Source organism: Benincasa hispida, chromosome 11 (genome assembly GCF_027475165.1).
Source record: "Benincasa hispida cultivar pf3 chromosome 11, pf3_genome.v1.1, whole genome shotgun sequence".
Taxonomy (NCBI): Eukaryota; Viridiplantae; Streptophyta; class Magnoliopsida; order Cucurbitales; family Cucurbitaceae; genus Benincasa; species Benincasa hispida.
The window spans coordinates 38,805,240-38,877,328 of NC_143488.1; the positions used below are offsets into that span (position 1 = coordinate 38,805,240).

At 34.3% G+C, this 72,089-nt stretch overlaps 1 protein-coding gene and 1 pseudogene across 1 annotated transcript; both read left to right on the top strand.

The window, feature by feature from the left end:
* The first annotated feature begins 7,893 nt into the window (after positions 1-7,893).
* LOC150032628 (agamous-like MADS-box protein AGL62) lies at positions 7,894-30,776 on the top strand. Its single transcript, XM_090307388.1, is given in 3 exon segments — positions 7,894-8,091; positions 8,625-8,807; positions 30,651-30,776. Coding segments are annotated over 3 exon segments (507 nt in total).
* Positions 30,777-41,940: 11,164 nt separating this feature from the next.
* On the top strand, positions 41,941-43,183 carry LOC150032629 (agamous-like MADS-box protein AGL62; annotated as a pseudogene).
* The last annotated feature ends 28,906 nt before the right edge of the window (positions 43,184-72,089 follow it).

Consider the following 72,089-nt stretch of genomic DNA (forward strand, 5'->3'; position numbering starts at 1 on the left):
CAACACGTTTGTAGAATAGTTTAGGCTTCAAGGACATTTTGAATGACGGGTCTAATCTTGAAAGAAATTTAGGTGGATTTAGGAGGGAGGGATTCACTTCGACACTTTCGATGCATTTGTTGCTACTTTGTGATTTTAATGACATTTAGGTGGAACTAGGACTCGTTCGTAGTATTAGATGGAGGAGGGGGTGAAATGTATATGTTGTAATTGTTATTTAGATTATCTAGAAGCCTAATTATGCACTTTAAAGGAACTTTGTTCTTGGCTTATTTGTAGGGATCCGAGAGTTGAGTTATATACTTTTGACTATCGAATGACGGGTTTAGCCTTGAAAGACATTTAGGTAGATTTGGGGGGCAGGATTTACTCGCTTTCTATGCATTTGTTGTTACTTTGTAGGTTTAAATAGTGTTTAGGAAGAATTAGGATACGTTGCTTGGGGGAGGATGTATATGTTGTAACTGTGTTTTAGATTATCTTGAAGCCTAATTGTGCACCTTAAAGGAATTTTGTTCTTGGCTTATTTGTAGGGATCCGAGCGTTGAGTTATATGCTTTAGGACTATTGAATGAGTTTTCCCTTGAAAGAAATTTAGGTGGATTTAGGGGGCGAGAGATTCACTTCGATGCTTTCTATGCATTTGTTGCTACTTTGTGGGTTTAAATGGCATTTAGGTAGATCTAGGACACGTTCATAGCTTGGGAGAGGGGATGTATATGTTGTAATTGTATTTTAGATTATTTTGAAGCCATGTGTATTTTAAAGGAATTTTGTTCTTGGCTTATTTGTAGGGATCCGATAGTTGTGGAGGTTTAAACAACATTTATGTATTTGTTTAAGTGGATTTATGACATGCTCGTAGCGTGGGGGAGGTGTTCATGTCTTAATTTTAATTATTTTAATCACTTTTTAGATAGTTAAAATGGTTGTTTGTGGTGTCCATGTTTAATTATGAACATTCACTACATGTTTGTAGTTTGAGAGGGGCATCATTCCTCATAAGCATTTTCAACATTTTGTTTAAGTCTTTATGTGATTGTTAAGATCTTTTCGTGCATTTTTCTTTGTTGATTTTACGAAATCTTCCATAATATTTGTTTTTCCTATTTCTGGTCATTTGTGTAAATTCTTAAAGATCATTTTTGGAGTTTGCGAGAATATTTTGAGATGATTACTTAGTTTAGTTTAGTATCTCACTTATTCGGATGGGTTTAGGGTATTTTGGCTTAGGGAAGATTAAACTTTTTTTGTGTAGGGGATAGAAAAATTAAAATTTAATTGTATACACATCTTTTGTGTGTAGAATTTTATAATTTGTGTATTAAATATTAGTCTTATTTTTAAATATATAAGCCTACTTTTGTTATATTTGTCCCCAATTGATTTGTTTTAAGATTAATTTTTGTTTATGCATAATAAAGTATTCATGAAATAAAAATTTGGTTCTTTGTTTGTTACAAAAAATATATAAAATTATAAACAACTTATGCCAATGCAAATAAACTTTGGGAGAAATCTGTCTATTGAACTGTAAATTTTTGTTGTTTATAAACATGCTTTTGCTGATGTAAATTGTATTTTGTTGGGAAAATACATATACCAACGGAAACAATTGTGTTGCCAAAAATGGTATTTATGCCAATGAAAATTGTTTTCATTGGGAGCACTTCTCCTGACATGAATACGACGAGAATTATGTCTTTGCAAAAAAATGCGTTACCATAACCTATCTTTTTTTTTTTTTTTTTTGCATAGGAAAGGTGAAAATTTTTATAGTGAATTTTCTTACATTTTTTCTTTTAAAAAATACAATAGAATCAATTTGTGCACAAATTTAAGTTGAATCAATACACAAATTGATCATTAAATGTCTTTACCTGAACTCATAATTTTCAACAAAGATCTATCTTTGATTTCGTTCTCTTGAAATTTTACCAATTTTGTACAATATGCATATATTTTATGTGACACTATTTTTATTTAACAATATTTCGATAAAAACCTTATTTAAAACATTTTTCAAGGTTAATATTACCAAACTTATTTAGGTTTGATATCGAAGTTGATAAAAATGAAAGTTTATAGTCAAAATTGATGGTATCAAACAAGTATAAAGTCAAATTGATTTGTTTCCCTAAAAAATAATCACAATTTATTTATCAAACTTTCCAACCAATTTTTATTTAAGAACAAATATACTAATTAGGAGTTATTCAATAATAATCAAACAAATTAATAATGTAAAATTGTTTAGATAATTGTTGCCATATTTATACCATATTGGTTTTCAAATTTTCATGCATTAAGGAGACGAGATTTCCTAACTCTCAAATCTCAATACTTAATGATCCATGGTAAGTTATCATTTTCTAATATTAATCATTATTAGTAACTTCTAATTTTTTAATTAATAATAGATTTACTATTTTTAACTTTTGAAACCTCAACGAAAATCCAACTAATCAATTATCAAAACTAAGCCACACATTTCTAGGTATATAAGTAAGGATAATATGTTTCATATATTATAAATTTTGGTTCAGTTCGGTTTGATCGAATCATTTCTACCCCTACTTATAACAGTTAAATTGAAAGATTATATGGACACAAACTTAAAATTCAACCACTCTAGCTATTTCTAATTTAACAAACAAAATTCAATTATATATTTTTAAGATAAACTCAATATTTCATTATTTTCTTTCTAATTTTCTATTCTTCATGAAGTTGTATCCACTATAACATTAAATTTGAATGTTTTCTTTTTCTTATTAAGAATTTTAAAAAAGCATTAGTTGTCATACCAAACCAAGCATTTTATTCACACCAATTAATTTGTCAAAACTCTTTGACAACCAAATTATTTATTTTATACAACGTACCACATACCCAAATTCTTGTATGTATATATTCACTCACAACACACTCATCATTCTAAAACAAACAACATCATCTTTTTTACATTTTTCACACAATTTTTTCACTCTTCTCTTCACTTTCTCTATAATAATTTTCCAAAGATCATGAGAAAGAGTAGAGGAAGGCAAAAGGTGGAGATGGTGAAGATGTCAAATGAGAGAAACTTTCAGGTCACCTTCTCGAAGCGTCGGTCCGGCTTCTTCAAGAAAGCTAGCGAGTTCTGCACTTTGTGGTGTTCAGACTCAAGTCCAATTAATTACGCCCAAAGTCCAGACACAACTCCAATTAATTAGACTTAAAGGCCAGACTGAAGTCCAATTTAGTTAGGCCAAAAGGTCAGACCCATTGGCCAATCAAAGCCAGATCCAAGCCCATGAAGCCCATCAAGGCCAGGGCCAAAGGCCAAACCCATTAGCCAATCAAGATAAGGCCCAAGCCCATGAGAATATTTTTATTTAACAATATTTCGATAAAAAAAAAACTTAAAAGTTTAGATTATTGTTGGCATATTTATAGCATTTCGGTTTCCTATTTTTCGTGCATTTAGGAAATGAGATTTCCTAACTCCGAAATCTCAATAATTATCCATTGTAACTTTTAATTTCCTAATATTAATAATTATTAGTAACTTCTAATTATTTAATTAGTAATGGATTTACTATTTTTTAACTTTTAGAACATCAATGAAAATCAACTAATCAATTATCAAACCTAAACCACATATTTCTATAATTTCTTTTTAGGTATATAAATCATTAAGCATGTATATCAAATTCATATTAATTAATGAGAGTGAAAAAAACAACTAAAATTCACAATGTATGAAACAATATTAGGTTAAATTGCAATTTTAGTCTTTAGATTTTCAAGTTTTTGTTCAAAAGATTCATGAATGTTGAGAAGTGTGATGCTTGATCTTTAATTTTTACAATTGGCCTTAGAAATCTAAAAATATCTCATATGTCTCTGAACATTCAATTTTATATCTAATTTAGCTCTGATTTGGTTTTTCAAAATTAACTTTTAATACATTACTTCCACCTATAAGTTTATGTATTTTAAAATTAAGTTTTATTCGTTTTAAAATTTTAGCTCCGATCTATTTTTCAATATTTATAAGCTTAATTTTCAAAAAGACTTATCAAAATTTTTATTTTCTTTTTATTATGGTGAAAATGGTCCTAGTAAAAAAAAAAAAAATATCGAGTGAACAAGAATAAATTTTGAAAAAGTTATAAGATGACTCGTAACTTGAAACACGGATATTAAACAGAAAGCATAGACAAACGCTGTAACAACAAACCAAACTAACGGCAAGAAAGCAAGTAAAGATACACAGAAGTTTTTCTAATTAATTTTAAAAAGAAGATAAATCAAGCTTTGATTGAAAAAATAAATATAGAATGGCAAAAATAAGAAAGAAAAAACAAAGAAAAAAATAAAAAAAAGAAGCTTGTATCTTGTATAGATAAAAACTAACTATATTAAAAGAACTATAATTCTTGAAAATAAGGTTAAAATATTTTTTGACACATATTTGTATTTTCTTATTGAACGTGGTTATTTATTTATTTACATAATTTCTTTGAGGGATACTTGAACGTAAAATTAGACTAATATTGTTCTTTTCAAAAGTATTTATAAAAATATTGTTGTTTGAAAACTATTTATAAAAATATTGTATTTTTTTTTTAAGTTGTCGAGTCTTCAAAATTCGACCTTTACTCTATATTTTTTCTTTTTCATTAATTCGACCTAATATATATTTTTTAATTTTCCATTATGTTATTATATAGTATATTCCACTTTACACTTTTTTTATTTTGTTACTATTTTATTATTTTATTATTTTTTAAACCATCATAACTTAACTCTAAAAATAAAAAAATAAAAATAATAATATCCCATAAAAATAATAATGTGTAATTAAAATATCTCATTTATATAAAAATAATTAAAAAAATCAATGTGTCCCACAAGGCGGACATTCTCGATTTCAAGTTGGTTCTCTTCGTCGACTTCGAATTGAGGTAGCTCTAGTTCTTCTTGATGTTGCCAAAAGGCCAGACCCAACTCCAATTAATTAGACCCAAAGGCAAGGTCCAAGTCCAATTACGTTAGGCCAAAATGCCAGGCCCATTGGCTAATTAAGGCCAGACCCAAGTTCAATTAAATTAGGCCCAAAGGCCAAACCCATTAGCCAATCAGACCCAAGCCCATGAAATTATTTTTATTTAACAATATTTCGATTAAAAAAAAAACAAATATGTTTAGAAGAAAATGAGATTTCCTAACTCCCAAATTTAAATACTTAATTATCCATTGTAACTTTTAATTTCCTAATATTAATCATTATTAGTAACTTCTAATTATTTAATTAGTAATGGATTTACTATTTTTTAACTTTTAGACCTTAATGTTCGAGAATTGAATGCACAACTTACTCAAGTGTTGAACCGAGTAGAAATGGAGCGGAAGCACGGTGAAGAGTTGAACAAACTGCGGAAGGCAAAGAAGGTATTATGGAACCTCCATTTCATAACTATTTTGTGTTTTATTTGTTTGTTTTAGAACTAAATCGTTTTCAAAATTCAAAAAGCTTTTAAACCTCATTTGATAACTATTTGATCTTTTGTTTTCATTTTCTCCTAATTTTTTTTTTATAACGGTTTCATTATTTTCAAAGAATCATTTCAATCCTTAATAAATTTTAAAAAGAAATCAATAATAAGTTTTTCAAAACATTAGTAAAAAATAGGTAACAAAAAAAAAAATCCAAGTATAGAAGTACACTTTGTAAGCTTAATTTTCAAAATCAAATATCAAAAGTTTTTTTTTCTTTTTTCCATTTTTAAATATGGTGAAAATGGTCTTGGAAAAAGAATTAAAGCAAACAAGAATAATTTTTAAAAAAAATCCAAACCCTTATCAAACAAAACAACTCGAACCTCAAAATCTATGCAATGTTCTAACTTATAATATTCCTATTAAATTATTATTGAATGTAGTAGTATAAGTGAATAAATTATAAACAATCAATAAGTGAATAAATTATAAACAATCACATATTTAATATTTTATATATATAGGCACAATGTTGGTGGGAGCTTCCCATAGAAGAAATGGAAATGAATCAATTAGAACAACTCAAAGCATCCTTGGATGAGTTAAAGAAGAATGTCACACAACAAGCTGATCAGATTTTGATTCAGACTTCTAATGGCAATTTGTCGCCGTAGTGCTTCCCAACTCCGACTCCAACACCGATAAACTCTAACCAACAAACTGGCCTTTTCTTCGTCGATCCGAAGAACATCATTTCCCATCTTCCCACAATAACTATGGTTTCTATAGACTATGTGGTTTCTTTTGAACTTAAGGAAGAAGAAATTTAATTTAGCTTAATTAAGCTAAATTAAAATCTAGTGTTCTCAGTTTACAGAGTGTTCAACTAAAATTATTTTTCATACAGTTTGATGATTATATCAAAAGATATATGATCAATCATAAAACTGAATTTATTCTCTCATTATCATATAGCTTTGTATTTGTGTAATTATTGGATCATGGTTACTTTAATACAAATCTCAATTATTTTGTTTTATGTATCATGCATATAGTTTTGTTTAAGGAACAAAATTTGATTGTTAATTTCGATTCAGAAAAAGATCAAGTATAGAAGTACATAATCCTTCCATTCATTACATGATTTAAAAATAAGAAAAAACAAAACCAAATCTAAAGTTTAGTTTTCATTAAAACTTTTAATTTTATCAAACGAGATTCTAAACTTAGATGAGTTTTTACTAGTTTATCTACTAATTTTAACCAAAAAAAAAAAAAAAGGAATGTAAAAGTTTTCATACCGTTTTTGTTTTCAAAAATTCAATACAATAAACTTTTGCACAAATTTAAGTTGAATTAACTCACAAATTGACCATTAAATAACTTTACCTGAACTCATCATTTCTAACAAAGATTTAGCTTTAATTTCGTCTTCTCTCGAAATCTTATCAATTTTATATGATATGTATTTTTATTTAACAATATTTCGATAAAAAACTTATAGGGGATTAAAATTAAAACATTTTCAAAGTTAATATTATCAAACTTATCTAAGTTTGAGATTTAAGTCGATGAAAGTGAAAGTTTAGAGGCAAAATTGATCGTATCAAAGTGTGGAGTCAAATTGATTTTTTTCCCTAAAAATAATCAAAATTTGTTTAGCAAAGTTTCACTTTTCTAATAACTAGAATGAACCGATTTTTATTTAAGAATTATTATACTCAATAAAAATGTTTAGATAATGGTTGACATATTTGTAGCATTTTGGTTTTCTATTTTTCATGCATTAAGTAGAATGAGATTTCCTAACTCCCAAATTTCAATACTTAATGATCCATTGTACCTTATAACGTCTTAATCTTAATCATTATTAGTAACTCCTAGTTACTCAATTAATAAGCGATTTGTTAGACACAAACTTAAAATTCAACCTTTCAACTATTCCTAATTTAACTAACAAAATTATAGAAAACTTCATCAATTATATATGTATAAGAAAAATTCAATATATTTTTTTTCTTTGCAATTTTCTATTTCTCACGAATTTGTATGCACTATAACATTAAATTTGAAGTTTTTTTCTCTTTTTAAAAAATTTAAAAAAGCATTAATTGTCATTTATATTAAGCAAATTGAAATCATGTATGATATCCCAAAACTAACATTTTATTAACTCTAATGATCAATTTGTCAAAATTCTTTGACAAACAAATCATTTATTTTGTATGACACACCACCAACCCAAATTCTCTAGTACGTGTATCTATATATATATATATATATATATATATATTCACTCACAATACACTCATCATTCTAAACAAACAACATTTTTCTTTGTTACATTTTTTGCACCATTTTTCTCTCTTTCTCTTTTAACTTTCTCTTTAATAATTTGCAAAAATCATGAGTAAGAGCAGAGGTAGGCAAAAGATGGAGATGGTGAAGATGCCAAATGAGAGCAATCTTCAGGTCACCTTCTCGAAGCTAATTGAAGCTCACCGGAATGCTAATGTTCGAAAATTGAATACTCAAGTGCTAAACAAGCTAGAAGTTTAACAGAAGTAGGGTGAAGAGTTGAACAAACTGCAGAAGGTAAATCGGGTATTATAGCACCTTCATTTTGATCACTATTTTGAGTTTTATTTGTTTGTTTTAAAACTAAATCATTTGATCTTTGAAACCTCGTTTGATAACCATTTGATCTTTGAAAATTGTGTTCGTTTTTTCCTCATTTGGTTATTATGGTTTCATTATTTTAAAGAATCATTTGAATCTTTAATCAATTTAAAAAAGAAAAAGAAAATAAGTTTTTCAAAACATTAGTAAAAAATAGGTAACAAAAGAAAAAAAATCCAAGTATAGAAGTAAACTTTATATGTTTAATTTTAAAATCAAATAATTTTTTTTCTTTTTTCTTTATTACATATGGTAAATGGTCTAGGTAAAAAAAGGAGTAAACAAGAATAATTTTAAAAAAATCGAAATCGTTGTCAAACAAAACAACTCCAACTTCAAAATCTATTAAATGTTCTAACTTCTAATATTCCTATTAAATTACTATTGAATTTAGAATTATAAGTGAATAAATTATAAACAATAACATATTTAATATTTTATATATTATATATATATAGGTACAATGTTGGTGGGAGCTTCCTATAGAAGAAATGGAAATGCATCAATTAGAACAACTCAAAGCATCCTTAGATGAGTTAAAGAAGAATGCCACACAACAAGTTGATCGGATTTTGATTCAGACTTCTAATGGCAATCTACTGCCGCAGTTCTTCCAAACTCTGACTCCAACACCAACACCGGTAAACCCTAGTGTTTTGGAAAATCACCAACACCGGTAAACCCTAGTGTTTTGGAAAATCATGTCAGATTAAAAAAAAAGTTTACAAAATATGGTTTTGTTTTTATACTTTGATTAATAGTTCAAGTGTTTCTTCAAAAAATATGAGCATAATAGTATGAAATTTTAGGAGAAAATAAATATAAATTTAAAAAACATAAAAATAAAAATAAAATCACTACCAAATGAAATCTTAAGAATTAAATGAAATATAAGGTATAAAATTAAATCTTATACCTAATAACATGGTAAATAATAAATTCGAACATTAAATTATAGGTAAGTGATAATTATAGATTGAATTCTTTCTCTCTAAGTATTTTATCAAACTCAAAATCCTTACCGCAATACTATGATTTGTATTACATTTAAATTGTTTAAAATCTACCATTTTCTATTTCATTGATCTTTAAATTATAATCGTTGAGTATTAAGTGAATTATACAATTTTTTAAATCAAAAGTTGGAAAAAAAATAAGTATAAAACATGTGTACCACAAGTAATTTTTTTGGATTAATTTAATTAAAACCAAAACTCCTAAATTAAAATCAAATGATTTGGTTGTCAAAGAGATTTGACAACCAAATCATTTACTTTGTATAACTCACCACCAACACAAATTCCTCTATATATATTCATACTCACAACACATTCATCATTCTAAAATGAATATCTTTCTTCCTTACATTTTTCACACCATTTTTTCTCTCTTTCTCTTAACTTTCTCTTTATTAATTTGTCAAAAATCATGAGGAAGAGCAGAGGGAGGCAAAAGGTGGAGATGGTAAAGATGCCAAATGAGACAACCTTCAGGTCACCTTCTCAAAGCGTCGGTCCGGCCTCTTCAAGAAAGCTAGCGAGCTCTGCACATTTTGTGGTGCTCAGACCCAAGTCCAATTAATTAGGCCCAAAGGCCAGACCCATTAGTCAATCAAACCCAAGCCCAAGCCCACGAGACTATTTTTATTTAACAATACTTCGATAAAAAAAACTTATAAGTTTAGATAATTGTTGACACTAAAGTTTTTCTACTTAATTTTAAAAAGATGATAAATCAAGCTTTGTTTGAAAAAATAAACATAGAATGGCAAAAATAAGAACGAAAAAACAAAACAAAAACAAAAGAAGCTTGTATCTTGTATAGATAAAAACTAACCATATAAAAAGAACTATAATTTTTTAGAACAAGGTTAAAATATTTTTTTGTCACATATTTTTAATTTTTTTACTGAATGTGGTTATTTATTTATTTGCATAATTTCTTTGAGGGGTGACTTGAAGACAAAATTAGACTAATATTGTTCTTTTCAAAATATTTATAAAAATATTGTTGTTTGAAAACTATTTATAAAAATATTATAGTTTTTTTTTTTAAGTTGTAGAGTCTTCAAAATTCGACCTAGGTCGAATTTTGAAGATTCGACCTTCATTCTATATTTTTTATTTTCCATTAATTCGACCTAAATTTTTCTTTTTTCTTTTTAATTTTTCATTATATTATTATGTAGTATATTCCATTTCTTTTTTTCTTTTTAATTTTTCATTATATTATTATGTAGTATATTCCACTTTACATTTTTTTATTATTTTATTATTTTTTAAACCATCTTAACTTAACTCTAAAAATAAAAAAATAATAAATAATAATATCTCATAAAAATAATAATGTGTACATAAAAGTATCTCATTTATATAAAAATAATTACAAAAATAAATGTGTCCCACAAGTCGGACGTTGTCGATTTCGAGCTGGTTGTCGTCATTAAACAATCTAATTACACTTCAAAAATTGATTTTAGTGGAAAAATCCAACATTTTAATGGATTGATCCCAAGATTAATGAGCGCTTAAATCATTCTCTGATACCAATTGATGGAATAAACATGCATAAGGCGGAAGCAAACAGAATCATTAAACAATCTAATTACACTTAATTTCAGTTATAAGCATGCTTAAAAATAGGTTTTTCACATACAAGGGTTTCAGTTCATTACCTTTGAAGAATTCCACCTTAATCCTTATACTTTCCACGAATTTGACCTTCAAATTTATAGTAGACCACCAAAAGAATCTTCTCTACATTCTCAGCTTTGGATTTGAGCTGTGGAACTCTGAATTGAGAGGGAATTGGAAGTAATTTGTAGAGGGTTTGAGAACTCAATGAAATTTTGCAAAAATTTCCAAAATTTCAGAATTTCATCTACTTCAATTTTAAAAATTGAAGTATTTATTCAACATAAACATGCAAGCACTAAGTCTTTCAACAATTTGACACTTCAAATAGTGCTCATGTAATGGCCGAGGGATTTTGATAGTTATTTAGAAAAGCTATCTTGACATCCATTTTCTAGATTTATAATCATAAAAGGCAGCAATGGATTAAAGTATTCTAATAAACTTGATCATGACAACCAAAGAGAAGGCTTCTTTATAGTCTACCCCCTCTCTTTGAGTAAACCCTTTTACCACGAGTCCAGCTTTATAGGTCTGTACCATACCAGCTTGGTCTCGTTTTCTCTTGTAGATCCATTTGCAACCAATAGCTTTTACCCTCTCTTGTTGATCTACAAGTTCTCAGATAGAATTGAAGTACATTAACTCCATTTCGAAGTCCATGATTTTTATCCATTGGTCTCTATCCACATCTACCATTTCCTGTTTAAAAGTCAATGGATCATCTAAGCCATCATCAAGTATGATGACTTGAGTTCCTATTAAACCCATTTAACAGTCAGGCTAATAAACAACCCTCCCATTACGTCGAGGCATTCTCAACTCTTGAGAATGATGTGAAGTATTAGTTTCATCAACAACTTTTATTGAAGGACCAGCTTGATCAACAGCTTTTGTTGATTTATCTGTAGTTTCTCTTGATGTCTCACTCAATACTAGCTTACTACTATGTTGATGATTTTTAATGTGATCTTCCTCTAGGAATGGTGCATTTATTGATACAAACACTTTATCTTCCTCTAGGAATACTTTTAAATGGTGTCTCAATTCCTTTGGGTTCTGCACCAACACATGTGTTGGGCACCCCCAAATCTTGAAGTGATATAAACTATCTTTACGTCCTCTCCATAACTCGTAAGGTGTTTCTGAAACACTTTTTGAGGGAACTACGTTCAAAATATACACTTAGTCTCTACTGCATGACCCCAAAAATAACTAGGCAATTGAGCGTAACTCATCATTGAATGAATCATGTCCTACAAGGTTGTATTTCTCCTTTCCACTACACTATTTTATTGTGGTATACCAGGTGCTGCGAGTTAAGACTGAATTTTCATGTTCTATCAAATAGTCTTGGAATTTTAAGTCCATAAACTCACCACGTCAATTTGATCAAAGTGTTTTAATCTTTTTACCTAGGTGGTTCTCAACCTCAGCCATATATTCCTTAAACTTTTCAAGTGTTTCGAACTTATGATGCATTAGATAAATATAGTCATATCTAGAATAATCATCTATAAAGATGATGAAATATTCATATCCTCCTTTAGCTTTAACATTCATCGTAACGCAAAGGTCTGAATGTACTAGCTCTAAGGATTCTTTGGCTCTAAGAACTTTCGCTGTAAAAGATCTTTTGGTCATCTTACCCACAAGAAAAGATTCATATGGAGGTAATGAGTTATCTTCTAATTGATTTAGAAGTCCATTCTTAACGAATCTCCCAATCCTATTGAGATTAATGTGTCCTGATCTTAAGTAAATAAGATAGGCATTTGGAGAAATCTTTCGTTTTTTATTTTGAGTTTCAACTGTTCTAAACATCTCTATATTTAAAATGGCTTTTACTGTTTTAACACGTATAAGTTATTTTCTAAATTTGCATAACATATTTTAATACCTTTCGAAATAATGAACACTTCATTATTTTCAAAAGAGACTTTGTAATTTTGTTCAAGTAAACAAGAGATATATATTAAATTCCTTTTCATAGAAGGAATATAATAGACATTTTCAAGTAAAATGTGTTTATCTCAAATAAATAACTTCATATCTCCCACTACTTTAGCTTGAACAACTTCCCCAATCCCTACTTTAAAAGTTGCTTCGCTTTCTGTAAGTTGTCTCAAAGAACTAGTTACTAAGTGAAAGCACAAATATGATTAACGACACCTGAATCTATTTTCTAGGTCTTTTTATCATGTTCACTAAGCACATCTCAATGAAAAACAAATCATATTTACTTTGTCGTGCTTTATTTGTCTCTTCATCTCTGACATTCACGATTTCTTTAGCAGAGGTCATGCTCTTAATTTTCTTAGCTAATATATCAGATATATTTGTTAGAATAATGTTTCAGACATTTTTATTTGCCTTAATCCATCTATCATATGCATTCCAACCATTTTGGTCTGCAAATGACTTAGGAGATCGAGGACATTGCTCTGTTAAAACAAGTTCTAAATCATCGTTTGCTACTATATTTGATTTCCATGTTGAATAATTATTACCGTTAAACATATCGGAAATGAGTAATTTGGAGGAATTCAACATGCTAAAACTTTAACAAATTCTAATTAGTAAAATGTTTCTAAATCCAATCCTATTGTAATAAAAATAAATAATGTCCCTAAAATTCATCATTTGTTTGCACCAATACTATAGTGAGTTAGAATAAGTTCTACCGAAAGGCAATCAAATACTCTTTCACTAATGCAAGACATTCTTGACTAAATACTATCTCTATAATAACTCTTATTCTTATAGTTATTTAGCTACCGATTTCGGTCAAGAAATTACTAACACTTAGTAATTCTGTAAGTGTAACCCTCCATTTTCAGACTCCAGAGGTCGACCCCAATGATGCTTCTAAATTGGATAGTCAAGGTTGGGTATTGACTTAAGAAATCTTATCCATTCCTGGAGTTTTAGTTGTTCCAAATCCTATGTTATGACCCTCCAAGGGGATAGTCGTTTGTTAAACGATTAGTGTAGATTGCCTAAAGTCAACAAGTAGACGCAACATAGGAATCTCACAATCCAAATTAATGGAAGAGACCGTAGGACATGTTGACACATATCCTTCACACACTTACTATGAACTACTTCCCCTATTCACTTGCTATTTACTTATACAAACAATTTTTGAATGGGGGTCACTCCAGAGTGACACGAAGCCAAGCATGAATCTCACGGTGTGAACTCTTAGGGACATGAGAGCTAAAAACAATATATCTTATATGTCATACCCCCCACCAGATTACCCTCCTAAACTGGATGGAATAGTGACTACAGCAGTTACCAACCCTTTTGCTGGCACTTATTGCCTATTTTACTTGTTAACAAATACTCAAATCCTAAATATATACATATTAACTCAGAACTTAATACATTTACACTACAAGGTTCCGCAACATTGATTATACATGGATATTACCACCTAGTGAGCCCCATCAAGAATACTAGTCACTAGACAAACACATGTGTACTAGCTAATACAGGTCTTCAATTACGCTTCCCTCAACCTGTTTCTTTGAGTGGTAGAGCAGCAACAGAAAAGTCTTCTGGGAACTGACCGCTACCTAGAAAAGAAAACATTTGAAAACGTGAGCTAGAAGCCTAGTGAGTGACTTAATAAAACAAAAATCTCATACTTAAACCGAAAGCTTGAAAACATAATGCTGGAACTTAAAGTATACCAAGCAGATGTGTACTTAAAACCTTTTAAACCAATGCATCTGAAACCTGAATCTTAGTTGAGAATGAACATCCACTACTCTAATTCCCAACGTTGAGCCATGGCCAGATGAGACCTCTACTTCAACCTGTTCACATTAAACTATGGCTAGAAGAGATCCCTACATCGATCTTTTTAAATATACCGATGGCATCTCAAGAAACATCCCTAAGACATAAATGTTGATAACAACTTTTATACATCAATAATCATCATTACATCCTGGTTGAGAACGAGCATACACTGCTCTAGCTCCCACTGTCTATTACCGGCCAAAAGACTTATACCTCGGCCTCTCATTCAGACCTACCTACATACACACGGAGTTTGTTACGTACCGTCAGCACCTTAAGTACATCTATTCAGATACCTTCCCTACCAGTATCCCTACTCATTATGTTTAGAAATACCAACGCATGTACTTTGGCAACTTTAGGTATTTAAAACATAGTACGTCAAGCTTCATTCAATCTTAGCTTTAACCCTAACGCATGCTTCATATTTTGAGAAATAAGTTGGATTAAAACATATTAAACTAGCTTGTAAAACCACTAGCATGCATTAGACATGAAAAACATACTTGGAAAACTCATACACTAGTAAACATCAAGCGTTGATAAACATTCACAAGCATTAAAAATTTCAAACTATCCTTCTAGCCTAGAAGAATATATGACTGCCTTTATCCTTAGTTGAAAGAAAACTAATAGTTCTAAAAACTAATAGTTCTAACCCTCAACATCAACCTTAGTTGGGGAGAACTCCTTTGCTCAATCCCTCGATGTCGTATTACCTACGTGCATGTTGTTATAACTGAGTACCGTCGTACCTCATGTACCTGACTAGGATACCTTCTCATTGTCCTTCAGTATCCTCAGGTACTTTTGCTCAGATACCTTCTCAAACGTCCTTCAGTACGAGCTGCTAAGATACCTACTCATATGTCCTTCGGTATTAATTTGGTCGGATACCTTCTCAAAAGTCCTTCGATAACAAATTGGCCAGGTACCTTCTCAAGTGTCCTTCAGTACCAAATTGGTTAGATACATTTTCATATGTCCTTCGGTATCAATTTGGCCGAATACCTTCTCAAAAGTCCTTCGGTATCAAATTGGCCAGGTACCTTCTCAAGTGTCCTTCGGTACCTCGTTTTAAGTAAAACTAGTCATAAACATTTAATTGAAAGGATACCTTCTCATTGTCTTTCAGTATCCGTCACGTAACTAGTCACAACATTTAGTTGAACATTAAAGATTACTGCTCAAATCATCATACTAATTCATCCATCATACTAGTTTATCATAAAAATAAAGTTACTTAAACATACTGAAAGCATTTGGAAAAGATAACATATTTAAATCATATCAATTCCATATAAAACATGCTTTACATAGCATGAAAGACAGTTCCACAGTTACGTTGCTTGGCATTTCATCTATACACTTAGCATGAGAATAACTTTAAAGAAATCATAATTTCTAAATCATTAAAAACGTTAATTCATCACATAGTCACTCACAGCTTGTTGGCCTCTTAATGGGTTACATGCTTCTTCTAACTCTTCTTGGCCTGAAAGGACATATTTTCCGGTTAAACCACTGAGAATTCCTAGTAAAATACCTTAATTAATTCATTTATTAAAGGAATTTTAACAGACGACTCTACTGGTGAGATCCCCATGAGCCACACCAGTGAGATCACCTTGAGCGACACCAGTGAGATCACCTTGAGTGACACCAGCGAGATTACCTTGAGCGAGACCTCATTACTAGCAACACCAGTGATAGTCAGCCCCCCAGCGATACTAGCGATACTCAGCCATCAGCGACACCAGCGATACCCACTCACCAGCGACACCAGCGATACCTGCCCAATTTCTAGTGAGATTCCCCTCTAGAGCGAGATCCTCTTCACAAAGTTAGCGAGATCTCCTTCATTAGTGAGATCCTCTTCACAAATTCTCGCTGTAATCTCCACTGTGAGTTGTTTGCTTGTTCTTCCCAAGCAGCTGTCTGCTTATGCACAGGTTCTCTATTACAACTTTAAAAATTCATAACTCAAAATCCAGACTTCTTCCGAAGAAACTTCCATTTACACCATGTTTATAATTGAGTAACTTTCTTACTGTAAAGTTTCAGCCACAAATTCCTTATAGTTTGGCCTAGAGCTCCCAATCTTCACCTCGGGCCCTGATTAACCCAAGATTCTATCCCTCCTGTAATTTCATCACTTTCCATTCTTCTTCTCCTGCTATCTTTCTCCAATAAGACAACTTTGAAAATTAGATTCTCCCAGCTTTCAAATGGCACCGATTTCACTAAATTTGTTAATGTAGATTGCCAAAACCAAACTTTCGAAGTTCCTTTTCCCTTTTAATCTTCCTACCGCCTCCCAAATTCAAGGATAATTCGCCACGTCAACTCATATCTAATGACTCAGCCCAAGCCAATAAGTGAGTTTCTTTATTTAATATGTTTTTCTTTTCCTTTCTCTTCAATCTCTATAATTTGCATGGATTTTCACTTTTATGATATTTAATATATCATTCCTTTGGCGAAACATACTTGTTTAGGAACTTAGATTTCGGGGTTTACACTTAGCTTACACGAGCTTATTTCTTCATGCTTCCACTCTCTATCCTTCCTAAGTCATGGCTTCATTCAACTCATTAAGAGATGTCTCATTACTTTCTCTTACTTAAAATAATTAGGGTTCAAGCTTTACAGTATATGTTATTAGTATCCACTGAAGTGTTCTAAATGTTTGGGTATATACTTTTACATAGGCATAATTTGGCTAATAAAAACCCTAAGTCTATGTGGTTTATCCAAGTATAACATTTATATTTGGATTTAACCTACTATGTCTATGTGATGAAACCATTTCATTACCTTACACCGCTCACGCATGCTCATAAAACCGGTTAACAATGTTCGGTATTTCTGTTATATTCCCTAGGTAGAAGTTGTTCCATAGATCATCAATTTAAGTACCTATAGCCTTAGATAGAATTATAGCTCGATCGAGTTTGTAACTGTGTTTTATAAGATAACAACCTATTTTAACTATTAAAACAAGTTGTCATTAAATCTAAGTGAGCATGCATTTGATCTTTGTTATAGATTTTAAATGTCTAACTCATTTTATGACTATTATAAAAATATAGACATAGTTAACCAGAGTTGATCGACCTCCTCTTGGATCAGAGTTGATCGACCATCTCCATCCATCAATCTTTACTGACGTTGCTTCTCCATCATCCTGTGGAAATAGTAATTCACTTGAGGCAAGTGGATTAATTGAGGCATTTTCATTTAAAACATTTTTTTTTTTTTGACAATTTCTTCAAATTCGACTGATAGTAACCCTTCGCCTATATCGATTTTGGCTAATGAAGTTCATAAGAAAGATCTACCTAAAATGATAGAGTTCCAAAGAGAATAAGTGTTTTGGTTATAATTAAGAACATAGAAATTTGTTGAGAAGATCAAGCCATCAACATTTACTAAAACATCGTGTACTACTTCTAATGGCTTTCTAATGCTACAGTCTGCCAATTGGGTCACAATATTTGTACTTTTAAGATCTAGCAATCTAAGTTCATAAAACAAAGATGCATGCATAATTCTCACAGCTACTTTTAGGTCTATCAGAGCACTTTGCAGCTTCTTCTTACCTACAGTGCAAGGTAAGCAAAACATACCTAGATCGTCTTGTTTTCAAGGTAGGTTAATTGACATTACTATTGCTTGAGTTATAATCATTTCTTCATTTTTCTTGTCCCACTACTTTGAGCTCGTTTCAGGAGAGTTAGCAGTCTGTTTTCCAAGGTTCTTAGTTTGTTTATCTTTTTATTCTTTCTTCTAAGGGTCTAAGAGTCCACTTGGAAAAAGAGCAATAGAAGTACATGCTTTAAGATCGGGTTTTTCTAAAGAAACAGAATTTATCTTCCTAGAGTTCCTAGATGCTCAGCATCTATTGTCGTATTTACCAAAACCAACAAAGTTGATTGAATTGATCTTCAGAGAATTCAATTGACAGATTCAGATTTTCATGAATTCAATTATCGGGGATTCTAAGGATTTAGAATTAATAGATTCAGAGGATTCAAATTTAGAAGATTCAGGACATTCGAGTGATTCAAAAGATTCATTGTTCACAAAACCAGAAGATTCAAGTTTAGAAGATTTAGGAGAAGTAGAGACACTAACTGTAGTAGGAGCACTTACATTCTTAAATGAGTGTCAGGTTGTTTAGGGAGCTTACCATATTTGATATCAAGTTTACTTACCATGGTGGCCAGCTTAGAAATTTGATTGGCTAGATGTAGCATACCTTGCCTTGTCTTTTTTTAGAAAAGAGCATTTACTTCGTAAATTTTTTTACTCTTGTTGGAAGGTACTTATATCTTTTTGAAATGTTAGCATAGTGTTTTCCAATGAATTCACCATATTTTCTAGGGGTGCACTAGAATTAGATGAACTCCCTTGTTGGTCACCTTTTCTTCCACATTTAAGATAAAGATGACCTCATGACCCTTCATTGCAAGTGTTGCTATAAGGATCTCGTCTTTACCCTCCAAGGTAATTGACTTATTCCACGTGAACTTGAGTTTTCAACTGTGCTTGAGCCATTTGTTGCACACGAGTAGTAAGATAAGTAATTTGAGAACGTAACTCTTTTACCTATTGTGTTACAAAAGAGTTAGGTTCGGTGGGCATCGAGCTAAATTGTTGGGAATTATCTGCCATGGTAGAAATGATTTGGCTCACCTTTGAGGGTGTTTCATCGGCTAATGCACCTCCGAGTGTCGCATCGACGTTGCTTATGTCATCAGGAAGTAAACTTGAATAAAGTCGAGGTAAAAAATTTGGTGATGTGGGAAGCTCGTATAAAGTTAATTGTAGCGTTCTCAATACTCAAAGAAGGTTTCTCCAAAAAATTGTTTGATCCCATAAATTTCCTTCCTAATCTATAGGGCTCTAGAACCCGGGAAGAATTTCTCCATAAACTTCTGTTAAAGACCATTCCAAGTTGTTATTGAACTGACGGGCAAGTAGTAAGACCAATCTTTAGTCACATCCTTTAAAGAAAAGGGAAAGGTTCTAAGATTTAGTTGTTTTTGGGTAACTCCTTGAGGATGCATCCCATCGCATACTAGGTGGAAATCCTTAATATGCTTGGTTGTGTAATTAGAAAATGTGTAACGCCCGGATCCTTACAAATTATGATCCGACCGCTATGACATGCATACTTAGACTTTTCTATCATGAGATGAGTTTTAGTTAAAATTTCAAAGAACATATCTAAATTTTATTAATTAGATAGAAAAACTATATAAAAAGTTTATTTATCAAAACACCAAGATCCATAAAATACTAGCGTGTGGTACAAAATGCATGTGCCTATAATAGTGAGTTTGATGGTTGGCCAATTGAGCGACGTCCAATTCTGCCATCTACGTTGTGTCCTTACCTACAAGGTCTGTAAAAATATAGGATGAGTATATAATATACCCAGTAAGTAGTTCTCACGTAGGGTAGTGACCAAATGCACAATCACAAGCAACATGTCATGAAAACATATGATTCGGACCGAAGACATATAATAACATGTGGTGGTCGGTTATGCTTCCAACATAAATCTCTCTGCCCTGATAGGAAGATGAGAACCTAAGCGAAAACTAACCCATCTGATGATTAGCGGGTCATGCAGTCAGTAGGGTCAGAGTTGCATCCAACATCAACCATTAGCATAAATGTAATATTGAACTAGAGGGGTGCAACCATACATACCCTGCTAGTCCCTAGCATAAACATAACGTAAGATTAGGCCTGGAGGGGTGCCACCATACATGCCCTGCCATCCCTGGAAGCATAAATTTCTCCGCCCTGATAGGAAGATGAGGACTTAAGCGGAAACTAACCCATCTGATGATTAGCGGGTCATGCAGTCATTAGGGCCAGAGTCGCATCTAACATCAACCATTAACATAAATGTAAGATTAGACTGGAAGCATAACTTACACCTAATTAAAACTTGATTTTAACGTAATCGTGAACAAACATAATGCATGGGTCCCTTGTAGAGAAACGTGTTCTAAACGTGTAATGCAGTATAACAATTAACATAATCATGCAACATAATAAAGGTACATTACCATAGAACATTTAAAGAGAGGGTGAGATAAACTACTTACCTTGACTATGATCTAATTATTCCTTATTATTCTTTATGATTTGATCAGTAGAGCTTTCCCCTTTTAAACTAGAAGGAAATTTGGGCAGCACCATACCCGAGCTTTTCTCTTTTAGCCTCACAGAACTTCCTCACTCACACTTACTCTTTCACACGATTCTTTGTTACTGAGATTTGTTTGAGAATGGGTTAAATCTTCGGCAAAGGGTCCTATTTATAGTAGTTTTTAGCTCTTCTCAGTGTGACAAATCATCCTACAAGTGGCTTCTTTAAAATTACTTAGGGTATAAGGATTCCTCTCAATAAGACACCTAATCTTGGCTAACGTTTGCCCTTACGTCATCATTCTTTGTTTGTATTCAATTTTAAGATTTTTCTATGTATAATCTTTAAGATCGTGGCTAAATTCAACGCATAATCCACGGTTCTGTCCAAATCTCGCTCTCTTTGTTCTCAGAATCTCGCTCTCTCCAGCTTTCTTGATGGTTTAGGTCTCGCGGCTCTTGCTCTTGCTCTTGTTGTCGCTGGTTCCGCTCTCGCTCCCGCTCTTGCTCTTGCTCTTGCTCCCGTTCCAGCTCCTGCTTCCGCTTTTTCCTACTGTCTCGCTAAGAATCTTGCTCTCTTTACTCTCGCTCTCTCCAATATCACTAGTTTTCACGCGTGGTTGCTTCACTGCTTATGGATTCCACTTCCTCTTTTTAACTCTTTCAAATTTTAAGAGTATATGGTCAATTAATTCACCTCCAATTCTTCCAATGAATAGTGTCCAAACAAAAGTTATCTAATGCCCGTTATCTCCTAAATTAACTAGCGTCCAACTTCCAATTAATCCTCCCTGATTCTGCTCTCTTATTCATTATTTTTTGATAATGAATAAATTTCCAATTAATCCAATAAATTTCCAATTTCCAATTATTCATTTTTTTTCTCCTAAATTTCCACCTCTTTAAATAAAATTTCGTCCGGCTTATTATTTGACATATAATTTCTTGTATGCGTTCAAATCTAAGTCGTTACATTCTTCCCCCCTTAAGAACTTTCGTCCTCGAAAGTTTCTTGGTTCTTAAAAAGATAAGGGTATTTGTCTTTCATCTCTTCTTCTCGTTCCCATGTAGCTTCTTTCACTTGCTGATTTTTTCCAGAGAACCTTCACTAAACTTATTTCCCGATTACGAAGCGACTTCTTCTCTCTTCCTAGGATGCAACCTGGAGTCTCCTCCTATTCCAAGTTTTCACTTATTTGTAGAGGTTCATAATTTACTACGTGTGATGGGTCAAACACGTATTTTCGAAGCATCGATACATGGAAGACATTATGTATTGTAGAAAGTGTGGGTGGTAATGCCAATCGGTAAGCTACTTGGCCAATACGTTCTAATATTTCTAAGGGTCCAATGAAGCGAGGGCTAAACTTGCCTTTTCGTTTGAAACGCATAATGCCCTTCATTGATGCTACCTTTAGAAATACGTGATCTCCTACTTTGAATTCCAACTCTTTTCGACGGTTATCAGCATAATTCTTCTGTCTGCTTTGAGCTGTTCACATTCTTTCCCCAATTAGCTTAATTGACTCTGATGTTTGCTGCATCAATTCAGGTCTTAGTAGTGTTCGCTCCCCGATTTCATCCCAGTGTATAGGGGATCTGCATTTCTTTCCGTATAAGGCTTTGAAGGGAGCCATACCAATTGTCGCCTGATAACTATTATTATAAGCAAATTCCATAAGGTGTATTTGCGAATCCCATGCTCCAGTAAAATCGAAAGCACATGCCATCAACATGTCCTCTAGGATTTGATTAACTCGTTCTGTTTGGCCATCAATTTGTGGGTGGAAGGCTGTGCTGAAATTTAGCTGTGTGTCCATTGCTTTCTATAAACTTTTCCAAATCTTGGAGACAAAACGAGGGTCTCGATCTGAAACAATTGATATTGGGATTCCATGTAACCGGATGACTTCTTTTAAGTACATTTGAGTTAGTGCTTCCGTAGTGTGAGTGGTTTTGCATGGTAGGAAGTGGGCCGATTTGGTAAGTCGATCTACAATCACCCAAATCATGTTGTGGCCTTTAATAGTTCTCGGGAGTTCTGAGATGAAGTCCATAGAAATATGTTCCCATTTCCATTCTGGAACATTTAAAGGCTGAAGGAGTCCTTGTGGTCATTGTCGTAGAGCTTTCACCTGTTGACAAACTAAACATTTACTTACATAGTCGGCTATTCATATTACACCACCAGTAATGTGCTTTCAAGTCTCGATACATCTTGGTACTCCCAGGATGTATTGAAAAGTGTGATTCATGAGCTTCCTTCAGTAGTTCTTTCTTGATTTCTTCATCATCTAGTACATATAGACGCCCACGGTAGAGGAGTGCAAAGTCTGGGGCTATAGAGAATTGATTGGTTTCTCCATTCTCTGACTGTAGTTGTTTGTTTAGGTATTTATCTATTTGTTATGCATCAATTATCCTTTCCCTTAATGCAGGTCTTGCAATTAACTGTGTTATTCGAGTTGTGAAGGTGTTTGATATTAGTGAGATCTCAGTTTTTCCAGGTCATCCATTATGTGTTTGGAGATGGTACTTAGAGCTATTGTATGAGCTGATTTCTGCTTAAGAGCATCAGCAACAATATTAGCTCTTCCTGGATGATAGAGGATCTCACAGTCATAGTCTTTGACTAATTCTAACCATCTTCCTTGCCTCATATTTAACTCTTTCTGAGTAAAGAAGTACTTAAGGCTTTTATGATCTGTATAAATTTGGATTTTTTTCCCATATAAGTAATGTCTCCATATCTTTAAACCAAGGACTACGGCAGCTAACTCCAAGTCATGAACGGGATAATTTTGTTCATAAGGTTTTAGTTGTCTTGAAGCATATGCTATTACCTTTCCGTGTTGCATCAATACATAACCAAGCCCCTTCTTCGATGCGTCACTGTACACAGTTAAACCCCCTGATCTGTCAAGTATGGTGAGAATAGGGGTTGTGGTCAACTTTTCTTTTAGTTCCTAGAAGCTTTGCTCACATGCTTAGTTCCAAACAAAAGGATTATTCTTCTTAGTAAGGTTAGTTAAAGGTAATGCTATACTTGAGAAGTTGTTCACAAATCATCTATAATATCTTGCTAATCCAAGGAAGCTGCGTACTTCGCTGACTGTTGTTGGGCAGGCCACTTGCTAACTGTTTCAGTCTTAGCAGAATCCACTGAGATTCCTTCTTGCTTTATAATATGCCCTAAGTAGGCAACTTGTCGCGTCCAAAACTCACACTTGGAGAATTTAACATACAACTTTTCATTTCTTAATATGGAAAGGACGTCCCTAAGATGTTTTTCATGTTCTGCCTCAGACTTGGAATAGACCAAAATATCATCTATAAATACAATCACAAAGTTATCAAGATGGTCCTTAAAAATTCTCTTTATCAAGTCCATGAAGGCTGCGGGGGCATTTGTTAATCCAAAGGGCATCACAACGAATTCATAATGCCCATATCTTGTTCGGAAAGCAGTCTTGGGTATATCCGATTCCTTGATTCGTAGTTGATGATATCCAGATCGCAAGTCTATTTTGGAGAATACTGAGGCTCCTTGTAATTCGTCAAATAGGTCATCAATGCGTGGGAGTGGATACTTGTTCTTTATTGTCAACTTATTCAACTCCCGATAATCTATACATAACGCATTGATCCATCCTTTTTCTTAACAAATAAAATAGGTGCTCCCCATGGAGACACGCTAGGGCGTATAAATCCCTTATCTAGTAATTCTTGTAACTGTATTTTGAGTTCTTTTAATTCTGCAGGTGCCATTTTATATGCTGCTTTAGATATTGGTTCAGCTTTGGGAATTAGATCTATACAAAATTTTATTTCTCGATTCGGTGGTAAACCTGGTAACTCTTCTGGGAATACATCTTTAAATTCCCTTATTACAAGAATGACCTTAATTTCATCCTTTTGGTTTCGTAAATCTACTACGCTTGCTAAATATGACCAAGCCTCATGGTTGAGCAAATGTTTAGTTTTTAAGGCTGAAATTATTCTTGGGGCTAATGGTGCGTTAGAACTCTTAAACTTAAACTTGGTTCCTGTTGGAAAGGTGAATATAACCTCTTTATTATGGCAATCTATGCTTGCATAGTTTGCTGCTAACCAGTCCATACCTAGTATTATGTCGAAATCACTTATGTCTAGGATGATAAGGGTCACCCCTAGTTTATGTCCTGATACTGACAATTCACAGTTTTCTACTACTAAGTGGGCCAACATAGATACTCCGGCAGGCGTAGCTACGGATAGAATGTAGCCTAAGGGCTTTGATGTTAATTGAGCATGTTGTGCAAATATTGTAGAGATGAATGAATGACTAGAGCCCGAATCAAATAAAGTGAAGGCATAATACCCGAGGATGGTAAGTACCTGTAACAACTGCATCTTGATCCTCTGCCTTTTGACATGTAACAGCAAACACCAATCCTTTCTGTTGTTGGGTAACCTTGTTACTAGTAGGCTGGGTGGTCTGGGTCGTTGAGCTTTGAGTAAGACTTTGTATAGTGACCTGTCTGGCCATAGTTGAAACACACCCCTAAGTTTTGAAGACATTGCCCCTAATGGTGTTTTCCACAATTTCTGCACTTAGGATATGTAAATGTTTGACTTTTCTGTGGTAACTGTACGTCCTTTGTGCTTTGGGAAATTTTTGCTTGCCGTTGTGAGCGTTGGAAGCCCTGTTGGGGGAATTTCCTCTTTTCATTTGGCATGCATCCTCGTTCAGAAGTTAAGGTTTTGGCAGCAAGATCTACCTCCATGAGTAAGGCCGACTCGAGGGTAAGGGCATACTTTTTGTGTCGGAAAGTAGTAACAATGCCTCGAATGCCTTCTCTTAATCCCCAAATAAACCTTTCCACCTTATTCTCTTCTATGTCTACTAGTCGAGGGACAGAGTGAGACAAGCGATCAAATTTTCGTTCATACTCTGCCACCGACATGTTCTCTTGACGAAGATTAAGAAATTTCACTTCCTTTTGACATCTCACTGTCAAAGGGAAATACTTGTTGTAAAAAGCCTGATTGAATTGTTGCTATGAGACTACACCTTTGATTGTTCTTTGTGTGGAGTCCCACCAGAACTTTGCATCGCCTCTTAACATGAAGGTGGCACAAATTACTTTCTATTCTTCTGGGATGTTCATATGGCGGAAAATAGTTTCTATTTTTGTTATCCAATTCTCTGATATAATTGGATCCACAGATGATCCATCAAATGTTGAAGGGTTGAACTTCCTGAATTCTCGAATGATCTTCGAGTCATTTGTATCGTTGGTTGTTGGTGTGGTGGACAAGGTTGTGTTTCCATTACTCATATTTTGTATTAGTAGTTGTACCGCCTCTGGTGTAAGTAACACATAACGCGTCTGTCCATGTCCTTGATTTTGATCCTTTGTGGATTCACTTCGAGGTCTGCCTCGTCGTGTTGGAGCCCTTTGTGGTGGCATTTGGTACACACATTTTATTTTCATAATAAGGAAGCAATCTAATTTTTTTTTTAACTCAACCTTATGTTTACTAAATTACTCGTTTGAAAATTCCACTTACCAACGTATTTGGCATGGCTATGGGCATCACTTAACAGGCCGAACCATCAAACACCATGACTCTTCTAATGCAATAGAGCCTATTTGGCCCAAACGCTCTGATACCAAACTATAACGCCCGGATCCTTACAAATTATGATCCGTCCGCTATGACATGCATACTTAGACTTTTCTATCATGAGATGAGTTTTGGTTAAAATTTCAAAGAACATATCTAAATTTTATTAATTAGATAGAAAAACTATATAAAAAGTTTATTTTACAAAACACCGGGATCCATAAAACATTAGCATGGTGGTACAAAATACATGTGCCTATAATAGTGAGTTTGATCGTTGGCCATTTGAGCGACGTCCAATTCTGCCATCTACGTTGTGTCCTTACCTACAAGGTCTGTAAAAATATAGGATGAGTATATAATATACCCAGTAAGTAGTTCTCACGTAGGGTAGTAACAAATGCACAATCACAAGCAACATGTCATGAAAACATATGATTGGGACCGAAGACGTATAATAACATGTGATGGTCGGTTATGCTTCCAACATAAATCTCTCTGCCCTGATAGGTAGATGAGAACCTAAGCGAAAACTAACCCATCTGATGATTAGCGGGTCATGCAGTCAGTAGGGCCAGAGTCGCATCCAACATCAACCATTAGTATAAACGTAATATTTGACTAGAGGGGTGCAACCATACAAACCTTGCTAGTCCCTAGCATAAACATAACGTAAGATTAGGCCTGGAGGGGTGCAACCATACATGCCCTGCCAGCCCTGGAAGCATAAATTTCTCCGCCCTGATAGAAAGATGAGGACTTAAGCGGAAACTAACCCATCTGATGATTAGCGGGTCATGCAGTCAGTAGGGCCAGAGTCGCATCCAACATCAACCATTAGCATAAACGTAAGATTAGACTGAAAGCATAACTTACACCTAATTAAAACTTGATTTTAACGTAATCGTGAACAAACATAATGCATGGGGTCCCTTGTAGAGAAACGTGTTCTAAACGTGTAATGCAGTATAACAATTAACATAATCATGCAACATAATAAAGGTACATTACCATAGAAAATTTAAAGAGAGGATGAGATAAACTACTTACCTTGTCTGTGATCTAATTATTCCTTATTATTCTTTATGATTTGATCAGTAGAGCTTTCCCTTTTTAAACTAGAAGGAAATTTGGGCAGCACCTTACCCGAGCTTTTCTCTTTTAGCCTCACAGAACTTCCTCACTCACACTTACTCTTTCACACGATTCTTTGTTACTGAGATTTGTTTGAGAATGGGTTAAATCTTCGACAAAGGGTCCTATTTATAGTAGTTTTCAGCTCTTCTGAGTGTGACAAATAATCCTACAAGTGGCTTCTTTAAAATTACTTAGGGTTTAAGGATTCCTCTCAATAAGACACCTAATCTTGGTTAATGTTTGCCCTTACGTCATCATTCTTTGTTTGTATTCAATTTTAGGATTTTTCTTTGTATAATCTATAAGATCGTGGCCAAATTCAACGCATAATCCACGATTCTATCCAAATCTCGCTCTCTTTGTTATCAGAATCTCGCTCTCTCCAGCTTTCTTGCTGGTTTGGCTCTCACGACTCCCGCTCTCGCTCTCGCTGTCCTGGTCGCGCTCTCGCTCTCGCTCCCGCTTCCGCTCTTGCTCTCGCTCTTGCTTTCGCTTTTGCTCCCGCTCCTGCTCCTGCTCCCGTTTTTTCCTACTGTCTCACTAAGAATCTTGCTCTCTTTACTCTCGCTCTCTCCAATGTTCTCTCCAATCTCGCTAGTTTTCACGCGTGGTTTCCTTCACTGATTGTGGATTCCACTTCCTCTTTTTAACTCTTTAAAATTTTAAGAGTATATGAGCAATTAATTCACCTCCGATTCTTCCAATGAGTAGTGTCCAAACAAAAGTTATCTACTGCCTGTTATCTCCTAAATTAGCTAGCGTCCAACTTCCAATTAATCCTCCCTGATTCTGCTCTCTTATTCATTATTTTTTGTTAATGAATAAATTTCCAATTAATCCAATAAATTTCCAATTTCCAATTATTCATTTTTTTCCTCCTAAATTTCCACCCCTTTAAATAAAATTTCGTCCGGTTTATTATTTGACATTTAATTTTCTATATGTGTTAAAATCTGGGTCGTTACAAAATGACTCAATTAATAAGAATTAATAGCGGCCTAATTAATTGTTCATTTTCATTAGAAAGAGCAGTTCTTGACTAAGATTGGATTAGTAGTTCAGAAAGCCTAAGTTACTAGCCCAATTGTACTTGAATTACTAATCATGCATAACTATGAACAAGATTAATTTTCCAATAATCCAAATTCACACATTTTCAATTTTTAGTTGTGGTTGCCCTAAGAAATTAAGCATATAGACATGCTATTATTTCTAGCAATCATTGAATAAAAGAAAGTTAGCTAAAAAATCTTAAATCCAATGTATAGAAATTATTTCACATTCAGGAATTAATTTCAGTAAGAATTTATTATAGAAATTATAGCAACTACGTGAAAGATTATAGAAAATTCAACCTCATACCAAGAAAATTAAGAATGTAACCTAAACTAAACTAGATCACTCACCTTAATGAAGAATCTCCTTCAAAATTTGTTCAAGGAAGAGCATGGATGCATAAAAAATAAGGTAAGAAACAAAGAAAAAGTGCAGAAAGATAAAAAATTTGAGAGAAAATCAAGTGAAGTTCTAATCTTTCCGTGAAAATGGCTAAATTTTCATTTTATATTTATGGTGTAACATTGCAATGGCAAGGAGAGCGTTGCAACTCTCTTGTCGATTCAAGACCTCAAGCGTTAGAGTGGGGTTGAGGTAGCGTTCCAACTCTGGACAAATTTGGAGGGAGCACGTGTTTCTTCTTTTTTCTCATCAAAACTAATAGTGTCGCGACACGAAGGGTAGCATCATGACACTTCCCTATTTATGCATCTACTGCCTTTTAATGTTACACAACAACATTGGAGTGGGGTTGTGACACTGTTGGGATGACATTTTCATAATTTCTTGTGTCTTCTTCATATTAGTTGACTCCAAGATGCATTTTGACTCCATTTTAACTAAAATTTTTCCTAATGACTCTTTCGCCCTTCCGAGACGAATTTACCTATGAAATGAACATTTTATGCATAAGAATTGTATAAAATGGATAGTGTTAATGATAGAAAACTAGTATTTTTAAGAGTTATCACTACCTTAACCCAAAAACCAATAAACTAAGATCCAAGGCTATCAACTCTAACTTAAACATTAAACGTGTATGTGGAGACATACAAGTGGATCTATGTTTAAGTGATAAACTAACGATCTGTAATAGATAGATAAGGTTGGGTACCTTATCCTAGTGACACTACGAATATGGCCAGCTTAGTAGTTGTTACAATTGTTGTAAAGTGCTACAAGTGATCTAATCCTGATCATTCATGTGGAGATATATGAGCATATGTATTCTATACAAAGAGTTTATATAAGACCAGACCACGAAATGAATAATCTCTCTATATAACACCATTACTTGAAGAGACCTATATTTCACAAGAATGACATAGGTGACTTAACCTGATCCTGAGTGAGTTGTGAACTTCTGCATATGAAGGCTGTCCTTTGATCTGCATGAGTGAGAGTGACAACTAGCCGATTCTCAACCCTTAAGAATAACGGGTAAGAACTATTGGTGGTATCCATTGACGTTACTGTGATTGTGTGTTCGTAAATTTAAGAGAGAGTCCCATTTGTTCATGACGGGAGAGGATTCGTGAAGATTTTTTTGTCTCCAAGGGTAAGATCCATGAATCCCTATCTTCCTCTCTATTTTTCTTTGAAAGCATGCTGTACAAATTAGCAATTGTTGTTTATCTTGTAAAATTCTTGTTGCTCTGGATTTTTTGTTCGTTTCTAAAATTGAAATTAAAATCATATGGCATTCACACGCTTCCACTTGGGATTCAATCCCTTCACAAATCTCTAATATTTTTTTTTTAAAAAAATCAAGATCGTTATCAAATAAAACAACTCCAACCACAAATTTTATGCAATGTTCTAACATCTTATATTCCTATTAAATTACAACTAAATTTAAAAGTAAGAGTGAATAGATTATAGACAACAATATATTTTATATTACATATATATATACATATAGGAACAATGTTAGTGGGAGGTTCCCATAAAAGAAATGAAAATGCATCCACTAGACAATGTAAAGCATTATTGGATGAGCTAAATGAGAATGTCACACAACAAACTGATGGGATTTTGATTCAAACTTCTAATGGCAATTCACCATCATAGTTCTTCCTGACTCCAACTCCGGCAAACCCTAACCAGCAAGCCGACCTTTTCTTCGTCGATCCGAAGAACATCATCTCCCATATTCCTTACAACTATAGTTCTTATGGATCAAGAGGTTTCTTTTGAACTTAAGGAGGAAGAAATTCAATTTAGCTTAATTAAGATAAATAAATATCTACGTGTTTCAATTTACAAAGATTTCAATTAAAATTTTTCACACAGTTGTGATGATTATATCAAAAGTTATATGATCAATCATAAAACTGAACTTCTTCCCTCATTATAATATAACTTTATGTTTGTGTAATTATTGGATTATGGTTAGTTTACTAGCAATCTTAATTATTAGTTTTATGTATCATGCATATAGTTTTATATATTGAATAAAATTTGACTGCTAATTTCGATTCCATCTTACACATAATATATGACGGTGGAAATTAAAAATCTAGTACTATCGTAGTACATAATCTTTCCATTTAGTATTTAACACGTCATTACATAATTTAAGAATAAGAAAAAATAAAATCAATTTTACAGTTCAATTTTCATCAACACTTTTAATTTCATCAAACTAGATTCTAAACATAGATGAGTTTTTACTAGTTTATCCACTAATTTTAACCAAAAAAATGTAAAAAACACTATAACAATTTTTATCTGTTTCGATGTTTTTTTCCCGACGCATCAATTTTCATTGATATAAACTGGTTTTTCTCTATGTAATTTTGATTCGTCAGCCAAAATGAAGGATCTACATTTTTTTTACATATTTATGTCGACGCAACTAGGCAGTTATCTCGACGCACAACGCGTCGGTCAAAGTTTTTAAAAAATCTAATTTTCCTTTCCCCCCATATTTTCCTTCCCCTTTTTTCCTAATGCCTACTTTCTTTCCCTCTAGTTCCTTTCTCACTCCACTTTTCCACCATTTTCCTCCCACTCTGCCACATTTTTTTTCTTCCACCTCCTCCATTCACTTTTTTCTTTGCAAGCTTGGAGGTCCAGCGACTGCTCCTCCGATGTTGGCAGCTGTACACTCCTCTATCACTGACGCTGCGCCCTCCTCCAACTCTGGAGTTGCATGTTGTAAGTTTACCTATTGTGTTAACACAATGCTTTTTTTTTTTGTTGATTAACATTGATTTTTCTTGAAAAAAAACAACAAATTCAATAGTGGGTATTAGAGTGTCATTCACTAAAATAAAGATCTAATTCAAACTTCTAAATGGTACATTAGCTCATTTCCAACAATTTTTTCTCCTCCTTTTCAAATGTTATTTTCAAATGATTAAACTAAATGTATTAGAAAAGAAATGAAAGAAAAAAGGAACACACTTTTTACATTACATTAGTGAGTTTTAACTAAAGGTAGTAACTTGTAGTTGAATATACTCTTTTTTCTCTATCTGACTTATATTTGTAGCATCAATTTTAAACACTTATTTTGTAATTGTTGTTTTTTTTTTACAAATAGTTGAAAAAAAAATGGGATGAAAAGATTTGAACTACATGGATGATTAAAATTTTAACATTCCATTATTATGTGAATTTATGTTGATGGAAAAAATAGAAAGTAAGATTTACAAAGTTAGAGAGAGAAACTCAATTACTTATTTAACTAAATATAAAAGGGTGTGTTTTGGAACTCGCTAGAGTTCAAAAAGCTTGTAAAAAAAATATCGTATATAGAAAGCATGTCAAAAACTATTCTTATGAACATGGAGTTACAAGATGAGTTTCAATTGTTATCCATTTTCTTAGGGTAATACGTTTGTTATTCATATTTTTTAGGAAATTTTTAGGTTTCTTTATGTAAAACCCGAACCCTAATTACTTTAAGTAAGAGTAAGTAATGAGATGTCTCCTAATGAGTTAAATGAAGCCATGTTTTAGGAGGGTTTGAGGCTAGAAGTAAGGAGAAATAAGCTCTTGTGTAGCTAAGTGTAAACCCCGAATTCAAAGTGTCCTAAACAAGCATGTTTGGCTAAAGGAATATATATTAAATATCATATAAGTGAAAATCCATGTTATTTAAAGAAGTTGTAGAGAAAAGAAAAGGAAAACACAAAATAAGGAAGCTCACTTATTGGTTTGACACGTGGTGATTAATCCTTGAATTTGGGGGGCGGCAGGAAGATTAAAAGAGAAAAGGAACTTCAAAAGTTTGGTTTTGGAAATCTACATGAGCAAATTTAGTGAAATTGGTGCCATTTGAAAGCTGGGAGAATCTAGTTTTCAAAGTTGTCTTGCCAGAGAAAGATGGCAGGAGAAGAAGAATGGAAAGTGATGAAAATATAGAAGAGACCGAATCTCGAGTTAATCAGGGCCCGAGGTGAAGATTGTGAGCTCTGGGCCAAATATATAAGGAATTTGTGGCTGAATTTTTAAGGTACGAAAGTTACTTAATTCTAAACATGTTTGTAGAAGGAAGTTTCTACAAAAGACTTATGGATTTTGAGTTATGAATTTTTAAAATTGTAATAGAGAACCTGTGCATAAGCAGATAGCTGCTTGGGAAGAATAAGCAAATAGCTCACTGTGGAGATTATAGCGAGATTTTGTGAAGAGGATCTCACTCTGAAGGAGATCTCGTTAATTTTGTGAAGAGGATCTAACTAATGAAGGAAATCTTGCTAGAATTTGGGCTGGTATCGTTGGCATCGCTAGTAATGAGTTTCGTTGGTGTCGCTCATGGAGATCTCATTGGTGTCGCTCTAGGGGATCTCGCTGATCTCGCTCATGGGGATCTTGCTAGTAAGGCAGTATTTGATGATGAAAGTTCCATTAGTAAATGAACTATTTGAGGTATTTTGCTAAGAATTCTAAGTAGTTTAACCAGGAATTATATCCTTTCAGGCCAAGAAGAGATAGAAGAGGCGTATAACCCGTTAAGAGTCCATCGAACTGTGAGTGACTAATGATGAATTAATGTTTTAATGATTTAGAAACTATGGTTTCCTTGAAGTTATTTCTCATACTAAGTGTTGGAAACTATGATTTCTTTGAAGTTATTCTCATGCCAAGTGTTTAAATGAAGTGCCAAGCAACGTATTTGTGAAACTGTCTCTCATGCTAAGTAAAGCATGTCTTCCATGGAATTGATATGATTTAAATATGTTATCCTTTCCAAATACTTTCAGCATGTTTAAATAACTCCATTTTTATGATAAACTAGTTTGATGGATGAACTAGTATGATGATTTGAGCACCAAGCCTTAGTGTTCAACTAAATGTTTATGACTAGTTTTACTTAAAATGTGATACCAAATGACATTTGACAAGGTATCTGCCCAACTAGATACCAAAGGACATTTGAGAAGGTATCTGACCAACTTGGTAACGAAGGACAATTAAGAAGATACCGAACCAACTTGATACCAAAGGACATTTGAGAAGGTATCTTAGCAGCTCGATACTGAAGGACGTTTGAGAAGGCATCTGAGCAAAAGTACCTAAGGATACTGAAGGACAATGAGAAGGTATCCTATTCAAGAACCTAAGGATATTGAAGGACAATGAGAAGGTATCCTAGTCAAGTACCTGAGGATACTAAAGGACAATGAGAAGGTATCCTAGTCAGGTATATAAGGTATGACGATACTCAATTATAACCACGTGCACGTATATAATACGACGTCGAGGGATTGAGCAAAAGAGTTCTCCCCGACTGAGGTTGACGTTGAGGGTTAGATTTAGTAGTTCACTCTCAACTAAGGATAAAGGCAGTCGTATCTTCTCATAGACTAGAAGGATAGTTTGGAATTGCTAATGCTTATGAATGTTTATCAACGCATGATGTTACTAATATATGAGTTTTTTTCCAAGTATGTTTTCCATATCTAACACATGCTAATAGTTTTATAGGCTAATTCAACACAATTTAAGCCAACTTATTTTATAGAGTATGAAGCATGCGTTAGGGTTAAAACTAAGCTTGGTGTGCTATGTTTATATACCTAAGATTGCTAAGTACATGCGTTGATATTCCTAAACACAATGATGAGGGGTACTGAAGGTAAGAAAGGTATATGAATAAATGTACTTTAGGTGTTGACGGTACATAGAAACCTCCACGTACACGTGGGTTGTTTTGAAGGAGAGGCTACGTATGGATCTCCTAGGCCATACACCAGCAAAAGAAGGCTGAAATACGGGTTTCATGGCTGATAACAGATGTTGGGAGCTAGAACGATGTATGCTCGTTCTCAACTGGAGAATAATGATCTTTAATGGTGTTTAAGAGTGGTTATCAATGCTAATGATTTAAGGAAATTGCTTGAGATGACCATCGATATATTGAAAGAAATCGACATAGGAGTATCTCTTAGACATAGTTCAATGTGAACAGGTCGAAGTAGAGGTCTCATACAGCCATGTTTGGCGTTGGGAATTAGAGCAATGAATGTTCATTCTCAACTAAGATTTAGGTTTCAAATGCAATAGTTTTAAAGGTTTTATGTACACGTTTGCTTGGTATACTTTCGTTTCAGTATTATGATTCCAAGCTTTCAATTTTGAAAATGAGATTTATATTTTATTAAGTCAAGCCCACGTTTTCAAATGTTTTCTTTCAGGTAGCGGTCAGTTCCCAAAAGACTTTTCTACTACTGCTCTGCCACTCAAAGAAACAGGTTGAAGGAAGCGTAATCGAAGACCTGTATTAGTTAGTACACATGTTTCTGTCTAGTGACTAGTATTCTTGATAGGGATCACTAGGTTGTATTCTCTATGTAAAAACAATGCTATGAAACCCTGTAATGTAAATGTGTTAAGCTCTGTGTTATTATGTATGTATTCAGGGTTTGAATATTATTTTAAGGTAAGTTAGGCAGTAAGTGCCAGCAAAAGGGTTGATAACTGCTGCAGTCACCATTCCGTCCAGGTTAGGAGGGTAATCTGGTGTGGAGTGTGACACTTTAAGAGTCAAAGTATCATTTTAGTACTTTTTAAGAGTTTTTTATTTTGGCTTTGAGAGTGAAAGTGCCTCTTAGATACTATTTAGGAGCTTTTAAGTTAGTTTTGAGAGTCAGAGTGACTTACAGGAACTTCCTAGGTTTTTTTAGAGTCAAAGTGTCACTTAAACAAATTTTAGGAACTTTTTAGTTTGAGTTGGAGAGTGAAAGTGACACTTGGGAACTTTTTAGTTTGGGTTTGAGAATCAAAGTGACATTTAACCATTTTCAGATTATTTTAAGAGTTAAAGTGCTTTTCGACACTCCTTAGAAGCTTTTTTAGCTTGTTTTGAGAGTTAAAGTGACTTTTAGAAACTTTTTACGTTTTTTTTAGAGTCAAAGTTTCACTTAGGTACTAATAAATTTTAAATTTGTGTAGCAAAAAAAAGGAAACAAATAAGAAGAGTAAAAAAGGTCTCAATTTCAACCATTGTTGTGGGTCCCAATCCTTTTTAAGAGTGCAAAATGAAATAATATGTTCCAAATTCATTGTTGTTTTATTCATTATCAAATGATTTCTAGCTAATGATTGTTTTTATTGAACTGTAGACAACAAAAAATGGTGAAGATGTCGGCCCAGTGGATTTTTTTTACAAAAGTTACTTCTCAGAGAAGGATGAGTGGGTAAGCGAAGCCGCCAAAGATGCATATGTACGTTGTATTATATTATACATGTGTAAATTTATGTTAAATATGTGTGTTTTAGTGGATTTAATTAGGAACTTGTTACATTGTTATGCGACTATCCTGCACCTATGGTAGCCAATATAGATACTTTTTGTAACAACTCAAATTTGTACGTATACACTACAGGAAATTAAATGTCAAATGTTAAGCAGGACGAAATTTTATTTAAGGGGGTGGTAAATATAATACCCTAACCCTAATTTAGAAAGCAGGAAAACAAATAAAATATATAATTAAGAATGAAAAATATATAAATTTAATAGAAAAATCGGGTGGAAATTTAGAATTGAAAAAAAATAAAAAAATAAAAAAATTTACTAATTATTCAGAAATAATGAATAAGGGGGCAGAATCAGAGAGTGCGAGATACTCAGCGAGAAAAACCTGGAGAGAGCGAGATTGGAGAGAAATATTGGAGAGAAAATTGGAAACAGCAAGAGTGGAGAGAGCGAGATTCTCAGTGAGAGAAATCTGGAGAGAGCGAGATTGGAGAGAAAATTAGAGAGAGCGAGATTCTCAGCGAGAGAAACCTGGAGAGAGCGAGATTGGAGAGAAATATTGGAGAGAAAATTGGAGAGAGCGAGATTCTCAGCGAGAGAAACCTGGAGAGAGCGAGATTGGAGAGAAAACTGGGAGAGAGAAAAATTGGAGAGAAAAGATGGAGAGAAAGAAGGAGAGAGCCGCACTGGCGAAATTGGAGAGAAAATTGGAGAGAGCGAGAGTCTCAGCGAGAAAGTGGGAGAGAGCCAGAGCCATGAGAGTAAAACTAGCAAGAAAGCTGCAGAGAGCGAGAGCCACGAGAGCCAAACCAGCGAAAAAGCTGGAGAGAGCAAGATTATGAGAATAGAGAGAGCGAGATTTAGATAGAAGCATGGAGTATGTGTTGAATTAGGCCACGATCTCATAGATTATACATGGAGAACCCTAAAATTGAATACAAACAAAGATTGATGACGTAAGGGCAAACATTAGCCAAAATTAGGTGTCTTATTAAGAGAAATTCTTTATCCTAAGTAATTTTAAAGAATCCATTTGTAGGATGAGTTGTCACACAGAGAAGAGTTGAAAACGGCTATAAATAGGAGGCTTTGGGCTGGAAGTTAAACTCATTCTCAATCAAAACTCAGTAGTAAAAATCGTGTGGAAAGGGTGAAGTAATGCCCAAATTTCCTTCTGGTTCAAGAGGGAAAGCTCTACTGATTTAACCATAATGAATAATAAGGAATAACTAGGATCGCAGTCAAGGTAAGTAGTTTATCTCACCCTCTCTTTAAGTGTTTCATGGTAGTGTACCCTTAATATGTTGCATAATTATGTTATTGTTATGTTGCATTACATGTTTAAAATATGTTTATCGACAAGGGATCCCATGCATTATGTTTGTCCACAACGATGAAATAAGATTAAATTTTAATTAGATAAAGGTTATGTTTCTAGGGCTAGCAGGGCATGTATAGTTGCACCCCTCTAGATCCAATTCTATGTCAAGTTTATGCTAGGGACTAACAGGGTATGTATGGTTGCACCCCTCTAGTTCAATCTTACGTTTATGCTAATGGTTGATGTTGGATGCGACTTTGGCCCTACTGACTGCATGACCCGCTAATCATCAGATGGGTTAGTTTCCGCTTAAGTCCTCATCTTCCTACCAGGGCGGAGAAATTTACGTTAGAAGCATAACCGAAAATCACATGTTATTTTATGTTTTTGGTTCCAATCATATATTTTCAGGACATGTTGCATGTAATTGTGCATTTGGTCACTACTCTACGTGAGAACTACTTAACTAGGTATATTATATACTCATCCTATTTTACAAACTTTGTAGGTAAGAACACAACGTAGGTGGCAAAACTGGACGTCGCTCAAATGGCCAACCATCAAGTTCACTATTATAGGCATATGCATTTTTGTATCACTATGCTAATGTTTTATGGATCCTGGTGTTTTGTAAAATAAACTTTTTATATAGTTTTCTACCTAATTAATAAAATCTTAGATATTCATGTCGTAGTGGTCGGACCATAATATGTAAGGATCCGATCGTTACTTTTTTATTTCAACATTCTCTACATTTTATGTGTATTCAAGAAAGCTTGTAGTTTTGTAGAAATCTTTTTTTTTTTTTTTTTTTTTTTGCTACTTTGTAGGTTTCAAAAGAAAAATTATTTTAGCTTATTTAGGAGGGAGGGGTTCACAATGTGGGGAGGGGTTTCGAGACTTTTTAGGAACTTTCTTTTAGTTTATTTATAGCTTTCGAGAGATGGACTATATATTTTTAGGACTATTAAATTACTTATTTAGTCTCAAAAGTTGTATAAGTAGATTTACAACATGTTGTAGCATAGTAAAATGGTTGTTTGTAATGTTTACGTCGCGTTTGTAGCATAGTTTAGGCTTCTAGGACATTTTGAATGACGGTTTTAGTCTTGAAAGAAATTTAGGTGGATTTAGGAGGGAGGGGTTCACAACATGGGAGTGGTTCCGACACTTTTTAAGAACTTTCTTTTGGCTTATTTATAGCTTTCGAGAGATGGGCTATAGATTTTTAGGACTATTGAATTACTTATTTAGTCTTAAAAGTTGTATCAATGGGTTTACGACATGTTCGTAACATAATAAAACGGTTGTTTGTAATGTTTACGGCATGTTTGTACCATAGTTTAGGTTTCTAGGACATTTTAAATGATGGTTTTAGACTTGGAAGAAATTTAGGTAAATTTAGGAAGGAGGGGTTCACTACGTGGGGAGGGGTTCCAATACTTTTTAGGAACTTTCTTTTGGCTTAGTTATATCTTTTGAGAGATGGGCTATATAATTTTAGGACTATTTAATTACTTATTTAGTCTCAACAGTTGTATAAGTGGATTTACGACATGTTCCTAACATAGTAAAATGGTTGTTTGTAGTGTTTAAAACACGTTTGTAGCATAGTTTAGGCTTCAAGAACATTTTGAATGATGGGTCTAGTCTTGAAAGAAATTTAGGTGGATTTAGGAGGGAGGGATTCACTTCGACACTTTCTATGCATTTGTTGCTACTTTGTGGTTTTAATAGCATTTAGGTGGAGCTAGGACATGTTCGTAGTATTAGAGGGAGGAGGGGGTGAAATGTATATGTTGTAATTGTTTTTTAGATTATCTTGAAGCCTAATTATGCACTGAACTTTGTTCTTGGCTTATTTATAGGGATCTGAGAGTTGAGTTATATGCTTTTGACTATCGAATGACGGGTTTAGCCTTGAAAGAAATTTAGGTGGATTTAGGGGGGAGGGATCCACTCGCTTTCTATGCATTTGTTGTTACTTTGTAGGTTTAAATGTTGTTTACGTAGAATTAGGATACGTTCGTAGCTTAGGGGAGGATGTATATGTTGTTTTTAGATTATCTTGAAGCCTAATTGTGCAACTTAAAGGAACTCTATTCTTGCTTATTTATAGGAATCAGAGAGTTGAGTTACATGCTTTTAAGACTATCGAATGACGGGTTTAGTCTTGAAAGAAATTTAGGTGGATTTAGGGAGGAGAGATTCACTTCGATGTTTTCTATGCATTTGTTGCTACTTTGTAGGTTTAAATGGCATTTAAGTAGAACTAGGAAACATTCATAGCTTGGAACAGGGGATGTATATGTTATAATTGTGTTTTAGATTATTTTGAAGCCTAATTGTGCACTTTAAAGGAACTTTGTTCTTTGCTTATTTGTAGGGATCCGATAGTTGTAGAGGTTTAAAGGGCGTTTATGTATTTGTTTAAGTGGATTTACGACATGCTCGTAGCCTGGGGGGGGTTCATGTCTTAATTATAACTATTTTACTCACTTTTTAGATAGTTAAAATGGTTGTTTGTGGTGTCCATGTTTTAGTTATGAACATTCACGACTTATGTCTATGCAGAAATTTATAATCCGTGTATTGAATATTAGTCTTATTTTTAAATATATAAGCTTACTTTTGCTATATTTGTCCCCAATTGATTTGTTTTAAAATTAATTTTTGTTTGTACATAATTAAGTATTCATGAAATAAAAATTTGGTTCTTTGTTTGTTACAAAAAATATATAAAATTACAAACAACTTATGTGGATGCAAATAAACTTTGACAGAAATTTGTCTATTGAACTGAAAACTTTTGTTGTTTAAAAATATGCTTTTGCTGACGCAAATTGTATTTTGTTGGGAAAACACATATGCCAACGGAAACAATTGTTTTGCCAAAATTGGTATTTATGCCGACGAAAAAAGTTTTTGTCGAGAGACAGTTCTCCCGACATGGATACGACGTCAATTATGTCTATGCAAAAAAATGCGTTAACATAACCTATCCCGAACTTTTTTTTTTTTTTTTTTTTGCGTGAGAAAGGTGAAAATTTTTGTAGTGAATTTTCATACATTTTTTCTTTTAAAAAATACAATAGAACCAATTTGTGCACAAATTTAAGTTGAATCAACACACAAATTGACCATTAAATGCCTTTACCTGAACTCATAATTTTCAACAAAGATCTATCTTTAATTTCGTTTTCTCTTGAAATTTTACCAATTTTGTACGATATGCATATATTTTATGTGAGACTATTTTTATTTACCAATATTTCGATAAAAACCTTATTTAAAATATTTTTCAAGATTAATATTACCAAACTTATTTAGGTTTGATATCGAAGTTGATGAAAGTGAAACTTTAGAATCAAAATTGATGGTATCGAACAAGTGTAAAGTCAAATTGATTTGTTTCCCTAAAAAATTATCGCAATTTATTTATTAAAGTTTCCAACCAATTTTTATTTCAGAACAAATATACTAATTAGGAGTTATTCGGTAAAAATGTAACAAATTAATAATGTAAAATTGTTTAGATAATTGTTGACATATTTATACGATATCGGTTTTCTAATTTTCATGCATTAAGGAGACGAGATTTCCTAACTCCCAAATTGATCCATTGTAACTTATAATTTTCTAATTAATCATTATTAATAACTTCTAATTTTTTAATTAATAATGGATTTACTAGTTTTAACTTTTAAAACCTCAACGAAAATCCAACTAATCAATTATCAATTATCAGTTCGGTTCAAATTCAATTCTGAAAACTGAATTTAAAACCGAACCAAACTGTTTTTAACAAATATATATATATATATATATATATTTAAAAAAAAGATTAAAACCGAAATTAAAACCCAACTGTTTTCAATTTAAAGAACAAAATCGAATTTAAAATCGAATCGAAACAAACCGCTTTCTAATTGAAAAAATATAATATGGATTTTTTAACAATACCAAAATTGAATTTAAAACCAAACCGAATCCTATATATGTTGTTCGGTTCGGAGCGATTCAGTTTCATATTATAACATTAAATTTGTATCCACTATACCATTAAATTTGAATGTTTTCTTTTTCTTATTAAGAATTTTAAAAAAGCATTAGTTGAGCAATTTATTAACACTAATTAATTTGTCAAAACTCTTTGACAATTAAATTATTTATTTTGTACATCGCACCACATACCCAAATTCTTGTATAAATATATTCACTCACAACATACTCATCATTCTAAAACAAACAACATCTTTCTTTTTTACATTTTTCACACCATTTTTCTCCCTTCTCTTCACTTTCTCTTTAATAATTTTCCAAAGATCATGAGAAAGAGTAGAGGAAGGCAAAAGGTGGAGATAGTGAAGAGGACAAATGAGAGCAACCTTCAAGTCACCTTCTCAAAGCGTCGGTCTGGCCTCTTCAAAAAAGCTAGTGAGCTTTGCACAGTCTGCAGCACTGAGATTGCCATTATCGTCTTTTCAACTGGGAAGAAGGTCTTCTCCTTTGGCCACCCTTAAGTTGAAACCCTCATTGAGAGATTTGTGACTCGAAATCCTCCACCAAGCTCTAGTACGCTGCAGCTAATTGAAGCTCATCAGAATGTCAATGTTCGAGAATTAAACACATAACTTACTCAAGTGTTGAACCGAGTAGAAATGGAGTGGAAGCACGGTGAAGAGTTGAACAAACTGCGGAAGGAAAATCAGGTATTATGGAACCTCCATTTGATAACTATTTTATGTTTTATTTATTTGTTTTTAAACTAAATCGTTTTCAAAATTCAAAAGCTTTTAAACCTCATTTGATAACTATTTGATCTTTGAAATTTGTATTCGTTTTCTCCTAATTTGTTTATAACGGTTTCATTATTTTCAAAGAATCATTTCAATCCTTAATAAATTTTAAAAAGAAATAAATGAGAAGTTTTTCAAAACATTAGTAAAAAATAGGTAACAAAAGAAAAAAAAATCAAGTATAGAAGTAAACTTTGTAAGTTTAATTTTCAAAATCAAATATCAAAAAGTTTTTTAAAATTTTTTTAAATATGGTGAAAATGATCATGGAAAAAAAAATTAAAGCAAACAAGAATAATTTTTGAAAAATCGAAATCCTTATCAAACAAAACAACTCCAACCTCAAAATCTATGCAATATTCTAACATATAATATTCCTATTAAATTACTATTAAATTCAGAAGTATAAGTAAATAAATTATAAAAAATCAATAAGTAAATAAATTATAAACAATCACATATTTAATATTTTGTATATATAGGCACAATGTTGGTAGGAACTTCCCATAGGAGAAATGGAAATGAATCAATTAGAACAACTCAAAACATCCTTGGATGAGTTAAAGAAGAATGTAACACAACAAGCTGATCAGATTTTGATTCAGACTTCTAATGGCAATCTGCCACTGTAGTTCTTCCTAACTCCAACTCCGAACCGACACCGATAAATTCTAACCAACAAGCTGGCCTTTTTGTCGTCGTTCTGAAGAACATCATCTCCCATCTTCCCTACAATAACTATGGTTCCTATACACCATGTGGTTTCTTTTGAACCTAAGGAAGAAGAAATTCAATTTAGCTTAATTAAGCTAAATTAGAATCTACGTGTTCTCAGTTTACCGAGTGTTAAACTAAAATTATTTTTCATCAGTTTGATGATTATATCAAAAGAAATATGATCAATCATAAAACTGAACTTCTCTCATTATTTTTTAAATGTCAAAACAGATTAATAATCTAAAAATGTTTAGATAATGGTTGGCATATTTGTAGCATTTTTATTTTCTATTTTTCATGCATTAAGTGAAAAGAGATTTCAGTTGTTAAACAAGTGGCGAATTAGATGAGTATTCTGATTGCTTGTGATGCTGTTAAAAAAAATGTAGACGATAAAGGGAGATTTTGTAGAATAATAGTGAGAATTTTATAATGATTGATTGACTAAAATTTTGGTGTGATAACTATTTAGTTTTTTAAAATTAAGTTTATAATGTTACTTTTATCTATGAATTTCATTGTTTTGTTATTCAATTTTAATTTTTAACAAATTGTTATTGTTTTAGAATTTGAATAAAGATTTAAGTGGTTTTCCAAGAACAAAAATTTAGGAAAAAATATATATATATATTTTAAAATAGAAAATTATTAATAAAATTATTACCAAATGAGGTTTAAGCATTTACACATAATGTTTTTTTTTTTAATGTATGTAGAGTCGGTTCACACTCATCATGACTAATTTTACATTATAACTCACTTGACCTAATAGCATGGTAAATAATAAATTCGAATATTATATTATATATAGGTGATAATTATAGATTGAATTTTTTCCCTTTAAGTATTTTATCAAACTCAAAATCCTTACAGCGATACTATGATTTTTATTACATTTAAATTGTTTAAAATCTACTTTCATTGATCTTTAAATTAAAATCGTTGAGTGTTAAGTAAATTATACAATTTTTTAAATGGGAAGTAGGAAAAAAATAAGTATAAAACATCTATACCACACAAGTAATTTTTTTGGATTAATTTATTTAAAACTCAAGACATTAAATTTACTTTATTACATCGATAAACTTTGTACAAAAAGATTGAAAAACGAAATGAAAATCAAATTTCCAATTCGTTTTTTTTTCTTTCTACTTTTCTCTTTGTGAATGCTATCAATACTTACCTATTGATTTAAAAATAAGAGAAAACCAAATAAATTTCTCTCCTAAACTTTAATTACCAAATTAGATTTTAAACTTAAATTAACTTTTGCAAATTTATCCACTAATTAAAAAAAAACACAATTTTTTTCTCTAAATTTTCAATAGAATCAATTTTTGCTAAAAATTAAAATTAAGTTTGATTAATGTAAAAATTAGTCAGTGAATAACTTTACCGAAACTCCTAAATTAAAATTAAATGATTTGGTTGTCAAATCTCTTTTAACAACCAAATCATTTACTTTGCAACTCACCACCAACACAAATTCCTCTCTATATATATATTCATACTCACAACACATTCATCATTCTAAAACAAACATCTTTCTTCTTTACATTTTTCACACCATTTTTTCTCTCTTTCTCTTAACTTGTTCTTTATCATTTTTTCAAAAATCATGAGGAAGAGCAGAGGGAGGCAAAAGGTGGAGATGTTAAAGATGCGAAATGAGAGAAACCTTCAGGTCACCTTCTCGAAGCATCGGTCCGGCCTCTTCAAGAAAGCTAGCGAGTTCTGCATGCTTTGTGGTGCTGAGATTGCCATCATCTTCTTTTAAAACTAAATCATTTTCAAAATTCAAAAGTTTTTAAACCTAATTTGTTTATCATGGTTTCATTATTTTTAAAGAATCATTTGAATCATTAATTAATTTTTTTTTTTTAAAAAAAAAAAGAAAATAAGTTTTTCAAAACATTAGTAAAAAATAGGTAACAAAAGAAAAAAATTCAAGTATAGAAATAAATTTTAAAATCAAATATCAAATTTTTTTCCTTTTTTCTTTATAAAATATGGTGAATCGTCTAGGCAAAAAATAAAATTATGAGCAAACAAGAATATATATTTTTTTAAATTGAAATCGTTTTCAAACAAAACACATTCCTATTAAATTACTGTTGATTTCGAAGTATAAGTGAATAAATTATAAACAATAACATATTTAATATTTTATATATATATAGGCACAATGTTTGTGGGAGCTTCCTAGAGAAGAAATGGAAATGCACCAATTAGAACAATTCAAAGCATCCTTGAATGAGTTAAAGAAGAATGTCACACAACAAACTGATCAAATTTTGATTCAGTCTTCTAATGGCAATCTGCCGCCGCAGTTCTTCTCAACTCCAACTCCGACACCGACACTGATAGACTCTAATCAACAAGCTAGCCTTTTCGTCATCGATCTGAAGAACATCATCTCCCATCTTCATAAAATACTACTAGCTTACCCTCTAAAGATGTATGATCTGTCATAAAATTGAACTTCTTCACTCGTTACAATATAGCTTTGTGTTTGTGTAATTATTGGATTATGGTTAGTTTAATACAAATCTTAATTTTTTGTTTCATGTATCATGCATATAGTTTTGTTTAATGAACAAAATTTGAATGCTGATTTCGATTTGAACACACACATACTATATGTCGGTAGAAAAAAATCTAGTATAGTAGTACCTAATCCCTCCATTCATTACATGATTTAAAAATAAGAAAAAACAAAATTAATTTCAAAGTTTAGTTTTCTTTATAACTTTTAATTTTATCAAACTATATTCTAAACTTAGATGAGTTGTTACCAGTTTATCCACTAATTTTAACAAAAAAAAGAATGTAAAAATATGATGAAAGTGAAAGTTTAGAGTCAAAATTATATTGATGCTATCAGGATAAGTGCTAGAGTCAAATTGGTTTATCAAAGGTTCCCTTTCTCTAATGAGTAGAATGAACCAATTTTTATTTAAGAGTTATTATATTTCATAAAAAAATTAGGAGTTATTCTGTAAATGTCAAAACAGATTAATAATGTAAAAATATTTGGATAATTGTTGACATATTTATGACATATCGGTTTTCTATTTTTCATGCATTAAGGAAATTAGATTTCCTAACTCCCAAATCTCAATATTTAATGATCCATTGTGACTTTTAATTTCCTAATCTTAATGATTATTAGTAACATCTAATTATTTAATTAATAATGGATTTACTGTTTTTAATTTTTAAAATCTCAACGAAAATCTAAGTAATAAATTATCGAACCTGAACCACATATGTCTATAATTTCTTTTGATGTATATATAAATCATTAACCATGCCTATCAAATTCATATTAATTAATGAGAGTGAAAAGAAAAACTAAAATTCACAATGTATGTTAAGAAGTGTTATGTATTCTTGGTCTTTCACTTTTATAATTAGCCTTAGATCATTAAAAAAAATATCTTACACTGTTGAAGTTTTAATTTTACATCTAATGTGTCTTTGACTTATTCAAAATGTATGTCCTACTTGGTTTTTAAAAATTCAGCTTATAAACAATATTTGCACCTATAAGTTTTTTTTTTTTTTTAATTATTATTATCCACTAATGTTTTGGAAAATCACGTCTTATTAAAAAACAAGGTTACAAGATATGGTTTTGTTTTTATAATTTGACTAAGAGTTCAAGTGTTTCTTCAAGAAATATGAGCACCATAGTATGAAATTTTTGGAGAAAATAAACATAAATTTAAAAAACATAAAATATAAATAAAAAATAAAATCATTACCGGATGAAATCTTAAGTATTATATGAAATATTAGATATAAAATTAAATCTTCGGTCTAATAAAGACTAAAATTTAAATTTAGTGTTTAGTAGATTCATGATTTTTTTTTAAAAAAAAAAATCGTTGAATAGGTCAAGAACTTATTATATTGAAAAAGAAAATCTTTAAAGAAAAGGGAAAGGCTCTAAGATTTAGTTGTTCTTGGGTAACTCCTTGAGGATGCATCTCATCGCATATCAGGTGGAAATCCTTAATATGCTTGGCTGTGTAATTAGAAAATGGCTCAATAAATAAGAATTGATAGCGACCTAATTAATTGTTCATTTGCATTAAGAAAGAGCAGTCCTTGACTAAGATTAGATTAGTAGTTCAAAATGTCTAAGTTACTAGCCCAATTATTCTTGAATTACTAATCATGCATTATTGTGAACAAGATTAATTTTCCAATAATCTAAATTCACACATTTGCACTTTTTAATTGTGGTTGCCCTAAGAAATTAAGCATATAGACATGCTATTATTTCTACCAATCATTGAATAAAAGAAAGTTCGCCAAAAATTCTTAAATCCAGTGTATAGAAATTATTTCAAATTCAAGAATAAATTCCAGTAAGAATTTATTATAGAAATTCAAGCAACTACGTGAAAGATTATAGAAAATTCAACCTCATACCAAGAAAATTAAAAATTTAACCTAAACTAAACTAGATCACTCACCTTAATGAAGCATCTCCTTCAAAATTTGATCAAGGAATAGCATGGATGCATAAAAAATAAGATAAGAAACAAAGAAAAAGTGTAGAAAGATAAAAAAAAAAAAAAATTGATAGAAAATAAAGTGAAGTTTTGATCTTTCGGTGAAAATGGCTAAATTTTCATTTTATATTTAAGGTGTAGCATTGCAATGGTAAGGAGAGCATTGCAACGCTTTTGTCGATTCAAGACCTCAAGCGTTGGAGTGGGGTTGAGATAGCGTTGCAACTCTTGACAAATTTGGAGGGCGCACGTGTTTCTTCTTTTGACAAATCTCCAACTTTTTTCTCGTCAAAATTAATAGTGTCGCGATACTAAGGGTAGCGTCGTGGCACTTCCCTATTTATGCATCTACTGCCTTTCAACATTACACAACATCATTGGGGTGAGGTTGTGACAATGCTGGGATGACATTTTCATTTTCTTGTGTCTTTTTCATATTAGTTGACTCTAAAATGCATTTTGACTCCATTTTAACTAAAATTTCTCCTAAATGACTCTTTTGCCCTTTCGAGATGAATTTACCTATGAAATGAACATTTTATGCATAAGAATAATATAAAATGGATAGAGTTAAAGATAGAAAACTAGTTTTTTTTTTTTTTGAGTTATCATTACCTTAACCCAAAAACCAATAAACTAAGATCCAAGGTTATCTACTATAACTTAAACATTAAACATGTATGTGGAGACATACAGGTGGATCCATGTTTAAGTGATAACCTAACAATCCGTAATAGATAGATAAGATTGGGTACCTTATCCAAGTGACACTACAAATATGGCTCGCTTAGTAGTTGCTGCAATTGTTGTAAAGTGCTACAAGTGATATAATCCTGATCATTCATGTGGTGATATATGAGCAAATGTATTCTATACAAAGAGTTTATATAAGACCGGACCACAAAATGTATAATCTCTCTATATAACACCATTACTAGAAGAGACCTATATTTCACAAGAATGACCATAGGTGACTTATCCTGATCCTGAGTGAGTTGTGAACTCCTGTCTATGAAGGTTGTCCTTTGATCTACATGGGTGAGAGTGACAACTAGTCGATTCTCAAGCCTTGAGGATAACGGGTAAGAACTCTTGGTGGTATCCATTGATGTTGCTGAGATCGTGTGTTCGTAAATTTGAAAGAGAGTCCCATTTTTTTAATGATGGGAGAGGATTCGTGAAAATTTTTTTGACTCCAAAGGTAAGGATCCATGAATCCCTATCTTCCTCTCTATTTTTCTTTGAAAGCATACTGTACAAATTAGCAGTTGTTTATCTTGTAAAATTCCTGTTGCTCTGGATTTTTTGTTTGTTTCTAAAATTAAAATTAAAATCATATGGCGTTCACACGCTTCCACTTGGGATTCAATCCCTTCACAAATCTCTAACATTTTTTTAAAAAAATAAAGATCGTTATCAAATAAAACAACTCCAACCACAAAATTTATGCAATATTCTAACATCTTATATTCCTATTAAATTACAACTAAATTTAAAAGTAAGAGTGAATAGATTATAGACAACAATATATTTTATATTACATATATATATATATAGGAACAATGTTAATGGGAGGTTCCCATAAAAGAAATGAAAATGCATCCACTAGAACAATGTAAAGCATTATTCGATGAGCTAAAGGAAAATGTCACACAACAAACTGATGGGATTTTGATTCAGACTTCTAATGACAATTCATCACCATAGTTTTTCCTGACTCCGACTCCGACAAACCCTAACCAGCAAGCCGACCTTTTCTTCGTCGATCCGAAGAACATCATCTCCCATCTTCCTTACAACTATAGTTCTTATGGATCAAAAGGTTTCTTTTGAACTTAAGGAAGAAGAAATTCAATTTAGCTTAATTAAGATAAATAAATATCTACGTGTTTCAATTTACAAAGACTTCAATTAATATTTTTCACACAGTTTGATGATTATATCAAAAGTTATATGATCAATCATAAAACTGAACTTCTTCCCTCATTATAATATAACTTTATGTTTGTGTAATTATTGGATTATGGTTAGTTTACTGCCAATCTTAATTATTAGTTTTATGTATCATGCATATAGTTTTATATTATGAACAAAATTTGACTGCTAATTTCGATTCCATCTTGCACATAATATAGGCGGTGGAAATTAAAAATCTAGTACTATCGTAGTACATAATCTTTCCATTTAGTATTTAACACGTCATTACATAATTTAAGAATAAGAAAAAATAAAATCAATTTTACAGTCAATTTTCATCAACACTTTGAATTTCATCAAACTAGATTACAGAGATGAGTTTTTACTAGTTTATCCACTAATTTTAACCAAAAAAATGTAAAAAACACTATAACAATTTTTATCTGTTTCGACGCTTTTTTCCCAACGCATTAATTTTCATCGACATAAACTGGTTTTTCTCGACCTAATTTTGATTCGTCGGCCAAAATGAAGGACCTACATTTTTCGATGCAACTAGACAATCTTCTCGACGCACAATGCGTCGGTCAAAGTTTTAAAAAAAATCTAATTTTCCTTTCCCCCCATTTTTTCCTTCCCCTTTTTTCCTAATTCCCACTTTCTTTGCCTTTATTTCCTTTCTCACTCCACTTTTCTACCATTTTCCTCCCACTCCTCCCCCCCTCCACCACGTTTCTTTTCCTCCACCTCCTCCATTCACTTTTTTCATTGCAAGCTTGGAAGTTCGGTGTCACACCCCCTCCCAGATTACCCTTTTATTCTGGAAAAGGATATGACCGTGGTGTTACTAGCACCTACTGCCAGGCGCCACCACCATGCCTTCTAATCTAAGTACCAACCTGTTACAAACACTAGTAATATACGCATACAAATAACCTCACTTAGGGTTCTACAAAAATTACATAAACACATGCATACAGTCAAGACATTACATTTGCTGAAAACAAGAAAAAAATATTCCCAGATGGCCCAAGCATTCCTAAAGAAGCCCATAGTCCTTCTCCAAAACATGTGTACATAAACAGATCATCAACCTAAATCCTCTTAATAAGCCGAGTCTTTTGGTGGCAAGCAGCAACAGGATCAATCTTGCGGAAACTGACCGCTACCTGACAGAAGATAATACAAAAACTTGGTGAGCTAAAAGCCCAATGAGTGACTATAGAATCGTAATGCAACAAGCATAACAATACTATGAACATGTAAATATACAAACGAGTAAACAAAACAATTGTCCCTAAGTATAGCTTTAGGCCATTCTCAGACATCATTAAGCATTATTATTCCCTAGTTGAGAACGAGCCTAAGCGCTCTAGCTCCCAAATGTTTATAACCGGCCAAGAGACCCATACTTTGGTCTCCCATTCATAACTGTCTACGTGCACGTGGCCATACTAAATACCATCATATTTAAGGTACTTCTACTCAGATACCTTCTCAAATTTGTCCTTCAGTATCGAGCTTATATGATACCTTTTTATGTGTCCTTTGGTATCAAATTGACCAGATACCTTCTCAAATGTCCTTCGGTATCAAATTGGCCAGGTACCTTGTCAAATGTCCTTCGTTACCTAATTGGTTAAATACCTTCTCAACGTCTTTCGATATCAAATGTGTATTTCGTAACATCAAATTAAGTTCCATAGTCCAGTATTTACACAAGAGCCGCTCCATTGCCACTCATTCACACAAGAAATCATTCTCCCATAAACTTCCTTTAGGAAGCATATATCAAAATCAGAACATAGCTTTTGTAATGGTTACACGACATACCTTGTCCTGTGCTACACACATATAGACCGGGAAACATGCATTAAGTTATTCTCTAACCATTTATTGCTTGAGAAAGTATAAATACATCATTAATATCACTTTTCTTTAATTGATCATATATGCATGAGTATTAGAAACTTTAAGTTTACTTAGTCACTCACAGTTCGTCAAGCTCCTATTGGTTTATACGCTTCCCCTAGCTCCTCTTGGCCTGAAAAGATATAATTCCTGATTAAACTACTTAAAATTCCTAGCAAAATACCTAAAATAATTTATTTATTAAAGGAACTTCCATCAATATAGACAGCTTTATTGGCGAGGTCCCCCTGAGCGATGCCAGCGAGCGATGCTAGCGAGATCCCCTAGAACGATGCTAGCGAGATCCTCTAGTGTGATACCAGCGAGATCCTCTAGAGCGAGATCAAGTGTTTTTATGAAATTCTTAGCGATACTCACCTCAATTCCTAGCGAGATTTCCCCTGAGAGCGAGATCCTCCTTACAAAATCTCACTGTAATTCTCCACGATGAACTGCTTGCTTCTTCTTCACAAGCAGCTGTCTTCTTATGCATCAATTCCCTGGTATAACTTCAATAATTCATAACTCAAAATCCAGAGCTCTTTTCAAGAAACTTTCTTCTACAAACTTGTTTAGATTTGAGTTTACCTTAAAATTTTGGCCAATAATTCCTTATAGTTCGGTTTGGAACTTCCAAAATTCACCTCATGCCCTGATTAATTCATGGTTCTGTCTCTTCTGCAAATTCTCCTCTTTTGTTCTTCTCCTCTTGAAATCTTTCTCCAACAGGACAACCTTGAAAACTAGAATCTCCCAGCTTCTAATGGCACCGAATTCGCTAGATTTTCTATTGTCAATTGCCAAAACCATGCTTTTGAAGTTTCACTTCCCTTTTAATCTTTCTGCCGCTTCCTGAATTCAAGGAGTAGATTGCCACATCACCCCTTTGTTAGTGCCTCCAGCCAGACAACGATTGAGTTTCTTCATTAAATATCTTTTCTTTCCCTTCCTTCATGATCCCTGTAAACAACATGAATTTCTACTTAATAAATATGTAATATAACATCCCTTTGGCTAAACATGCTTATTTAGGGAACCTAAGTTTGGGGTTTACAATCATCTCCCCCTTAAAAGAAATTTTGTCCTCGAAATTTACCTGATATGTCATCTGAAAAGTTGAGGGTATCTCTTCCTCATTTGCTCTTCAGGTTCCCAGGTTGGTTCCTCGATCACATGATTACGCCATAACACCTTTACCAAAGGAATCGTCTTATTTCTGAGTACCTGATTTTTCTTGTCCAAAATCTTGATAGCCTCTTCCTCGTAAGATAAATCTTCTTTAAGTTGTATCAGTTGTGTTGCTAGTATGTGCATAGGATCAGACACGTATTTCCTTAGCATCAACACATGAAATACGTCGTGAATACGAGCTAACTCCATCGATAACTGCAACCTATAAGCTGTTGGACCAACTCGTTCCACAATTTCATATGGTCTGATGTATCGTGGACTTAACTTCCCTTTTCTCCCAAACCGAAGAATGCCTTTCCATGGAGATAGCCAAAGAAATACTCGTTCTCCATCTTTAAATTCTAGTTCTCTTCTTCATTTATCGGCATAGCTCTTCTGTCTATCGCAAGCCGCCTTAAGATTATTCCTGATGACTTTCACATTCTCTGTTGTTTGTTGAACTAATTCTGGACCTAGTAATTGTCGTTCTCCAACTTCGTTCTAGCATACTGGAGTCCTGCAAGGTCGGCCGTACAATGCTTCATAGGGAGCCATTCCGATACTAGAATGGTAGCTATTGTTGTAAGAGAATTCATTCAACGGTAGGTGTGTATCCCAACTTCCTTTGAATTGTAGTACACAAGCTCTTAACATGTCTTCTAGTGTCTGTATAGTTCTTTCCGACTGTCTATCTGTGTAATACCCTAACCTTAATTTGGAAGGCATGAGGAAATAGGATATTAAAAACAAGAAATATTATTAAATTAAGAGGAATTTAGACATGAGAAAACCAAATAAAAATGAATTAAGTACAAAATAACGTGATGGTTTAAGGTTAAAGCTAGCTAAAAATCAAAGGAAATTTAAGGAGTTAAAGACTGAATTTCGGACAGTTTAAGTAGGGTCGAGTGTTTTGAAGTTTCCGAGCTGTAGAAATTGAATTTGAAACTGAAGTTTTGAGGTGGTAAGTTAAGAGGTTTATTAACATTTTTGTAAAGGACGTTATAACTAATTTTGACTGGAAATTGGTAAGTTAATAGGAAAACCAAGAGGAAGAGGAAAAAAAAAAAAAAGAGAATTTGAGAGATTTTGGAAAAATTGAGGAGCTTTCTTTTGAAATTTCTCATTGGATGGCCTTAAGGTTAAGGGTTAATCATCTGTACACGTGTTAACCTGGAAATCCAAGCTGTAAGTATTGTCCACATGTTGCATGCGGTGAAGGAGGCATTGGACCAAACCACTGTCCTACGCGTGATGCCAAGCAAGATTGGAGAGAGCAGTTTTAACGAGAAAATAGAAGAGAGAGAGATTGGAGAGAGCAGTTTGAGCGAGAGAATGGAAGAGAGCGAGAGTTTGAGCGAGAATGTGGGAGAGAGCGAGAGCCACGAGAGCGAAACCAGCGAGATTGGGACAGATGGACACATTTAAAGAGAATTGGATGCATTCATTAGTAATTTGGATAAATAACAGAAATTAAGCAGATGAAGTGGCAAAAGAAGATTACATGCAGGAAGATTTTTATCAACTTAAGTATGTGGTGTATGGTTGAGATTACATGCAAATTAAGATAATTTTGGTTGGCAAACCCAGAATTAGACAACTCAAAGCTCGGCTAGCCAGAGTCAGTGTGAGCAGCCTAAGGAAGAGCCATTTGTACGGTGAGTTGTCGTGAGGAAAGAGGCTGGGAATGGCTATAAATAGGAGGCCTTGGCATGAAGGTTAAACTCATTCCAAACAATTTCAGTAGTAAAAATCCTATGTAGAGAGTGAGCATTTAGTGGGAAAGCTGTCGTTGGTGGTGGAGGCAAGGAATTCGAAGGAGGTGCTGCACAAATTCATATTCTGTTTGAGTAGGGTAAGCTAGTAGTATTTTTTTAAGGGGTTTTTAAATATATTTATGAAATAATATTAATTGGGAATTTTCTTGGAAACAATGAAAATTGCAGGAAGATATTTACAAGTAAATTGCATTAGGAGGATTTGCTGACGATGAGTGGTTACTATGTGTTGTTTTGATTTATGTATGTATATGTATATATGAGCCTTGTACGTAGAGGGTAATGTCAAATGTGCATGAGTAGGGATGCATGATTTCTATTGTGATTGCTGTGATATTGCATGTTATATTGTGATAGAAACTAGAATTATACCCGGGATATGGTTAGTATGCTTGAAAAGGTACTTGGCGGGGAAATATGGTCGGCTTCGGTCGGCGGGAAATGACAGTCGGTGACGACCGGTGGAGAAAAAAATGGCCAAGTTACCTAAGCATAACTAGCAGAAAAGAAATGGTCGATGTGCACATTGGCGGGAAAATGGGGTATAGGGAAAGTTTCCATAAAATTGTAGTTGTGTTGTTGGGTTGACAGTAGTTGACTATCAACAGGAAACGATTCAACGGTTTGGGCTGAGGAAAGAAATATGAAATGGTATTAATATATCGTTGATTACATATTGTTTTACTCAAATGTTTGTTTTCGATAGCCAATGTTATGTTTATAAAGAAAATACCACTCACTGGGCTTATTAGCTCATGTTTTCCAAATGTTTTCTTCCCCCCCCCCCCTAGGTAGCCGAGCGGTGCGTTCAGGGAGAAGTCAGACACCCACAATCATGAACTTGGTAATCTTACAGGACATGACTTGGATCCAATAGAAGAACAATAGTAGTGGAATTTTTAAGATTTGTTTAAAACTTGATATATCAACTGTAGTCTTTAATCAATTTTGTATAAACGCTGTCTTAGAATTAGGTTGGGATTTCTTCATACTCTTTCTTAAGTCTTGGGTTAAGGCTTGGGAGGTGGTGTGACAATCTGTTTGCGGATGAAAAGCTGTACTCAAATGCAATTTAGTGCCCATAACCTTCTATAAATTGGGTCAAACTTTTGAAGTGAATCTCGAGTCCTAATCCGACACTATCGACACTGGGGCTCCATATTGACTGATTATCCTATCCACATAAATCTTAGCTAGACGGTCTAGTGTAAAAGTAACTTTTACTGGTATAAACTTGGCCGTCTTAGTTAGTCTATCGACTATTACCCAAATGCCATCAAATCCTGAGGGTGTCTTAGGCAATCCAAATAGAAAGTCCATTGTCACATGCTCCCACTTCCACTCAGGCACTGGAAGTGGATTGAATAATCCTGCTTGTCTTTGTCTTTCAGGTTTTACTTGTTGACAGATTATACATCGGTCCACATATTCTGCTATGTCTCTCTTCATCCTAGGCCACCAGTAAGATTTCTTCAAAGTTCTATACATCTTGGTGCTACTTGGATGCATAGCATAGGTGGAACTATGTGCTTCCTCTAGAATGGCTTGTTTAAGTTGTAGCTTGTTAGGCACACACATTCTCCCCTCCTTTTCTAGCACATTGTCTGCTCATAGTTGAACGTCAACCCTGATGCCCTTACTTACATCATCAGCAATCTTCTGAAGATTAGGGTCTTCCAACTGATCCTGTTTAAGGTTCTCTACTAAGGTTGGCCTTATCTGAAAAGTGGCTATCATTCCTCCTAACGCTTCTACTGATAAAGTGGTTCTGGAATTCCTGAACTCCTGCAATAACATTCCTCTTATTTAACCAATAATAGCCTTGGGTCCCGAGGATTTCCTACTTAGTGCATCTGCCACAAAGTTAGCCTTACCAGGGTGGTACTCGATGGAACAGTCGTAATCTTTAATCAATTCAATCCATCTTCGTTGTCTTAGATTCAATTCCTTTTGATCAAAGATATATTTTAAGCTTTTGTGGTCTGTAAATATCCTACAGCGCTTTCCAAATAAGTAATGTCTCCACAACTTCAGAGCCAAAACAACTGCTGCCAACTCCAGACCATGTGTGGGATAAATGCCCTCGTGTTTCTTAAGTTGACGAGAGGCATATGCAATCACCTTTCCATCCTACATCAACACACATCCCAATCCTTGTCGGGATGCATCACAATAAATCTCAAATTTCTTACCTGGAATAGGCAAGGTAAGCACTAGTGCTGATACTAGTCTCCATTTCAGCTCCTGGAAACTATGTTCACACTCCAATGACCATTTAAACCTCATGCCTTTCTTGGTCAGGTTCATAAACGGAAGGGCTATCTTAGAGAAACCCTCCATAAACCTCCGATAATAACCTGTCAAACCCAGGAAACTGCGTATTTCTGAAACAGTCGTGGGTCGTTCCCAATTAACTATTGCTTTCGTCTTCTGGGTATCTACACTAATGCCTTCTGCTGAAACAACATGACCAAGAAATACTACCCGATCTAACCAAAAATCGCATTTACTAAATTTAGCATACAATTGCCTATCTCGCAACATCTGCAATACTATCCTCAGGTGGGTAGTATGATCCTCCCTACTACCAGAATACACTAGTATATCATCAATGAATACTATCATGAATTGGTCTAAGTAGGGATGAAATATCCTGTTCATGAGATCCATGAATACTGCAAGGGCATTTGTCAATCCAAATGGCATTGCCAGGAATTCATAATGTCCATATCTCGTTCTAAATGCAGTTTTAGGAATATCGACTTCTCTCACTTTCAGTTAATGATAACCCGATCTCATGTCTATCTTTGAAAACACCGTGGCTCCTCTTAGCTGATCAAACAAATCATCAATGCGTGGTAATATTCTTAATCGTTACCTTATTCAACTGCCTATAGTTGATACACAATCTAAGTGTACCGTCTTTCTTCCTCACAAACAATACCGGAGCTCCTCAGGGTGATACACTAGGTCAAATGTATCCCTTGTCAATTAACTCTTGCAGCTAAACCTTTAATTCTTTTAACTCAGTCGGTGTTATTCTATACAGTGCCTACAATATAGGAGTTGTTCCTCGAACTAAGTCAATAGTAAACTGTACCTCCCTGTCGGGTGGTAATCCCGATAGTTCTTCAGGAAATACATCCCAAAATTCATTTACCACTGGGACATCTTCTGGGTTCGGTTCTTTCCCTTGAGTAACCATCACACAAGCTAGGTAGGCTTTAAATCCCTTGCTCAACAGCTTCCGAGCTTTCACTACCGATATCATATTCCTTGCAACTAATCGCTTACTTCCTAGCAGTATTGCATCCTGGCCATTTGATTTTCTGAGCACCACCTCCTTCTTGTAACAGTCTACTGAAGCATGATACTTACTTAGAAAATCCATCCCCAAAATGGTATCAAATTCCAACAGTTCTAAAGGAAGTAAATCAACATAGAAGTTTTGACCATTGATCAGTACCTCACAACGATTATAGCACCTATCTACTACTATCACATCTTCCAAAGAGGTAGAGATAAATAACTCTTCAGGCATAAGTTCAACCAACCTATCTATACTAAGTGCATACATGCTAGATATAAATGAATGTGTGGCACCAGGATCAAATAAAATGTAAGCAGGTTGTCTACATAACATAACATTACCGATCATAACATCTGGAGACTCTACTGCCTCCTGGTGTGTCACAGAATACACTCGCCCCTACTGCTGGGGTCGACCTACGACATTCTTCTGCTTGGCACCACTTGACCCTTCGCCCCTATTTCCAACACTCTTTGGTTGGTTAACTTTCTGGGAGGTCGGTTTTTGTGCTGTTGGAACGTCCCTGTTCATATGGGGACAGTCCCTCATGAAATGCCCTGTTTGTCCACATTGGAAACATACACCTCTACCACTATAGTATACCCCAAAATGTCTCTTGCCATAACTAGGGCATGTCGGTCTCCTATCTGTACTAGCTATCGACTCACTAGCTCGTGGCATCTCTGTTCGGTTAACTGCATCGTTCGAGGGTCTCGTTTTCCTTTTCTTGGATCCCTACCAACTGGTTCCCTTGAAATGGCTTCCACTAGTCTAGATGGCTACTGGAGATCGGAATCCCCTGTCTCTAGGCCCTACTACAGCCTCACTGCCTCTTGGCAACTGATCAACATCTGCCAAACTTTACTCGACTCATATTGCTATTTCTACTAACTGGTTAAAATCTAACCAATTAGCCGTAGATGTCACCGGAGTTCTGATTTCCTTCCTCAGACCTTGTTCAAATTTTCTACATCTATCTCTTTCCTCAGCAATAATCGGCAGGGCATACTGTGATAACTCTGTAAACTTTTGCTCATATTCTACCACCGACATCGTTCCCTGTATTAATCCGAGGAACTCATCCCTTTTTGTATCCCGGAACGAGATGAGGTAATACTTTTCTTCAAAGGCCTTTCTGAACTCAAGCCATAACATCACATCTGTACTGGCTCGTCTTGCGGACATCACTTTCCACCATTTCTCTGCTCCTTTCTATAGCAAAAAGGTGGCTAATCCCACTTTCCTGTCCTCTAGACAACTCATAACATTGAAACATTTTTCAACTATATCCAGCCATAACTCAGCTTCAGCTGGATCTGTTGTACCTTCAAATGCACAGCTCCTAGGGCTTTAAACCTTTCAATACCATATTTCTTTTTTAGGTCGGCTCGGGTAGAGCCCATACTAGCCGCTAATCTCTGCACTATCCTGTCAAAAACTACATCTTCTAGCTGAGAATCTGTCCTTGCTTGGGGAGTACTAGACTCTACCTTAGACATCATTTCCTGACCTTCTAGATCATTCACTGCTTTTCGAGGGTTCTGTCCAACCTCCGGGCCCCTATTGGTAGGGTCAGTATTCCTGTCACCTGTTTGCTTACTCGGTCTGCCACGTTGCCTCGGTATTTCACCTAATACAATGTACACATGTTAGGGTCTCACACTTAGAGACTTGGACTTATGCATGAACTTCCCCTCTCATTCCCAAAATCTTATGCTCTGATACCAACTTGTCACACCCACTCCCAGATTACCCTTTTATTCTGGAAAAGGATATGACCGTGGTAGTTACTAGCCCCTACTGCCAGTAGCCACCAACACGTTCTAATCTAAGTACCAACCTATTACAAACACTAGTAATATACACATACAGCAAACCTCCCTTAGGGTTCTACAAAAATTACATAAACACATGCATACAGTCAAGACATTACATTTGCTGAAAACAAGAAAAAAAAATATTCCCAGATGGCCCAAGCATTCCTAAAGAAGCCCTAGTCCCCCTCCAAAACATGTGTACATAAACAGATCATCAACCTAAATCCTCTTTATAAGCCGAGTCTTTTAGTGGCAAGCAGCAGCAGGATCAACCTTGCAGAAACTAACCGCTACCTGAGAGAAGAGAATACAAAAATTTGGTGAGCTAAAAGCCTAATGAGTGACTATAAAATCGTAAAGCAACAAGCATAGAAATACTATGAACATGTAAATATACAAACGAGTAAAAACAACAATTGTCCCTAAGTATAGCTTTAGGCCATTCTCAGACATCATTAAGCATTATTATTCCCTAGTTGAGAACAAGCCTAAGCGCTCTAGCTCCAAAGCATTTATAACCGGCCAAGAGACCCATACTTCGGTCTCCTATTCATAACTGCCTACGTGCACGTGGCCACACTAAATACCATCATATTTAAGGTACTTTCACTCAGATACCTTCTCAAATTTGTCCATCAGTATCGAGCTTATATGATACCTTCTCATGTGTCCTTCGGTATCAAATTGACCATATACCTTCTCAAATGTCCTTCGGTATCAAATTGGCCAGGTACCTTCTCAAATGTCCTTCGGTACCTAATTGGTTAAATACTTTCTCAATGTCCTTCGATATCAAATGTATATTTCATAACATCAAATTAAGTTCCATAGTCCAGTATTTACACAAGAGTCGCTCCATTGCCGCTCATTCACACAAGAAATCATTCTCCCATAACCTTCCTTTAGGAAGCATATATCAAAATCAGAACATAGCTTTTGTAATGGTTACACGACATACTTTGTCCTGTGATACACACATACAAGCTGGGAAACATGCATTAAGTTATTCTCCAACCATTTGTTGCTTGAGGAAGTATAAATACATCATTAATGTCACTGTGCTTTACTTGATCATATATGCATGAGTATTAGAAACTTTAAGTTTACTTAGTCACTCACAGTTCGTCAGGCTCCTATTGGTTTATACGCTTCCCCTAGCTCCTCTTGGCCTGAAAAGATATAATTCTTGATTAAACTACTTTGAATTCCTAGCAAAATACCTAAAATAATTCATTTATTAAAGGAACTTCCATCAATACAGATAGCTTTATTGGCAAGATCCCCCTGAGCAAGGCCCGCGAGATCCCCTTAAGCGATGCCAGTGAGATCCCACTGAGTGATGCTGGCAAGATCCCCCTGAGCGATGCTAGCGAGATCCCCTAGAGCGAAACTAGCGAGATCCTCTAGAGCGAGATAAAGCTTTTTCTGTGAAATTCTTAACGATACTCACCTCAATTCCTAGCGAGATTTCCCCCGAGAGCGAGATCCTCCTTACAAAATCTCACTGTAATTCTCCATGATGAACTTCTTGCTTGTTCTTCACAAGCAGCTATCTGCATATGCACCAATTCCCTAGTATAAATTCAAAAATTCATAACTCAAAATCCAGAGCTCTATTCAAAATACTTCCTTCTTCAAACTTGTTTAGATTTGATTAGCTTCCTTACTTTAAAATTTCAGCCCATAATTCCTTATAGTTTGGCTTGGAACTTCTAAACTTCACCTCAGGTCATGATTAATTCGTGGTTCTGCCTCTTCTGCAAATTCTCCTCTTTTGTTCTTCTCCTCTTGAAATCTTTCCAGCAGGACAACCTTGAAAACTAAATTCACCCAGCTTTCAAATGGCACCGAATTCGCTAGATTTTCTCTTGTCAATTGCCGAAACCATGCTTTTGAAGTTTCACTTCCCTTTTAATCTTTTTGCCGCTTCCTGAATTCAAGGAGTAGATTGCCACGTCACCCCTCTCTTAGTGCCTCCAGCTAGACAATAATTGAGTTTCTTCATTAAATATATTTTCCTTCCCTTCCTTCATGATCCTTATAAATAATATGAATTTCTAATTAATAAATATGTAATATAACATCGCTTTGGCTAAACATGCTTATCTAGGGAACCTAAGTTTGGGGTTTACATTCGGCGACCACTCCTCGATGTTGGCAGCCGTACACTCCTCCGACACCGGCGCCACACCTTCCTCCAACTCTGAAGTTGCACCTTATAAGTTTACCTATTGTGTTAACACAATGCCTTTTTTTTTTTTTGTTTAACATTTATTTTTCTTGAAAAAAAAACAAATTCAATGGTGGGTATTAAAGTGTCATTGACTAAAATAAAGATCTGATTGAAACTTCTAAATGGTACATTAGCTCATTTCCAATGACTTTTTTGTCCTCTTTTTCAAATGTTATTTTCAAATGATTAAAATGAATGTATTAGAAAAGAAATGAAAAAAAAGAAACATACTTTTTACATTACATTAGTGAGTTTTAACTAAAGGTACTAACTTGTAGTTGAATATACTCTTTTTTTTCTATCTTACTTATATTTGTAGCATCAATTTTAAACACTTATTTTGTAATTGTTGTTTTTTTTACAAATAGTTGAAAAAAAAAATGGGGTGAGAAGATTTGAACTATATGGATGATGATTAGAATTTTGACATTCCATTATTATGTGATTTATGTTGATGAAAAAAATAGAAAGTAAGATTTACAAAGTTAGAGAGAAAAACTCAATTACTTATTTAACTAAATATAAAAGGGTGTGTTTTGGAACTTGCTAGAGTTCAAAAAGCTTGTAAAAAAATATCGTCATTATAGAAAGTATGTCAAAAACTATTCTTGTGGACATGGAGTTACAAGATAATTTTCAATTGTTATCCAGTTTCTTTGGGTAATACGTTTGTTAGTCATATTTTTTAGGAAAGTTTTAGGTTACTTTAAGAGTCAAAGTATCATTTGAGTACTTTTTAAGAGTTTTTTTATTTTGGCTTTGAGAGTGAAAGTGCCTCTTAGATACTATTTAGGAGCTTTTAAGTTAGTTTTGAGAGTCAAAGTGACTTGCAGAAACTTCCTATGTTTTTTTTAAAGTCAAAGTATCACTTAAACAAATTTTAGGTGCTTTTTAGTTTGAGTTGAAGAGTGAAAGTGACACTTGGGAACTTTTTAGTTTGGGTTTGAGAATCAAAGTGACATTTAGTACTTCATTTTTAGATTATTTTAAGAGTGAAAGTGCTTCTTGAACACTCCTTAGAAGCTTTTTTAGTTGGTTTTGAGAGTTAAAGTGACTTTTAGATATTTTTAGGTTTTTTTAGAGTCAAAGTTTCACCTAGGTATTAATAAATTTTAAATTTGTGTAGCAAAAAAGGAAACGAATAAGAATTGTAGAAAAGGTCTCAATTTCAACTATTGTTGTCGGTCCTAATCCTTTTTAAATGTGCAAAATGAATTAATATGTTCGAAATTCATTGTTGTTTTATTCATTATCAAATGATTTCTGACTAATAATTGTTTTTATTTAACTATAGATAACAAAAAATGGTGAAGATGTCAGCCTAGTAGATTTTTTTTTTTTTTTTTTTTTTTTACAAAAGTCACTTCTCAAGGAAGGATGGGTGGGTGTTCGCATAATGTTTCCAGAGAAACGTGTTTCATGGAGTTGATTTGATGCGATGTTGTTCGATCTTTAATACTTGATCCTCTGATTCTCTCTCAGTTGGGTGAATATGCTTGACTTGGAAAAGTAAAACACCGAACGTTCTTGAAGTAGAAGTCTTGGAAGCTTGGAGTAGAAGTCTTGGAAGAGTATTTGTGTCTTCAAAGATCTTCTACCTTATAGGAGTGCAACTTCAGTAGTCTTGGAAGATTGAAGTAGAAGTCTTGGAAGAGTATTTGTGTCTTCAAAGGTCTTCTGCCTTATAGGAATGTAACTTTAGGAGTCTTGGAAACTTGAAGTAGAAGTCTTATAATAGTATTTGTGTCTTCAAAGGTCTTCTGCCTTATAGGAGTGCAGCTTCAGGAGTCTTGGAAGCTTGAAGTAAAAGTCTTGGAAGAGTATTTGTGTCTTCAAAGGTCTTCTGCCTTATACGAGTGTAGCTTCAGGAGTCTTGAAAGCTTGAAGTAGAAGTCTTGGAAGAGTATTTGTGTCTTCAAAGGTCTTCTTCCTTATAGGAGTGCAGTTTTAGGAGTCATGGAAGCTTGAAGTAGAAGTCTTGGAAGAGTATTTGTATCTTCAAAGGTCTTCTGCCTTATAGAAGTGCAGCTTCAGAAGTCTTGAAACCTTAAAGTAGAAGTCTTGGAAGAGTATTTGTGTCTTCAAATTTCTTCTACCTTATAGAAGTGTAGCTTCAGGAGTCTTGGAAGCTTGAAGTAAAAGTCTTGGAAGAGTATTTATGTCTTCAAAGGTCTTCTGCCTTATACCAGTGTAGCTTCAGGAGTCTTGGAAGTTTGAAGTAGAAGTCTTGGAAGAGTATTTGTGTCTTCAAAGGTCTTCTGCCTTATAGGAGTGCAGCTTCAGGAGTCTTGGAAGCTTGAAGTAGAAGTCTTGGAAGAGTATTTGTGTCTTCAAAGGTCTTCTGCCTTATAGGAGTGTAGTTTCAGGAGTCTTGGAAGCTTGAAATAGGAGTCTTGGAAGAGTATTTGTATCTTCAAAAGTCTTCTGCCTTATAGGAGTGCAGCTTCAGGAGTCTTGGAAGCTTGAAGTAGAAGTTTTGGAAAAGTATTTGTATCTTTAAAGGTCTTCTGCCTTATAGAAGTGTAGCTTCAGGAGTCTTGGAAGCTTAAAGTAGAAGTCTTGGAAGAGTATTTGTGTCTTCAAAGGTCTTTTGCCTTATAGGAGTGCAGCTTCAGAAGTCCTGGAAGTCCTCTGCTTGTTAGTGAATTCTCTCTGGGTCTCTTGAGTGTAGAAAATTTTGCCTTTACAAATGAAGAGAACTTCTCTATTTATAGAGTTCTCAGGTGGGCTTCGTGGGCTTGGTTGGTCCATGGGTCTGACCTTTGGGTCCAATTAGTTGGTTTTGGGTCTGATCTGGAATTTGGGTCCAATTCAACGTTTTTTGTAGTTTGGACTTTAAGCTCAAATAGTAATATCAAATTGGACCAATTTAATCTCATCTGATTCATCCATGTGACGTCATCGAAACTTATCTTCAATTCAATTTGGGACATGTGTCAACTTCTAATTGGACCCAAAGTCAATGATTTAGAAATTCGTCGTTAATTTAGCAAACGGCATGGTGACTTGTGATTGGTCCAAAATTTCTCATTCAACAAATGCCTTCTTTTCAAGATTTATGCACGTATATGGGTGGATGAATCTCGAAAAAAATGTAATTTGAGATCAAAGTATGATTTTTTGACTCTTTTAATTTGATGCATCATCATGATCAAAATATGAGAATTTAGCTCAAAATTTTGATTTAAAATCTTGTTCATTTGACACACGCTAAGTAAACTTTAATTTGAACTAAAGTAGAATTTATGTTCCACTTTAATTGCAAATTTAATTTAATTCGAATTCGGAATAGAATTTGGGGTGAAATTGAATCTTGATCAATTTTGGATGGAGATAAAAATTTAGGATATGCTCAATTTTGGGATATGCTCAATTTTACTTGAAAATGAGTATAAAAACTAAGGTTGATTTAAATTTGAGATAAAATTTGGAATAACCATTCGAATATTGATAAAATTTGGGATATGGCCAAATTTTAATATGGGATGGATTTGACATTTATCTCACCCGATTTAGCTAGCCTGAATTTAGAATAAAAATTTGGATTAGAAGCTTTAGACTGAGATTTGGAATAACAGTTGATTTTAATTCCAATTTGAATGGAATATGAATTTGAACTTAAATGGAAGAGATTTTGGAGAGCCAACGTATTAGAAGACAGCCTTACTAGCGAGATCAGGCCATTACCAGCGATACCAAGCCATTATCAGCGAGATTAGGCCATTACCAGTGATACCAAACCATTTCTAGGGAGATCAGGCCATTACCAGCGATACCAAGCCATTACTAGTGAGATCAGGCCATTACCAGCGATACCATACCATTATCAGTGAGATCGTGGGAGAGAGCGAGATAAGTGAGAGCATTTCGAGCGAGATTTTGGAGAGAGCGACACTGGAGAGAGCGAGAGTGTGAGAGAGAAAGTGGGATAGAGCGAAAGTGGAGAGAGCGAGATTTTAGAGAGAGCGAGATCGTGGGAGAGAGCGAGATCAGCGAGAGCATTTCCAGCGAGATTGTAGGAGAGAGCGACACCAGCGAGAGGATTTTGAGCGAGATTCTCCCTTTTTATTTTTATTATTATTTATTTATTTTTATTAATATATATTTTTTTTAATCTCAGGCAGCTGTCTGCTTTGTGGTTAGCGATACCAACCTTATCGAGATTTCCTTCTCCATACTATTGGCTTATGCCAGATTCTCTTAAGTCTTAAGCTCAAAACTCCTCGCCGTTGAATTTGGGAATTCAAAACTCCACCGTACCCCTAATTTCAACAGCCTCCAATCGAGCATGATCTTTTTTGTTGACTCTTAACTAATTTCAGCAAGAATCGAGTTCGACAACAAAATAAACAGTATTTAGTTCGAGTAACCCGTGATTTTATCATATTTCAACTGATTAGTAGAAAAAATCCCATCGAACTTAGCTATATAAATACTGGCAGGACGCATGCTCTTCTTCATTTTGTAGTGTGATCTTCTTCATTCTTACATCCTTTGTAGTTTGAGTTGTGATTCTCTTTCGATCTTACGTTCTTTACATCCTTTGTCAATCGAACTTGGATTACAAATCAGCCTTGAATTGCAGTAGGAAGCTGTAAGTGAGGAGAAAGGAGAAAGAAGGAAATATGGGGAAGTAGGGCTTCCCTTCCTTTTTTTTTTGTTTTCATATATATTTTTTTCTTTTTTTCTTTTTTTGTTTCTTACTTTTTTTTTTGCTCTTTTTTTTTAATTTTTTTTTTGTTTTACTAACTTGCCCCCCTACTATTTTTTTTTGTAGGAGTTACGGTGTAACCAAAGGAGTACAACAAACAAGTTTTTTTTTTTTTAATCTCATCAACCCGTCTTTGGTGCGCTCATGTATCCTGATCGTCATGGGAGGGGCCCCGTAAAGGCTTAGAACTCTCCCATTTGATCATCCTAGGTGGATCCCGAAAAGGTCTACTTTGTAGCACCGTTCGTACATCCTGATCGTCATGGGAGGGGCCCCACAAAGGCTTACAACTTTCCCATTCGATCGCCCTAGGGAGGATCTCGGAAAGGTCTACCTTGTAGTGCCACTCATGTATCCTGATCGTCATGAGAGGGGCCCTGCAAAGGTTTACAACTCTTCCATTCGATCACCCTAGGGAGGATCTCAGGAAGGTCTACCTTGTAGCGCCGCTCATGTATCCTGATCGTCATGGGAGGGGCCCCGCAAAGGCTTACAACTCTCCTATTCGATTACCCTAGGGAGGATCTCGGAAAGGTCTACCTTGTAGCGTCACTCGTGTATCCTGATCGTCATGGGAAGAGGCCCCGAAAAGGCATACAACTCTCCCATTCGATCACCCTAGGGAGGATCGTCGAAAGTTTTGCCTTGTTATGTTACTCCTTGATCAAAATTTGAAGATAAGGGAAATATGCCATTGAGTATTTGAAGATGAGATGGATATGCCATCAAACCTTGAAAATGAGAAGAATGTGCCATCAAGATTTTAAACGGAGTCAGGTTGGCTAGAGTTGATCTCACGTACAAGGCGGAGCCAGACGGATCGGAGTTGTCCTCGTATATGAGGTGGAGCCGGATGGACTAGAGTCGTCCTCGCATATGAGGTAGAGCTAGACAAACCAAACTTGATCTCGCATATGAGGTGGAACCACACCCACATTTTTGGAGAGGAAGCGAAGCTACACAAATTTTGGAGAAGAGGTGAAGTTGTACCAATATTTTGGAGAAGAAATGAAACCGCACCACGACTTTGAAGATGAAGCGAAGTCGCGTCATCAGTTTTGAGATGAAACGAAACCATGCCATGACTTGGAGATGAAGCGAAGCCACGTCATTAGTTTGGAGATGAAACGAAGCCACGCAACGACTTGGAGATGAAGCGAAGCCGCGTCATTAGTTTGGAGATGAAACGAAACCACGTCACGACTTTGAAGATGAAGTGAAGCCACATCATTAGTTTGGAATGAAACGAAGCCACGCCATGACTTGGAGATGAAGCGAAGTCGCGTCATTAGTTTAGAGATGAAACGAAGCCACGCCACGACTTGGAGATGAAGCAAAGTCGTGTCATTAGTTTGGAGATGAAACGAAGCCACGCCACGACTTAGAGATGAAATGAAGCTGCGTTATTAGTTTGGAGATGAAGCGAAGTTGTGTCATGATTTTGTAGACCGAGTCATTGAAGATGGAGCCAAGCCATGCACACCGAACTTGAACTTGAAGATGGAGCGGAGTCATGCACACTGATCTTTAACTTGAAGATGGAAGTGGGGCCATGCATGCCAATCTTGAACTTAAAGATGGAGAGGCATCAACGAAGCCTTTGAACTTAAAGATGGAGAAGCATCAATGAAGCCTTTGAACTTAAATATGGAGAAGCATCGACAAGAACTTCGCACTTGAGTTTGACAAAGAACCTTCAAATTCTTCGAATTTGAGTTTGGTGAAGCGTGAAGCTTTGGCAGTAAGCTTGACTTTATGATTTTGAGCATGAAGATGAAGCATCGATGGAGCCTCTAAACTTGAAGATGGAGTAGCATATAAGTTTACTTTTAAAGAGGAAGCGAAGCGCATTCCACGTGTGTGCCTTTTATTTACTGTGTTGGCTTCTTACGAGGGATGAACATCTTCAACTCATTGTGTTTCCCCCAATAGGGATGAACATCTTCAATCTGATGTGTTATTCTTTAACGGGGATGATCAACATCAATCTTATAGTATTATACTTAGGTGGTTGTGGTACCTCTTCTGATGGACTAAACTTAAATTTCTTTAAGTTTCCATCGTATCTTTAAAGAAAGGGATCGAATCATGACGTAGTTCAAGTTTTTTTTTTTTTTTTTTTTTTTTTTTTTTTTTTTTTTTATAACTGGACTGAACTTGAAGTTTCTTTCAAGCTACCTACATACCCTTCTTAATGATAGGGATCAAGTCATAATGTAGTTCGAAGAGAATTTTTTTTTCTTTTCATGCGCGACTGAACTTAAATTTCTTTAAGTTGCCTACGTACCCTTTATAATGAAAGGGATCAAGTTGTGACGTAGTTCATACAATTTTTTTTTTGGCACCGTTCCCATTTTAAGCTCATGTGGGCTAGGAGCATCATGCAGTTTAAGCTCTTGCGATGAGAAGCTTCTTCATTTAAACTTCAGAAGCTCTTATTTCATCATGGTTTTGATTATCCTTTTCATTTGTAGGATTCGTCAATATGATGAATTTTGGCTTCACTATCAAGGAACCTTCTGTACTTATGTCAACAGAAAATTTCCTCTTCATGCATGAAGGGACACGACTGTGAATCTTTTCGTCGTTGTTTTCTTCATGGAATGACGTTGGCTTCAAGATTTTCATCCTTGCATACGTTGATCGCTTGTTGTCTTAAGACGATCAAAAGCAGATGCTGGAGGTTGATCTTTCTTTGATGTGGATATACTTAGCCTTTTGAAGGCTGAAGTTCGAGTAGAAATAGTCGTTGGACATTGGTCTTCTTCTCCTACCGTGGTCATACTCAATCTTTGAAAAACTGAGGATCGAGCACTTGAAGGCTTAATACGATCGAAAACAGAAGTTCTTTGCTTCATTTCTTCTGAGTCTTTGACTTTTTCAGCAGTCACATGATTGTTGTCGACTTCCACTATACCGACAGTATGACATGCAATAACTTCTTATACTTTCTCTGGATGATTATTGAGAAAGCTTCTTGGGAGAAATTCTGTCGAAGTTGTTGGCCGTCGAAATTGAGGGAAGTCTTTGTTTTCTTTCTTAGCAGGCTTAGGCTTCTGTGTCATCTTTTTTCCTTTCTTTTTATGAGTCTTGTTTCTTCTTCTATAGCTTCGATAGGAACACAACTCTTTTTTAGTGGAGTTTGGTTGTCTTATCTTTCGATGAGTCACTATTATCCACCCTTCGTTGTCATCTTCAAAAAGCTCATATTTCTTTTCGGAATTTGTTGTTTGAACCGAACAACTATAGGCTCGAATTCTCCAAACTGGATCGAACTTTGTCTTTGAGCATGGGACACAAACAGTATTGGAACATTTGAAGTCACCGCTACTGTAGTGTGATTTATCTGAGCTACTTAATCTAAATCTAGCTCAATATTCTTTTCATGAGCCAACTTCATAATTCGTTCCTTCAACTCGATGCACCTTTCAACTAGGTGACTAATGACCCAATGATACTTGCAGTAGTTAGGATCATCTATTTTTCCTTCTTGTTTCGGTCGCTTGCATTCCGGTAGCTGAATAAGTTGCTTCTCTAGTAGTTGCTCCAACATATCTGCCACATCAGAGTCAGGGAATGGATATATCTGCCATATCAGAGTCAGAGAATGGATAAACCTTCTTTTGTCGTTCTTTAAGATTTGGATGACACTTCTCGCTCTCATTTTCCTTCTTTCAAATTTTTTTTGTTTTCCTTTGGAGGAAAATTTCAGCGGGGTCACATGAATGACCATAGATTCTTTTGTGGCACTACCCACGATCTGTTCAGTGCCCTTGGCATCATTTTTGTATTTTCTCCCTTCAGAGACTAGGAAATCTTTAGTTCCCCTATTGGCAATGCTCAGCTCCATATCATGAGTGCGTGTTGCCAGCTCCTCGAACGTACGAGGTTTTATCCCTTGTAGGATGTAGAGGAGTTCCCAGTGCATACCCTGCATGCACATTTCCACAGCAGACAACTCGTTGAGTCGATCTTTGCAATCCAGACTCAGAGCTCTCCATCGATTGATGTAATTGACGACTGGTTCCCCTTTTCGTTGTTTGGAGTTTGTCAGCTCCATCATGCTGATGGTGCGTCTCGCGCTGTAGAAGCGATTCAAGAATTCTATTTCAAATTGCTCCTAGCTATCAATCACCTCAAGCTCTAAGTCTGTGTACCAGTCAAAAGCGTTCCCTTTGAGGGTTCTGACGAATTGTTTAACCAATAGATCTCCTCTTGTTCCCGCATTTTCGCATGTTTCTACGAAGTGGGCAATGTGTTGCTTTGGGTTGCCCTTTCCGTCGAATTGTTGGAACTTTGGGGCTGGTATCTAGTAGGCATTCTCAGGTTGTCAATCTTCTGAGTGTATGGCTTGGAATACATGAAGGAGGTTTGGGCCGGCCCTCCATATTGAGCTCTTATGGAGGTCATGATCATGTCTTGTAGTTGTTGGACCGACACAAAGGCCACCGAGGCTAACTGTTGCGATTGGCTTTCTTGTAGCACGGTCTTCCCCTTGTCAATTGCTTTCATCGTGGGTGCTAGCCTTGATTGAGTAGCCTCTTGAGACTGCATTTGTTCCTTCAGGGCAGCGATCTCGTGGTCTCGCTCCTCGACGGCTTTCATCAGGAGGTTAATCTTCCTTTCCATTTCAGCCATGGTCGCTTCCGCCGTCACATCTGCCATCATGATAGAAATCACATCTGGCGGTGAATCTCTTTCCGGTTCGTCGGGCGCAAAAGTAGAGTTGTCGAAAAAGGGGTTTTCCTTGATGACAACCCCATTTTGTAGGGATTCCATCATTTGTTTCAAGATGTCGTGGGCGATGGGGGAGCTCTTCTCTTACTCTTGCGTGATTTTTTTTTAGCGGTCGGGGATGACTGGTCCCTTATTTAAGTCGTTTGTGGAGGAAACTTTGGATGCCATCTTCTTAGGATATTTGGATGCCACCTTCTTAGGTGCCATTTGGCTTGCTTGAATGTTGAGAAAGAGATGAGAGGTAGGAAGTCCCACCAGATGTGCCAATTTGTTCGCACGAGGTTTCCGGAGAAATGTGTTTCGTAGAGTTGAACTTGAGTTGGTATTGATGTTGAAGTTGATTTGATGCAATGTGGTTCGATCTCTAATACTTGATCCTCTGATTCTCTCTCAGTTGGGTGAATATGCTTGACTTGGAGAAGGAAAGCACAACGTTCTTGAAGTAGAAGTCTTAAAAGCTTGGAGTAGAAGTCTTGGAAGAGTATTTGTGTCTTCAAAGGTCTTCTGCCTTATAAGAGTGCAGCTTCAGGAGTCTTGGAAGCTTGAAGTAGAAGCCTTGGAAGAGTATTTTTGTCTTCAAAGGTCTTCTGTCTTATAGGAGTGCAACTTCAGAAGTCTTGGAAGCTTGAAGTAGAAGTCTTGGAAGAGTATTTGTGTCTTAAAAGGTCTTCTGCCTTATAGGAGTACAGCTTCAGAAGTCTTGGAAGCTTGAAGTAGAAGTCTTGGAAGAGTATTTGTGTCTTCAAAGGTCTTCAGCCTTATAGGAGTGCAGCTTCAGAAGTCTTGAAAGCTTGAAGTAGAAGTCTTAGAAGAGTATTTGTATCTTCAAAGGTCTTCTGCCTTATAAGAGTGCA